Here is a 72,089-nt window from a genome sequence, read left to right as displayed (position 1 = left end):
TGCCCCAAACCAATAATGGTATCATATGCTATGGATGTGGCAAGGCCGGTTACTACAGAAGCAATTGTCCAGTATGTACAGCTTCGCGACCTAACGTAAACACCCAAGCTGTGAATTTTTACTCCTTCAATACACTACAAAGCTTAAGCACTCAAGTACCGACAATACCAATAACAGTACAAGGCATCCGAGGCATTGCGCATATAGACACTGCAGCCAGGACTAGCGTCGCTGGTAGATCTCTCTATGAGTGCTTGAAGAAGACACCATCTGTTATTTTCAAGAAATCGGAAGCTACGGTAACCCTAGCCGATGGTTCTAACCAAATGCAAGAGCTGCTTAGCACCACAGTTGAAATAGATATTGAAACCAGAACTTTTCAAATAAACTTTATAGTTCTACCGAACGCTTCAAATAATCGAACACTTCTGGGAATCGATTTTCTCGAGAAGGCGGCCATGACCCTACACATACCACAAAGGTGCTGGTCTTTTGCTGATAAACCAGACCAATTTTTTGAGTTTTTGGAAACGACGGATCATACTCCGAATGACAGACAACAAGCACCCTCAAAGAAAACTGTATATGCTACAGGGGTTAGGCAAGTAAGGTCACCGTTTCTCGACATTTTTACATCGCCATTACCGGAAGAGCAAAGTTATAATCTATGCGAGCTAGAACTACCAAATGTACCAACACAGATACCATTAAAAGAAGTATTTCAACACAATGACTTATATTCGCCAGATGCTATTGATGAAATATTCAAAGACTCGATACCTTCCCTATATAGTAGTCCACCTCGTGATCCTCGAAAAAGAAGAAGGTTCGAAATATTTGGCATAGACGTTGTATTGAATACGGAAGAAGCCTCCGGGCTGACCGAAGGACAAAGGGACATTTTCAATACCGCGCTGCTACGGTTCCAAGACATCTTCGCTGAAGAAGGTCCGCCAACGTGCTATGCTCAGCACCGGATCAACACAGCAGATCATGCTCCAATAGCCAGTGCCCCTTACAGGCTGAATTCATCCCGCCAAGCGATCCTTCGCGACAAATTTGATGACATGCTAGCAAAAGGCATTATTGAAGAGAGTGACACCCCTTGGGTATCTCCAGTGGTCTTGGTTCCCAAAAAGAACAACGATCTTAGAGTATGTGTAGACTACAGACGCCTGAACAGTATTACGATCCCGGATCACTACCCGTTACCTAGAGTCGACGATCTATTATACGCCGCAAAAGGTTGCCCATATATGTCAAGCCTTGATCTTCAGTCAGGATATTGGCAGATCGAGATCCACGAAGAAGATAGAAACAAAACAGGATTCATAACTCCATTTGGAGTCTACCGCTTTAACCGAAAGGCATTTGGTCTTTGCAATGTCCCTTCAACGTTCCAATGACTGATGGACCGTTTTACAGCCAGTCTGCACACAGTGTCACTACTAACATATTTAGACGATTTAATAATAAGATCTGTTAGCTTCGAGCAGCATATCTGCGACCTAGAATTGGTCTTTGAACGTCTTAGACAATATAGAGTTATGAGTAAACCGATTAAAATGCAACTTTAGTTGCGCTACTATCCCATACCTGGGACATATAATAACAAGAGATGGAATCAATATGGATCCAAGTAAAACGGAGGCGATCGTGTCGTTACCGGCACCAAAAACCGTTAAACAACTTCTTTCGTTTATACAAACATGCTCGTGGTATAGAAACTTCGCTCATATAGCCCGACCATTAACCAATCTCACCAAAAGGAAATCCATCTGGAAGTGGGGTGAGCAAGAAGGGAGAGCGTTCGATAATCTTAAGATGTGCCTGTCCACGTCACCTATTCTGAGACAAGCTGATGATGCTATCCCTTTTATAATTAAAACAGATGCTAGTGCCTACGCAATTGGAGCAGTTTTGGTCCAGGGGGAGAAGGAGGAAGAACATCCCATAGAATATGCAAGTCGCTTACTCACCAGTGCGGAAAGGAACTACTCGACGACGGAGCGAGAAGCCCTCGCTATCGTGTGGGCTGTAGCCAGGTTTAGGGGATATATAGAAGGCGCAGAAACCATTCTCATAACCGATCACCAGCCGCTTAGATGGTTAATGACACTAAAGACTCCCAGCGGTCGATTAGCAAGATGGAGCCTGCAGCTACAATCCTACAATCTAAAGATTCAGTACTCGCCTGGTAGAACTAATACTGTTGCCGACTTTCTATCTAGACCGCCATGTTCACAGCACACTGAAAACTGTAGCGTATGCAGCGTGCAGATCGACTTACCCGTACGAAGCGAAAAAGAGATCCGCGAGGAGCAATTGGCAGACGCCGAATTGAAAATCATAGTGAATGCATTAGAAAACATAGAGGATTTGGAGGCACACCAAAAATGGTTCAATCGAGGATACCTGTTGAATAGAGGCGTACTCTATCGATACAGTGAAGAACAGGAAGACGACGACGCCAGATTGGTAGTTCCCGAATCCCAATGGAATAATATTTTACAAGCATACCATGACGATCCGACAGCAGGACATTATGGTGTTGAGAAGACCTTCCATAGAATATCAAGACGATACTACTGGCCGAAAATGAGGCAGTGTATTACCAAACATGTTTCCCACTGCCTAGACTGTCAAAGATATAAATTAGCCAACAGGAAACCCCCTGGATTAATGCAAACATCCACAACTAACCAGAGATTTGAAGTACTAGCCATCGACTTATTCGGACCTCTGCCCACATCCAAAAGAGGCAAACGGTGGATTTTTATTGTAGAAGACACGGCAAGTCGCTGGGTGGAACTATTCTCGTTGACCGACGCAACCGCTGAAGCTTGTGCACAAGTCCTTTTGGAGGATATATTCCTGCGTTATGGTCTACCCCGCAGAATTTTAAGCGACAATGGGGTACAGTTCGTTTCGGCCGTAGTTCAGCAGCTTACATTTTGTTTGGGAATCAAACAGTCCTTTATTCCCATGTATCACGCCGAAGCTAATCCCGTTGAAAGAAAGAACCGAGACTTAAAGGTTCAACTTGGAATATTGGTTGGAAGAGAACACACAACATGGTGTGAACACATACCCGCCATACGTTTTGCCTTAAATACAGCAAACTGCCAGAGCACAGGCTATACTGCCGCCTACCTAACTTTCGGACGGGAGCTCCGAACTGTGCAAAAAGTAACTAATGATTTAAGTGTCATAGTACAAAACGAAAACTTCGTTGCAGAGATTACCCCCAGGTTGCAGCAATTAGCAACCTCACTTAAGCTTGCACATAGTATTACTGAAGAGCGTCAATATCGTAATCAAGCCTATGAAAATGCGAAACGACGGCCTGACCCAAAGTATAAACAAGGTGATAAGGTGTTACTACGCTGCCACTTCCTCAGCAATACGCAGCAGGGGTATTCTGCTAAACTTGCCCCTAGAAGGGACGGACCGTATGAAATCTTAAAGCAGCATGGGCCTACAAGTTATACAATCGTAGACCCCAGGGACAAGAGCACCCCACTAGGTGTATACCACTCTAGCGCCCTTACTCCATTTCAGGAGGGCGACACTATTACGGCTGAGCCCGTAAGGACACTACGTAAGCGAGGACGGCACAAGAAACAGGGACCAGCTACCCATACTCCTACAGAGTCTTCTCGAGCTACTCCAACTACTGGCGACTCGTCGAGACGCCTTCCTCGCCAGAGGGGGAGACTGTAGCAAACCGAGCCGGCCCTGTCTTTCCACACCACGGCATGATCGACTGGTGTCGATTGTACCCGACCCCACTACCACATGGACTCGAGGTGGTGGTAGGTACTCGGAGAGAGGCCAGGGCATTTTCAGTCATTCGACAATTCAACACTCGAATCCAAGACGTTGAAAACTGAAGACGTGTAATAAAGACTTTAACTCTCAGCGTTTCTTTAGATTTCGATAACTTAATGTTTTTTTGTATTAAGATTTTAGACTCAATAAAGTTTTAATCATAACATTTTAAAAAAGTTAATTAATTTACATTCATTGCAGGGGATGTTGTGGTTTTTCAAGTCTATAATGAACATGAAGAAATTAAAACCATACCATTAAAGACACTCCATAAAAATTTAAACATACCCCACGACGACGATCATCAGCTAGTATTAATTGGTGCTATCGGATACACTGGTGTAGGAGGAACCAGTTTGTCTGATTTTAATGAAAATCGAGGTGGTCACTACATAACCTATACCTATCGAAGAGGAAACACATCTTGGATGGGCTTCGATAATTTACTAGAAAAATAATTTTTCGTTAAAGAAACAAAAAAATAGCGCCCAGATTACTAATATACCTATGCTTAAATTCTTTAGCAGCTTATTATTAGCACGCATAAGTACAAAAATTATGGTCAACTCTCTTAGTAAATTCGTTTTTTAAGGACGTTGCATACTTACCCTCTATCTACTTTTGTTCCGGAAATCTGAATGTTGGCTATTCTAGTTTATTATTAAGCTGGAATAGCCACCTGTTTCTCTGAAGGGGTTGAAGCAATACATTTTTATTTTTCGTAATAAATTAGCAATTAATTAGCAACAAAAAAGGCCATCGGAAGCAACTCCCTATCTACTTTCGTTCCGGATATATGCATGTTGGCTATTCTAGCTTAATATTAAGCTGAAATAGTCACCTGTTTCTCTGAAGGGGTTGGAGCAATAAATTTTAATTTTGCATAATATAGCAATAAAATAGGCCGCCAGAAGCGACCAGCTATCTGCTTTCGCCCCTGAAATACTAGGGTTGAGTGTTGTAGCTTAAGTATACAACCGCAGTAGCCATTGTTGCCCTTCAGCGATGGCCTTCAGGGATGAAGCAAAAAAATTGATGAAGAAAAAAAAATTTTGGGGTAGACCTGCAGCAGTTACTTAAAAAAAATACCCACTTGGTCTTAGGTTTTTAACTGGTAATTTTCACTTTCTGTGAAATCCGCGGAATGATAACGGTTGGGGTTGGGGGGTGAGTTTGTCAATTGTTATATACAACAAATTTCAGCAATTAACTAGCAATAAAATATGCCGCTGGAAGCGACCCTCTATCTGCTTTCGTTTCTGAAATAGGAGTGTTGGGTATTGTAGCTTAAGTATTAAACCGCAGAAGCCATTGTTGCTCGTTAGGGGATGAAGCAAAAAATTTTCGTTTTTGGCGTAGACCTGCGTAGAAGTTAATTAATTAGAAAAAATACCCACTTGGTTTTAAGTCTTTAAACTGGTTATTTTCCCTCTTTGTGAAATCCGGGAAACGATGATAATGGTAGGGGTTGGAGGGGGTGAGTTTACAAATTCTGGTATACTCCTCCTTTCAGCAATTAATTAAAAATAAAATATGCCGCCAGAAGCGACCCTCTATCTGCTTTCTTTCCTGAAATAGGACTGTTGGGTATTGTAACCTCAAGTATTAAACCGTAGTAGCCATTGTGGCTCGTTAGGGGATGAAGAAAAACATTCATTTTTGGCTTAAAACTGTAGCAATTAATAAGCAAAAAATACCCGCTTCCCTCTATCTACTTTTGTTCCGGAAATGTGAATGTTGGCTATTCTAGCTTAATATTAAGCTGGAATAGCCACCTGTTTCTCTGAAGGGGTTGAAGCTATAAATTTGTAATTTGCGTAATAAATAAGCAATTAGTTAGCAATAAAATAGGCCGCCGGAAGCGACGCTCTATCTGCTTTCGTTACTGAAACAGGAGAATTGAGTGTTGTAGTTTAAGTATTCAACCGCAGTAGCCATTGTTGCTCGTTAGGGGATGAAGCAATTCAATCGTTTTTGGCGTAGACCTGCAGCAGTTGCTTAGGAAAAAAATACCCACTTGGTCATAGGTTTTTAAACTAGTAATTTTGACTTTCTGTGAAATCCGGGGAATGATGACAACGGTGGGGGTTGGAGGGGGTGAGTTTGCAAATTGTTGTATACCTTATCTTTCAGAAATTAATTAGCAATAAAATATGCCGCTGGAAACAACCCTCTATCTGCTTTCGTTCCTGAAATAGGAGTGTTGGGTATTGTAGCTTAAGAATTAAACCGCAGTAGCCATTGTTTCTCGTTAGGGGATAAAGCAAAAAATTAGTTTTTGGCGTAGACCTGCAGCCGTTAATTAGAAAAAAAATACCCACTTGGTTTTAAGTTTTTAAACTGATTATTTTCACGCTTTGTGAGATCCGTGGAACGATGATAACGGTAGGGGTTGGAGGGGGTGAGTTTGTAAATTTAGCAATTAATTAAAAATTAAATATTCCGCCAGAAGCGACCCTCTATCTGCTTTCTTTCCTGAAATAGGAGTGTTGAGTATTGCAGCCTTAAGTATTAAACCGCTGTAGCCATTGTGGCTCGTTAGGGGAGGAAGCCAAACATTCATTTTTGGCTTAGACATGTAGTAATTAATGAGCAAAAAATACGTACTTGGTTTTAGCTTTTTAAACTGGTTATTTTCACTTTTTGTGGAGTCCAGGGAATGATGATAACGGTAGGGGTTGAAGGGGGTGAGTTTGTAAATTTTTGTAAACTCAATCTTTCAGCAATTAATTAGCAATAAAATATGCCGCCGGAAGCTACCCTATATCTACTTTCGTTCCGAAAATATGAATGTTGGCTATTCTAGCTTAATATTAAGCTAAAATGGCCACCTGTTTCTCTGAAGGGGTTGAAACAATAAATTTTTGTTTTGCGTAATAAATTAGCAATTAATTAGCAATAAAATAGGCCGCCGGAAGCAACTCTCTATCTACTTTCGTTCCGGATATATGAATGTTGGCCTTTCTAGCTTAATATTAAGCTGGAATGGCCACCTGTTTCTCTGGAGGGAATGAAGCAATAAATTTTTGTTTTGCGTAATAAATTAGCAATTAATTAGCAATAAAATAGGCCACCGGAAGCAACTCTCTATCTACTTTCGTTCCGGATATATGAATGTTGGCCTTTCTAGCTTAATATTAAGCTGGAATGGCCACCTGTTTCTCTGAAGGGGATGAAGCAATAAATTTTTGTTTGCGTAATAAATTAGCAATTAATTAGCAATAAAATAGGCCGCCGGAAGCAACTCTCTATCTACTTTCGTTCCGGATATATGAATGTTGGCCTTTCTAGCTTAATATTAAGCTGGAATGGCCACCTGTTTCTCTGAAGGGGATGAAGCAATACATTTTTGTTTTGCGTAATAAATTAGCAATTAATTAGCAATAAAATAGGCCACCAGAAGCAACTCTCTATCTACTTTCGTTCCGGATATATGAATGTTGGCCTTTCTAGCTTAATATTAAGCTGGAATGGCCACCTGTTTCTCTGAAGGGGATGAAGCAATAAATTTTTGTTTGCGTAATAAATTAGCAATTAATTAGCAATAAAATAGGCCGCCGGAAGCAACTCTCTATCTACTTTCGTTCCGGATATATGAATGTTGGCCTTTCTAGCTTAATATTAAGCTGGAATGGCCACCTGTTTCTCTGAAGGGGATGAAGCAATACATTTTTGTTTTGCGTAATAAATTAGCAATTAATTAGCAATAAAATAGGCCACCAGAAGCAACTCTCTATCTACTTTCGTTCCGGATATATGAATGTTGGCCTTTCTAGCTTAATATTAAGCTGGAATGGCCACCTGTTTCTCTGAAGGGGATGAAGCAATAAATTTTTAATTTGCGTAATAAATTAGCAATAAAATAGCAAAAAAATATGGGGTGCGTCTTATGGCTCCCTTATGAAATGGTCTTTCTAGCTTAATAGACATCTAACATAGCTCCAACCTGCGTGTTGATTTTTCACAAATAATCTGAAGCAAAGACACAAGGCATAGACGATCACAAAGGGGTACAGACGCCATCAGAGACACGCTAACAGAAGGTACAGACGACCACAGAGGGGTACAGACGTCATCAGAGACACGCTAACAGAAGGCACAGACGATCACAGAGGAGTACAGACGTCATCAGAGACAAGCTAGCAGAAGGCAGAGACGACCACAGAGGGGTACAGACGTCATCAGAGACACGCTAACAGAAGGCACAGACGACCACAGAGGGGTACAGACGTCATCAGAGACACGCTAACAGAAGGCACAGACGATCACAGAGGGGTACAGACGTCATCAGAGACACGCTAACAGAAGGCACAGACGATCACAGAGGGGTACAGACGCCATCAGAGATACGCTAACAGAAGACACAGACGACCACAGAGGGGTACAGACGTCATCAGAGACACGCTACCAGAAGACACAGACGACCACAGAGGGATACAGACGTCATCAGAGACACGCTAACAGAAGGCACAGACGATCACAGAGGAGTACAGACGTCATCAGAGACACGCTAACAGAAGGCACAGACGACCACAGAGACGTACAGACGTCATCTTCTAAACCGCGTTTAATGTAACAGCAGAGGGTCACAGAGGGTACCAGAGACGTACAGACGTCATCAGAGACACGCTAACAGAAGGCACAGACGATCACAGAGCGGTATAAGGGGTCAGCAGAGTGGAGCAGAAGGTAATAGAGATTAGCAGACGGTAGCAGAGTGCAGCAGAGGATAGCAAGTCGAATGTCACGTCATTCACGTTCAAATGTCACGTTCTGCGTCGAATTTCACGTCATTCACGTCACATCATTCACGTCACGTCATTCACGTTCTGCGTCGAATTTCACGTCATTCACGTCCTACGTCGAATGTCACATATCTACATCACGTCCTACGTCGAATGTCACATATCTACGTCAAATGTCACGTTCTGCGTCGAATTTCACGTCATTCACGTCACGTCATTCACGTCCTACGTCAAATATCACGTCACGTCATTCACGTTCTGCGTCGAATTTCACGTCATTCACGTCACGCCAAATGTCACGTTATGCGTCGAATTTCACGTCATTCATGTCACGTCATTCACATCCTATTCATCTTGTCAATATACGTATTAATTTTTAACAAATAAAATATAGAATTTATTTAGCGTACCTTTTATTACCTACATACCCGTTCATCGGTTGCACACGTCACTACCTTGGTCTAAAAAGTAGCGATGACATCACCTATCCTATCTGGCTTTAACAGCCTAAACTATAAAAAAATATTAGAAGTCACAGGTATTCATAGAGTTTCTCGAGAATATTTGAGATATCAAGCATGAGCAACCACATCGTAGATGTCGCTTTGAAAATACCAAGAAAAATGAGAAAAAAACCGTCGTAATAGTGAACAATCTGACCTTCAATTATTTAAACAGCGTACAGACATAGAATATGACACACCTTCGTTTAACCGTTATTCCGTTAGATCTATGGGTGAAAATGGTAAAATAAATCGGCTAGTACGTCTAGTTTTTTAATTACTTACTTTTACAATGTACTGGTATGAAATAATTTAAATAAAATAATAAAGAAAAACGCATAGTATTATTTACTAACTTCATTATGCAACTCAATGCAGCAGTAAAAGCCGCGTCTCACTATCAAATAATTTGATCAAACAGTTTGAGCAAACTTCGGAAGTACGTCAAAGTGACGTCACAATTGCAGTTTTTTTGAAATTCTAAAAATCTGTGCTCTCACTATCAGTCTAGTTTGATCAAATTTTTTGTATTGAGTTGTCTAACTTGTTTGTACTTTATTTAAAATTAAAATTTTTCATTATTATCCACAATGAACACTCAGGATGTGACGTCACTAACTGTCACTTTCAGTTTGCTCAAACCAGTTTGATCAAATTATTTGATGGTGGGACGCGGCCTTAAGATTTTCAATATATTATTATAAAATAAAAATACGCTGGGACGTATATAAAATGCAACACGATTATAATCATACTATTAAAAAATATATCAGCTATGATTGGTAGTATCTTGCTAATCAGAAAAAGTACGGTAGAATGTGGCATAAAAAGCTATTATTTTTACATAAAACGTAAAATCAATCATCAATATGCCGACAGGTGCAACGCCCAATTTAGAAATAAACCGTAAAATCAAATGCTATTATCTTAATGCATGTTAAAAAGAAACGTTAAAAGAAATAAAATTATATTTGTCATTATTTACTAAAAGAAGAATTGCAGAAATAAAACCACTTACCTTATTTATGATGTGCACACACTACACTGATTACACTAGTTGCTTCGCTGGTGTACAATGTTATGTCATAATAATAAAATCGTACACTAAAAATATAATCGATGTTCTTTTGTTCGAATTTGCTGTTTTAATGAATCATTGACATATATAACACTCTTGCTAATTTTGCACTAACTCATTACTTAATACGTGAATATTATTTCTAGAATTTGCGGTTTTAATTTCCGTTATTTGCAAGGTGTTTCCGACGAAGTCATGATAATGAAATCGTATACTAAAAATATAATCGTTGCTTTTTTGCGGTCATTGCTTCCGCTGAAACATTCGTTTTGAGTAACTAATGAAATTGTATTTAATACATATTATAGGCTATTGATTACGTATTTTAAAAAGGAACTACAACGTTAAAAAGGGTTTTTTGTTTGATATAGTCAATGGACCTCTAGATATGAAAAAACCGCGGAGTGCTACCATTTAGTGGGGTGCGTTTTTGAGAAAGGGATGAATTAGTCCCTAGGCACAGGGCGAATTAGGGTGAGTTCTATGCACGTTTGGTACAAACACGTCTACAGGAGAAATTTTCCAGGTTAAATTTACTATCGAAATATCACATTTTAAAGTCAAAAATATTTTTTTTTACAAAAATATATTCAAAAGAAAAGCAAGAAAAAAACACCTAATGTAGCATTTTTGTTTCTTGCCCCATAACTTTTTTCCACGGCGATATAGGTATAGGCATTGCTTCACAGAAAAAAAACTTCCATCCTTCCTCTTTAAAATGACGTTAGCTGTAAGTCACTATGATTTATAGTTTTCAAAATATGACTTTTGAAATTTCGCCACTCACAGCGATTTTGGGCCATTTTCCTTGTTACTTCGCAAACATTGTTCTGCAACTATTTTTTACGCAGCTATAGGTATATGCAATGTTACATTTAGTAGGAAGAAAAGTCAATTACCTTTAAAATGGTCTATCGTAGAAGACTGTATGACTATTTTTAAGCAAGATATGGTTTTTCAAAATTTTATACTTTTAATGATTTTGGATATATTTTACGATTATTTCTCATTATAACTTTTTTTATTGTAATTTTAGGTATATACATTGTCCAATAAAAAAGAAAGCCTATTTTATTTACTTTAAAATGGTGTAATGTAAAAAATTCTAGGTCTATTTTTGAACAAGATATGCTTTTTCAAAGTTTGGCATATACACATGCAATAGGTCCCACTAAGTGGGAACCACATGGAAAACATTTTATTATTAACTTTATGAAAAAAATTATTATTTATAAAATGCTCTGCATAGTCTAAAACCTAAGATGTAATCATCAGATATAAAATTGTATCAATAGTGTACGAGGTTTGTTAAAAAATATGAATTTCGCTCAAGAGTAAAGTACCTTTATATTTCACAATATCGAAAAGTGTTATTAAGAAAAGTTATTTGGAATTAAAAATTATATTACAATATGCAATTATATTCTTCTAATTGAAAAAATAAGAATTTTTAAAATTTTTCTCAAATTACGGATACCTTTGGATATCCTACAGATATCTTGTTTAAAAATAGTTCTAGAGGTGTTTGCAATACACCATTTTAATGTAAAGAAAATAAACTGTTTTATTCCACAATGTTTATACCTAAATGTACAAGAAAAAAAAGTCATAATGAGAAATTTAAAAAATAATCATAAAAAATATCAAAAATCATTAAAATATAAAACCTTGAAAAAGCATAACTTGTTTAAAAATAGGCGTACAACTTTAAACAATAGACCATTTTAAAGGTAATTGACTTCTCTTTCTACTAAATGACCATTGCATATACCTAGAAATGAGTAGAAAAAAGTTACAGAACAATGTTTGCGAAATAATGGGGAAAATGGCTCAAAAATTCTGTGAGCGGCAAAATTTGAAAAATCCTATTTCGGAAACTATAAATCCTAGAGACTTCTTCCAAACGTCATTTTAAAGAGGAGGGATGGAAATTATTTTTTCTTAAGCAATACCTTACTTATATCGCTGTGAAAAAAAGTTATGGGACAAAAAACAAAATTGCTTTCTTTCGTGTTTTCTTCTTGCTATTCATTTGAATATATTTTTGTAACAAAAAATACTTTGGACTTTAAGTTATGATATTTCGATAGGAAATTTAACCAGGAACAATTTTCCTGTAGAAGTATTTGTACCAAAAGTGAATAGAACTCACCCTAATTCGCCCTGTGCTTAGGGACTAATTCAACCCTTTCTCAAAAACGCACCCATTTAAATGGTAGCACTCCGCGGTTTTTTAAACTTAGAGGCCCATTGACCATATGAGACAATAAAATCCCATTAACGTTGTAGTTCCTTTTAGCTCTCTTATTTTGAACATAATCAATAGCCTATTAGTATTAGATGTGAAATGTAGCTTTTTATGAATAATGAAATCGTATTTAATTTCTTCTTCTTCTTTTTGTCAAGCCATCTGTCAATTCTTCTTCTTTTTGGTCTGTCAATTCTTCTTCTTTTCGTCGAGCCATCTGTCAATTCTTCTTCTTTTTCTTTTCGGTTTGTCACTTCTTCATTATGTCTAGCAATCGTCAGTTCTTTTTCTTTTCGTTTGTCAATTCTTCTTCTTCTTTTCGTTTGTCTTGTTGCTGTCAATTCTTCTACTTCTTACCGATTTGTCAATTCTTCTTCATTGTGAGCCATTGTCGCTTCTTCTTCTTCTTTTTGGTCTCTCACTTCTTCTACTTCTTTACGTTTGTCTGTTGCTGTCAATTTTTCTTCTTCTTTTCAGTTTGTCAATTCTTCTTCATTGTGTCTAGCCATCGTCACTTTTTCTTCTTCTTTTCGTTTGACATGTTGCTGTCAATTCTTCTTCTTTTCGTTTGTCAAGGTCACTTCTTCTTTTCGGTTTGTCAATTCTTCTTCATTATGTCTAGCCATCGTCACTTCTTCTTTTCATTTGTCATGCTTCTGTCAAGTCTTCTTCTTCTTTTCGTTTGTCACGTCCACTTCTTCAAGGCCGTTATGACACTTTAGCATATATCTTTTGAACGGACAAGCGGAAACCGATGTATGACCCATCAAATTAAAGGATTACGATGGGTAGAGCACTTTCGAGAGTTACTGGAAGGGGAACCTACTAACAATATAGAGCTGGAATACCGAAATGAGGAACTCGTGGAACCCCCCTCGGTAGAAGAAGTGAAAATATCTATAGAAAAACTAAAGGCCGCGTCTCACCATCAAATAATTTGATCAAACAATTTGAGAAAACTCCGGAAGTACGTCAAAGTGACGTCACAATTGCAGTTTTTTTGAAATTATAAAAATCTGTGCTCTCACTATCAGTCTAGTTTGATCAAATTTTTTGTATTGAGTTGTCTAACTTGTTTGTACTTTATTTAAAATTAAAATTTTTCATTATTATCCACAATGAACACTCAGGATGTGACGTCACTAACTGTCACTTTCAGTTTGCTCAAACCAGTTTGATCAAATTATTTGATGGTGGGGCGCGGCCTTAAGAAACCACAAATCCCCAGGCAGCGATGGCATCCCAGCAGAGTTATTTAAGCACGGTGGAGAGCAGCTCACCAAGGTGATGCGAGAAATTGTTTGTAAAATTTGGTCTGAGGAGCAAATGCCTGAAGAATAGAGTTTAGGCTTAATATGCCCGTTACACAAAAAGGGAAACCAACTGGAATGCAATAATTACCGCGGAATAACTCTCCTAAATACAGCATACAAGATATTGTCAAACATTTTGCACGAGAGATTGAAGCCTTATACCGAAACGTTTCTAGGAGAATATCAGGCAGGATTCAGGCGTGGACGTTCAACCATTAACCAGATCTTTACACTACGACAGATCCTGGAAAAAGCGGAAGAGTTTAATATAGATATGTAGGTACCATATATTTTTGTTGATTTTAAAGCTGCTTATGACAGTGTATTAAGACCAAGTCTCTACAACGCTATGAATGAGTTAGGAATCCCAAAAAAACTCATGTATGATAAAAGTGACAATGGCGAATATGATATCAGCAGTAAAAATTCAAAACGATTCGTCAACCCCATTTGAAATACATAGGGGGTTAAGGCAGGGAGATGCGCTGGCGTGTCAACTTTTTAATGTATCATTAGAAAAGGTCGTACGAGACGCTAATATAGATAGCAGGGGAACAATATTCAATAGAACTGTCCAAATTCTAGCATATGCAGACGACGTGGACATTATAACAAGAACCAGAGCGAGAACTGCGGAAATCCTAATCGAGCTAGTAGCAGCAGCAGAACGAATGTGGTTACATATAAATCGAAATAAAACAAAATTCATGGCGACTAACACAAACACAAGAGCTGGAAATGTTGGCGCAGATCTAATCATCAATGACCAAAACTTTGAAGCCGTCAAAGAGTTCATATATCTAAGGACATCGGTTAACCCCAATAATAACACATCAGAGGAAATAAAAAGACGAATAATAATTGTAAACAGGTGTTATCATAAGTCTATCAAAGTACTTAGCTAACAAACGTCTGTCTCAAAAAACTCGTATAAGGCTGTATAGAACATTGATAGTCCCCGTTCTCACATATGGATCAGAGGCATGGACGCTAACTAAAACAGATGAATCCGCTCTGTCGATTTTTGAAAGAAAGGTGCTACGTAAGATATTCGGAGCGGTCTGTGAGAACGGAATATGGACGCGTAGATACAACTTTGAACTGCAGAATATCTACAAGCAGACGTTTGGTGGAAAAGGTATTATCACTATAATTAAGCGAAACCGCCTGCAGTGGGCAGGACATGTAGCCCGGGCTCCTGAATCGAACATGATAAAAAAGATTCTAACAGCGCAACCCGTGGGAATGAGAAGACGGGGTAGACCAAAGCTGAGGTGGATGGACGGGGTAACACAGGATGCCGAGAAGATCGGAGTCGGCAACTGGAAAATGCAAGCAAGGGACAGAACAGAATGGCGTAGAAAGCTTGAGAAGGTCGAGGCCCTCTAAGGGCTGTAGCACCAAGATGAATGTCTTTTTTTATATTTAAGTCTTTGTCGTACAAGTTCTACTCGGTTTCTGTCAAGAATTTTGGTTATTTTGTAGGGATCTAAGTATGGTTGATGTTTTTTGTTTCGTTTTTGGTATTTTTTTTTCTTTTTTGGCTTGGACTATGGTCATTCAGCCAGTCTCAATCAAAAGTAAATATATTAAAGATATTGCCAATTAGTGAAACTTGGTTATTATAATATTATTACAATTTTTTTACTTCTTATTTACATTACAGCTAATGTTCATACTATGTTAATAAATATAAATATATTATACTACTTAATGTTTATCAAGAACACATAGTGTACAGTATTTCTCATGATCATCTTTCAGTGCGTCACAGTTTTTCGATTTCTTTCTAACGCATTAAATTGTATGTGACAGAAAAAAAGGCACGTCGGTGATAACATTTCGTCGGTGACATTTTTATAACATTTCTTCTAGTTATTCTAGTTGTCGATAGATGGCGTCATAAGAAAAAAATATTTTTTTTTTAAATTAGATAATAATATTACAAATATAATCTGTATAATTTATAAGACTATACAAATCAAAGAAAATACCATTTTATAAATGCAAGAAACACATTTGATTTGTTTTTATTCCAAATTGAAAATAAAATGTGACAACTGTCAGATTTAACTAAAATGTCATGTTAGAATAAATGTCATAAATGTGTATTATCACGGACTTGCCCTTTTTCCTATCATTTGTTACGCACTGAAAAATGATCATGAAAAGGACAATATACATTTTACAAATAAAAATATTAATCTTAATATTAAAATAAATGCATTCTTTTTCGTATTTTATTTTAGTTTTTTTTTGTTTTGTTTTTTGTTTTGTTTTTTTTTGTCACTACGATAGCATGTCAACCCGGTTCAACCCCGCGGAGGTTTAAATCCTCTTAGTGATTTTTTTCTTTAATTTTTTTAATTTTTTTTTATTTTTGGTATTAACTTTATAAACTACTTGTAAAATTTTAAATTCTGAATTTGTTTCTCCTTGATCGTTTCTTTTATCAATTACTTTAGTTTTATTTTGTGTTAGATTTTCGTGTACATTTTGGTAAACGTGTTTTAATTTGTCTTTATGATTATTTATATATTCTCAATAGAAATTTTGAGAAAGAAATAGTTCGTTGGGGTTTCTAGAGTATGTATGTCCGAAAGTTAGAATAGAATTATTGAAAGCTATAAAAGCATAGTCCATTAAGTCATCTTCGTTAGGATATGTCTGTTTTAGAAGTCGTAAATTTTCTATTAGTGTAGTTTGGCCTCTTTTTGGACCAATTATACTATATTACCTCCGTAACTTTGGAACTGTTCATTTTAGAAGGATTATGCATAGGGCCTTTTTTATTTCAAATTTAATGTAGAACATTTTTGTATAGAAGGTTGTTCATGCTAAACCGCATAGTTATAGAAATGTTGAAGAAAAACGTAAAAAACTACGAATTTACCGATTTCTCCCCCACCCCCCCCAAACCCGACGCTCAAATTTTTGTGACTTTTTCCCGAACATTATATGGACCATATAGAACAATTTTGTGTTGGATAACTTTCACTTTGAATGTCTGGGTTATTCCATCTTTTGAATCAATTGTATCATACTAATATAATAGATAATAATTATTTGCTATTATTCGCAATACTTTTCTCATTAATTTCCAACCGAAGCTGCACTAGTAATCCGCTAGTTGGCGATACCAGCGAAGCTCACAGCGAATACGAAAAATATAACATCGTAGTAACCCGATTTTTATTGGTATTGATAAATTGTGGCATTTAAATAGCTTAGCCATTTTATGAAATGCAGAGTATTTCTTTATCCTTTCTTTATCCTACATTTTATTTCTAGGGAATTATCCCAATTTTCATTGACGTTCGTACCAAGGTAGAATTGGTAGGAGTATGTTTAATTCTTTCTATTTGTTGGCCGTTCACAAAGCCAACTCTTTGATTCATCCAAATTGATGTTTGTTCTTAGAGATCATTATACATTTTGTTTCGTAATTAACTGTTCTAATTTAATACTAACATACGAGGTTGAAATAAAAAGTAGTTTCGTTGTACCTACTTACAAAAAATAGACAAAATATTTAAACAATTTCTTCAATTATTTATTATTCAATTTATTACGACAAATAAATTCAAACTTTATTAAATATTAATGTCAAATGTAATCGGAATGAAACCGACATCCGTCTTCAAAAAACTCGGTTGGGCGCAGTCTCCTATGAACGTATTCACTTCGCATTGTACACTTTTCGAAGCATAGGGGAACCAGTGACCATCTTCAGCGCTTAAGTTGTAAATTTCAAATTCTGGAAGGCCATAAAAGTATTTTTAATGTATTCTCGCTGATACTCTAAATTGTTGTTGTACAAATCGTAAGATGCACAGAAGTTGGTAAAGGAAAGAGGTAAATACAAGTTGTACTTGCAGGGGATATCTTTTTGGCAAACGCAGGAATGCATCTATAAACGAAAGTTTCTTATTATTATAAATAACAACAATAATTATTATTCGGTAAATGAAATGAGTAGATTTTAAAGACACTGCTTAATATACAATTTTTTTTGTAGTCCCACAATATCAATATAAATTATAATTATAAATTATAATGTAACAAAATACCGATCGGATAACGTTAGGACTACGTGTAAGTATAATGAATGAATACGTTTGTATATTTACTTTAATAGATCATGAGAAACCGGAAAATATACAGAATAAAAGCTTTTGTTTGGTAAACCTATCAAGTAGGCGTCGCAATACTAGCGAGATTCCTTACTTTTTGTGCACAATGTATAACTAGAATACTGCTGTAATATATCATAATATAAAACGAGTAATAGAAGAACAATATAAACATATTAAAAAGGATTGTATATATTTGTAATCGAACTATACGAGGCAGAAAAAAAAGACAGGAAACTGTCTTGGAGGGATCAGGAAAGATATTTGAACTGCTCAACAGCAATCAGTACTTAGGGTTTTCGAAAAGGACACTCACTACTAGCTGCGATTAATCTTGTCGTTAACATAGCTAAGAAGGTGATCGGAGGTATCAGATGGAAGATGGGTACGAAGAACTACTGTCTGGTGGTCACAGTACTTGCACATTAAAATGCTTTTAACAAGAAAAAACGGAATTTTTTATAATTTCTTCAAAATTATTCAGTTCCTTTTCGTTTACCAATTTTAACAAGTTTTCACAATGTTAATTATGCATGTATTATATTAATTTGATTAAATTTTATATAAAAAACTGAAACTTCATTGACAAACTGCCCAAACAGCTATTAATATTTATAAACAATTGTTATAAGCCGAAAAATGGTAGGTATATAACTTTTATTCTTTATAAAATGATGTGTGTTCGTTGGAGAATTAATTAACGAAACTACTGAAGGAAATGCACAAGTTTATTGAGATGTTTAAGATGTTGACAGTTTAAGATACAAAACGATACTGAATTCTAAATTAATGAATACAAAATATTTCCTAAAATCTTTCACAGTCCTGGCACATATCATTGACACCTCGAAATTATCAGCTTGGGTGTTTCTCATCTCGATGTAGACTAGATATGGGAATAAATTGCACACAGTGGCGTGCTCGCCCTAACACCTCCCTTTTGAAGACCGAAGCTGGAGTGTCCAAGAAGGGCTTCTTTTGGAGCTTCGAAGTTTTGGGCTTGTAGTGTAGAGCCTCTCTGGATATGCTCCTAACAGGGCAGGTAGGGCCACATGAAACAAAGAAACCAACCGGCAATAAATCATTCTACTTTTGTTATTATGAGAAGGTCGTAGATGAAGTGTTACCACAAGGTAATCGAATTATATAGTGCAGTTATTGATTAAAATCCCTTTATAATATGGATAATGAAACCTCATATCTACTACTTGCCGTGTTACACTACAACTTCGTTTAGTTAATCGACTCATAAAATGGTTTTACATTATTTAAATGAAATTTTCGAATAAACCTCGTTATCTAACTTAATTTTTAGATTTTTATTGGTTTCATTGACTTCCAGAACAAATGGTCCTGTATTTAATACCGATTTTGGTGTATTTGGATTTCTTGGTCTTTTTAAGAGAATCTTATCTCCAACTTTATACTTTACTTCCAAGTTACTCGTTTTTAAGTTATCAAAGCGGTTCTTTTGCTTTTTCCTTAGATCGCATTGTTTTTCCCTTATATTTTCTAACTGATTATTATACGAAATTTCATCAAATTCCCTATCATTTTTATATGGAAATAATAAACTATAGGGCAGGGGTCACCAATTAGCCGGATTTAATGCTACCTGTGTCTGGTTGTTCTCATTCGGTTTCTTTGCGGATTCTTGTTAAAAAATATCCCTGTGGATCTTGATTAATAAATTCAAAATATCACCTTATTTGTCCCCCCAAAAAATGGTTTTAGCATTTTTGGGTCATCTTAAACAAAATAGATCTTCTGCCATTTTCTCAAAATTGATAGATTTCGAGTTTTAAGCTATTAGGTCTGGATCCCGCGTATGAAAAAAAAGTTGATTAATAGCAAGCTGAAAATTTGTTAATTGCTTAAGGGTGTCTAGTCGGATAAACTTTGATATATGGGAATGTTTTATAATAATTTATATTAGTTGTATATTTAAACAATAATTAGAGACACTTATTTTTATACTTTATTTCAGGACATCTTGACATTAACATTCGTGACACACTGACACATGACATGAGACAATGACAACTTAGACATAGACCATATTATAGTGACACATATAATTAAGATGTTGACAGTTTAAGATACAAAACGATACTGAATTCTAAATTAATGAATACAAAATATTTCCTAAAATCTTTCACAGTCCTGGCACATATCATTGACACCTCGAAATTATCAGGAGAGTTGATATATATTACACACCTTCCCCTTTAAGACGTATATCAAAGTGAGAGGGGGCTTTATTATGTGACCATAATGGGAGCGAATGTTACAGTCATTTCTGTTGGGCGAACTATTCTTATTATGCACATTCACTGCACTATGAGATTCACTGATAAGTTCTTCATGATTACTTAAATTAATTGCGGAGTTACTATAGTTATTACAATTGTTATGTTCAAGAGTAGCTATTGAATTAGATGATTTATTGGGGGAGTCGTGAGGAGAATTAAGTTTAGTATTTTTAATATTATTTTGATTAGAGAAATTAACATCAGGTAATAATTCTGGCTCACACAATTAATTTTGACAGTTTCATTTGAGATGTATTACGATGAACAATTTTATTATTACACTCTTTTCTCACCCAATAAGATCTCGGTTCCAAAGCTTTCTCAATTACAGTGGCTTTTATCCAAGTTCTATCATTTTTACATTTTATTACTATTCTGTCCCCTTTTATAAATTCTTGAGGGTTTCTACGGACTAACTTACCATAATTAGGTTTAACTATTTATTTTTGTTCTATAAGTTTATTGTCAATGTTTTTTTTGAATTTCTGGTTCTAAGGTATTCATAGTTACTGGTATTTGACTTCTTAAATTTCTACTTTGCAAAATTTGTGCAGGAGAAGCGTCAAGATTAATTATAGGAGAATTATTATATTCAAGTATACATTCCCTAAAATCTACTTTATCCTCTCTGCATTTTCTCAAAATTTGTTTGCTAATACTAACGGCCTTTTCTGCCATACCATTACTTTGATGCTAGTGAGGGGAACATGTTTTTATTGTAATTTCTTTTTCTTTATAGTATTTTACGCATTGGTTTGACACAAAAGGAAAATTATCTGCAATAATAACTTGTGGATAACCAAAACGAATAAAAATATCTTGACAGGCATTAACCACAGATTCAGATGTTTTATCTTTTAATAAAATTAATTCTAACCAGTGTGAAAAATAGTCTATGACAACTAAGTAACTATGATTACCAAATTCTAAAATGTCTGCACCAACTTTGTTATACCTAAGTTTTGGTGTAGAGTGGGGTAGCATTGGTTCTCTAAAATTTGCCGGCATGTACTTTTCGCAGACTCTACATTTTTTTAATAAAAGATGTCATATCGACAGATAAATTGGGCCAATAGAATAATTTACGAGCTTGATTTATTGTTTTATTAATTCCTATATGCCCTTTGTGGAGTAATTTAATCATTTCTAACCTAAGAGTCTGAGGAACAATTATTTTGTCTTGTATCATGATAATTCCTGCTTCAACATAGATTGATTCCTTTAATGGAAAATATGGTTTACAGTCTGGAGGTATTACGCTAGGTTTTGGCCAACCATTATAGTAATAGTCATATATTTTTGATAATGTTTGGTCTTTACCTGTTTCAAGTCTGAACTGATCTTTTTTATTCTCACTCATAGGTAAATGTTTAGTAACTGAATGTACCATTTCAAACATATCCGGATCTGGCTTGTTATTACCCTTTAAACTTGATCTTGAGAGCATGTCAGCAAATTGTACATTCTTACCTGGTACATAGTAAACGTTTATTGATTATTTAAGAAGTTTTAATCGTAATCTCTGTAATCTAACTAATCCCATGCTATGAATAGGTTTCTTCATAATCGAAACTATCAGCTTGTGATCAGATTGCACATCTACATTACATTTATAAATGAAATCATGATATTTCTGGCAACCAAAGTATATTGCTAGCATCTCTTTTTCTGTTTGACTATAATTCACCTCATAATCATTCATAGTACTTACGTGACGCGCAAGCAACTAGTTTGAGGACATTATTCTCGTACTGTTGGAACAAGCAGCATCCTAGAGCATTTTTGGATGCATCACACTGTAGTACTGTTTTTCTAATTTAGTTAAATGGTACTAATGCTGGAGATTGACCTATTATGACTTTTAGTTTTTCAAACACATCCTGATGCTTAGGTAACCAACAAAATTCTACATTAGACTTTAATAATTCGCATAGTGGATGCATAAGTTCAGACATGTTTTTGAAATACCGTCTTACATAATTGAAAGAACCTATAATTCTTTGGAGTTCATTTTTATTAGTAGGAGGAGATAATTTATTTAAAGACTCAACCCTGTCCTCATCTATCTGCATACCTGACTGGGAGAATATGTGTCCCATAAATTTTACTTTACTTTTACAAAACTGTAGTTTATCTTTGTTAAATTTTGCATTAAACTGTTTAGCACGTTTTATTACCTCATTTACTGCTATATCATGTTCTTCTTTATTCACACCTGAACATATCATATCATCATGGCAAATTAGCACATTTTTAATGCCAGAAAAATGTTTTTCAACCTCTCCCTGAAAAAGGTCTTGCGAGTTGGATATAACCCATATGGTAATACAATAAAGCGATAAATGCCAAATGGTGTGGCAAAACAGCATTTCCAAGAGGATTCCTCATTAAGTTCCAAATGATGGTAGCCCTCGGCTAAATCAAATACTGTAAAAACTTTTTTGCCTACTAAATTCGAACATATTTCGTCAATATTTAAACCTACTTTTGGTTTCCTAATAATTTGAGAATTCAAATCAGAAGGATCTAAACAGAGACGTATTTTGCCATTAGATTTTTCAACTAAAACAATTCTATTTACACTAGCCACAGAGGACATTTCACCTACTTTAACAATAGCTTTTCTTGTGACCAGTCTATCTAATTCTTTCTGAAGTTCACCACGAATGGCAATAGGTACTTTTGTAGGTGGTCTACTAACTGGTTCAAAATTTTCCTTTACAATAATATTATGTTTACCTGGAAACCTACCAAAACCGTTAAAAATTTCAATATTATCTTGTAAAATTTTTTCTTTCTCTACTAAATTATCTGTAATCTATAACATTTACATTTATGTTATTGATTCTTTTAATGAGATCTAAATTAATACATGCCTGACCACTTAAGAGAACCTGGCTTGCCTTATCTACTATTACAAAATCTTCATATATATTCTTATCTTTATATGTGCATTTTAAATTGCATACTCCTATAGTTTTGGCTTCTGATCCTTCAAACCCTTTTAACACATAATCAGTTGTACGAATTTTAAATTGTTTGTTTAATTTTTTAAAAACAGATAATGATATTACACTAACATCAGCACCTGTGTCGAGTCTAACTCTACACTTTTTGTTTTCAATGATTAGAATTTGTTCCCATGCATTTACGCTTACCTTGGGTTTTTTCGAACTTACATTACCAATAAACATATCATCTTCTCTGGAGTCGTTGGCCTCTTGATCTACGTTTCTGACGTTTTTAACTCTACATGCTACCGAAAAATGATTTTCTATACCACACTTGTTACATTTCTTCCCATAAGCAGGCCACTGTCTGGGGCCATGGGTCTTCTCGCGTCTCTTACACTTGAACATTTCTCTATTCTTCTCTGGTATATCATATTTCTGTACCGTTGAGGTAAACAGTCGTAACTCCAATTTTTGCCTAAATGGAGTTAATACCACGCTCTTGTGGTCAGATTTTCATAGCATTTGGTGGCAAAAAATCGTACATCTAGCATTATTAGTTGCCTAGATAAGACGTTTAGAAACAATAGCAAATCCATTAGTTAGTTGAGGTAAACAGTAGTATATACATAGCAACTCCATAGATACATGCGTACACGATAGTATGCTTTGGTATGCGGTAGTGGTAAACAATCGTAGCACCATTTTTGCATTAAAATAAAGGTATCACCTTTATTAAGATTAAGATATTTAGATTTTATATAGTTTTATTTCTTTTTTTTTAACGAGTTCTTCTTGGGTTCCAAACATTGTGATTTGGTTTTTGCATTTTTAGACACGGAATATAATATTTTGGTAGTCACTTAAGATTTTTATTTTGCATATTACCATTTTAAAGACGTAAAGGTAAAAAGTCGTAACTCCCAATAGCATAGAGCAGGTACCTAAATAATTTCGTAACAGTACTAATATCCAGTAATAGATTTCCATTCACGTAGTATAATATACCAATAATGTTGAATTCAACGCAATGGAAGTAAAAAAAAATTATAGTTTATTGACTAGTCTGTATGTTTGGCGCTTTATTGCAAATGTGTACATTATGGATATACGACTGTTTACCTCAACGGTACAGATTTGTTTCTTTTTTCATATTTATTTCTGTCAAACTTCTTATGTACAACGTTTACTTCGGTGTTATTTTCTTGAAAGAGAAGACTTTGTTGTTTACTCTGTTCACTTGTCCTACAGAAATGAATTGCTTTTTCTATTGAAATGTTGGCTATCCTGATCCCCAAAAACATGTAAATCAGGTTGGCAATATTGACAGTAGAAGTAGTCTAATAAAATGGTAGTCACGAAGTGTTGCATATGAATTATATCTCCCAGTAAATATACCTAATTAATAAGTACTCGGCAAGCTTCCTTCTCCAAAAGGTTATGGGCCCAGTTTTACATGCCAAGAGTACATTCAATAAGAAGTAAAGTTTTTTAGTGTTGCTGTTTATACCGACCGGCAGTGTTGTGAGTGACCGCAAAAAAATGGCAGTCCAAAGTTTAAATGGCGCGAATTCAACCGTGAGTTTGTATCCGCAATTAACATCTACGAACTTTTCGTCATGGAAATTTAGATTAGGCAATCTTCTAGATGCCAAAGGTGTTAAAGATTTTATTACCGCTGAAGTAAAGGCGGCTGCACAATTTCCCGGGAACGGGAACGAGAACGGAAACGGGAACGGGAAAAAAGTTAACCTCTATGTAAATTAATGTTGTAGATGCACAATAACCGAGAACGAGAAGCTGTCCGGGAACGGGAAAGTTGACCATGTTTTAACTTTCTCGTTCCCGTTGTATTCCCGGAACCAATCAGAAGGCAGTATTAAAAATACTGTCAAATGCCCAATAAAAATTTGTTATTAGAAGTGTGTGATCAAGTTTTAGTGACAATTTTTATACAATTTGCATTAAAATAAATGACGAACGATCGATTTCTTTATTGGAAAAATGTCCTCATTCGTATGATTGATGTAGATCATAGTACGTACTTATATGGTAATTAGATACAATAATAATATGTATAAATATTTGAATGATATGCTTTTTATCTTTATGCTGACAAACCTTTGCGATTGCACACATATTGTGTAAATTAGTTACAAGATTATAAAAAACGAAAATATTATAAAAACTCATTCAGTTTCCGTTCTCGTTCCCGTTTCCGTTCTCGTTCCCGTTCCCGGTCAATTGTGCAGCCGCCTTAACTGCAACGCAACTCACACAATTGTCAAGAGACGAGCAATCTCAACATAAAAAGCACGATGCAACAGCAAGGTCAATCATTGTCACATGCATTACAGATGAACATTTAGAATATATTCGTGACTGTGACTCAGCATTCGAAATGATAAAAAGTTTAGAAAAAGTGTTTGAAAGAAAAAGTATTCTTTCTCGTTTATATGTGCGGAAAAAGTTGTTAACGTTGAAATATAAACGAGGTATCGATTTACAAAAATTTTTCGTTGAATTCGATTTTTTAATCCGAGAGCTTGAATCGACTGGAACTACAACCGAAGAAGATGACAAGGTATGTCACCTTTTGTTGACAATGACAGATACGTTTGACACTGTTATTACTTTCTTGGAAACTTCAAATGATAAACTAACTGTTGATTTCGTTAAAGCAAAATTACTAGATGCAGAATTGAAGCTGAAAAATAATGTACAAGTAAGTGAAGAATCCTCTTTTTATACAAAGCAATACAATAAAAAACCCCGATGCTCATTTTGCTGACTTGAAGGCCATCTAGTGTCCAATTGTTTCAGAAAAACAATAATTATAGAGGTAACAATAATCGAGGGAGATTTTTTCGAGGAAATAACTATTCCTGTGGCAGAAGAGCCAATAATGATACACAACTTAGACAAGGAAAAAAGAGAGGACGGGTAACACTCATTTAACACACACGTTCCAAAAGTGAAGTCGGTTTTTGGTTTGTTTGTCACCAGAAACATGGCGGTCACGTCAAAAATAACAATGGGTTGCCAGTGGTGGGTGTTCGTTGAAGGTTAAAATTTCATAAAAAATAAAGTAAATCATCATCTAAAATTCGTAATAAAAACATATGTATGGATTGAAACATATGTACGTAATATGAGAAACTTAATAAAACATTTACCGTACACAAATTCTTCATTTTAAATACATTTCATGTTTTTATTTTAAATACTCAATGCATAACAATACCCCAAAGATACGTCGATGATCAAAATCTCTGGTGTCAGTTTGGCTTCACTTTTGGTCATAGGATTACTCGTCCTCTCTCTTTCCTTGTCTAAGATACACAAGGTAAACAGAATATACATGTAGCCGAAGACGAAGTAAGTTTTATAACAGCCCTACCAGCTGAAAATCTCAAGAATGATGACAGCCAAATTTCATTTATAATAGATTATGGAGCATCACAGAATATGTGCAGCAATAAATATGAACAATTTATAAGTAATATTATTGAAATTGAGCCTGTTGGCATTAAAATAGCAGATGAAAAAGTGATGACCGCTCGTACAAAAGGTAAATTAAAAGTTTATTACAATGAAGCTCCTATTCACATTGATGTTCTCATTTTAAATGAATTAGAATATAATTTATTATCAGTCAGTAAACTAAACAGTTTAGGTTTCACAGTAGTATTTAAAGAAAATAAGGCTGAAATAAGAAAAAAGAACTTTAAACTTATTTGCTATAAACATAAGAGTAACTTATTTGTTGCAAATTTTCAATTAAATAATTTTCAATCTAGTTTAGTAGAAAAGCATAGCGATAAAGACTTATGGCATTTACGTTTAGGACACGTAAATAGAAGGGGACTACAATTGTTGGGACTTCCCTATTCAAATAAACTATGTGACTCATGTCTACAAGGAAAAGCCACAAGGCAACCTGTTAAAGAAGTTATATACAAAAAATCCTCTAGAGTTGGGGAATTTTACATGTTGATACTTGGGGACCATTCAAAGATCCCACATTTTCTGGTGAAAAGTATTACTTATCAATTATTGATGATTTCTCACATTTTAGTGTTGTATATTTAATGACAAGAAAAAGCGAAAGCGAATCACATCTTATTAATCATATTGAAAAATTAGCTGCAGAAGGTAGGAGAGTATCTAGAATAAGAATGGATAAAGGTGGAGAGATGCCTTCTAAATATTTTAAAAACTATTGTATACAACATGGTATAGTACAAGAATTTACTGCAGGGTACACACCTCGGCAGAATAGTATAGCCGAACGAGTTAATCGTACTATTTAGACAAAGTAAGAGCAATGTTTGTAGAAACAAATCTTCCAAAGAGTTTGTGGGGAGAAGCAGTTAGAACAGCTGTTTATCAGCTCAATCGAACTCCATCACGAGCAATTGAATTACAAGTAGGTACCAGCAGAAATATACTTAGGCAGACTTGACTTGTCTAAACTCAGAGTTTTTGGTTCAAAAGTGTGGTACTACAACCTACCAAAGCAAAGTAAATTAGAACCAAAAGCAAGTAAAGGTGTAATGGTTGGATACAGTGGTGCTGGTTATAGAATTTGGAATCCACTGACCAAGCAAATCAAAATTTCAAGAGATGTTGTTTTTGATGAAACACAGTATAAATATTCTCCAGAAATACCATCGAATAATCAAAATATTGAGGAAATTTTACCAAACCAAAATGAATTGGAAACATTTGAAACAAATTATGAAGAAAGTACAGTCCAAACATTAAGAAACACTACTGAAATTAATTCACAAGATGAAGAACCAGTAAATTTACAAAATACCAAAATTACTTCCTCCAATAGAGAAATAAAACAACCTTCGAAGTTCAAAGACTATGAACTTTATTATGCATATTGCTTAGTTACATCACCACCAGTAACTTATGAAGAAGCAGTAGAGGAAGATGAATGGAAGCAGGCAATATAAACAGAACTAGAATGCCTTGAAAAAATGAACACGTGGAGTGAAGCCACAAAAATACCTCATGATCAACAAATAATAAATACAAAATGGGTACTTAAAACAAAAAGTGATGGCACGAAAAAAGCTCGCTTAGTCGCCAAGGGTTATGAAGAAGAAGTGTTTTTAGATATACATTCACCGGTAGCTAAGATGGCAAGTGTAAGAATTTTATTATCACTGGCTCTCAATAACGACTGGAAGGTATACCAATTAGACATTCCTTCAGCGTTCATCAACGGAGTGCTACAACATGATGTTTATATTAATTGTCCTAAGGGTTATAAACGACAAAGTAAAGTTCTCAAACTACAAAAGGCTTTATATGGATTGAAAGAATCACCCAAATGCTGGAACCAACGATTCAACAAATGGGCAATCAAAATTGGTTTTAAAAGTGCGGAAAGTGACTGTTGCGTTTATACAAAGAAAAATGTGTGTATGTGTATATGGGTCGATGATATCCTATTGTGCGGTGAAGATAGCGATTCGATTCCAAAAATTATTGAAAGTTTAAAAAGTGAGTTTAACGCAAAAAATCTCGGTTGTGTAAACAACTTTTTGGGTATTGATTTTGAATATTCTGTAAATAAAAATAATGTAAAAATGTATATTTCTCAAAAACCCTTAATCAATAAGATAATTGAGAAATTTAATATGACGAATTGCAATGTTAGCAAAACACCAATCGAAACAGGTTTTCAGGTTGACAAAACTAATACTAATATTCAAATCTCTATCAATGTGCCTTATAGGCAATTAATTGGAAGCTTAATGTATATTGCATTGGGTAGTCGCCATGACATAATGTTTTCAATCTCTTATTTAAGTCAATTTCTCGATTGTCCTGATGATATATTATGGAAAGCTGCTAAACGTATTATTAGATATTTAAAAAATACAATTAATTTCTGTCTTATATACAGTAACAATATAAAAAAAAACCTTTAATATTTGCATATTCAGATTCAGATTGGGCAGCAAATTTAATGTCAATGATAGAAAAAGCATGTCAGGAGGTATAGTATATTTTCTAGACAATCCAGTTTCATGGTATTCAAGGAAACAGAGCACTGTTTCATTGAGCAGTATTGAGGCCGAATATATTTCATCAATTGTTACATGTTGTGAGTTATTGTTCACAAAAAACTTAGCAGCAGAATTATTGAACGAGAAAATAACTGGTAGTATATTATATATAGATAACCAGGGAGCTATGTGTATTGCAACAAATTCATTTAAAGGTAAAAGGTCTAAGCATATAGACACAAAATATCATTTCATTCGAAATTTAATTGAAAACAATGTAATTACTTTACAGTACATAAATACAAAATCAAACTGTGCTGATATCTTCACTAAAGCTCCTTCAAATGAAATATTCTCACGTCTCAGAACTTTGATCAAAATTCAAGAATGTTAAAAGTTTTTATAGATTAGTACTTTTATACTTTAGGCACATACTCATGTGAATTATCTATTTGCTTTTTTACTTTTTATCATAGATATTCTCATGTTAACATTTTTTGAGTTAAATAAAGTTTTTTTTTGAATATTTTTCTATATAGGTATGAGTTGTACAGAGGCGGCTCTAGCCCATGTAGCGCCCATGTGCAGTCGATGCTCTGGTGCCCTTTGGTAGACGCGCAGTCAAAATGGAAAGTCGAATAGGTACCTACCAGCAGAAGGAATGAGGGGGTCCATTTGGCACGGCACGGTGAATGACCTGTTATTGCCACCAGAAAGGATAGGGGACCCAATCGGTACGAACGGTGAATGACCTGTCATTGCCATTAGTCAAGACCGAAAGCATATATGACGTCATATATGACGTTATGACGTCACCTTATACTTTTAATGTCAATCCTTTTTATTAACCGCGCAGTCTCGCAATTTTTTTAAATTAATTAAATTTTTAAAGTAAAAAACTGTCAATGAACTGTCATTGCCCTAGGAGCTAATATTGAATTTACAGAAAAAAATTCCAATCGAGAAAATTTTTGTTATACTCAGAGTTACTCCCTATATAGAACATTTTTGTTATAGTCAGAGTTACTCCCTGTATGTATAAAGGGAGCAAATGGCACGGCACGGTCAATAAACTGTCATTGCACTGTCTCAACAGCTAGGGACCCATTCGTCACGAACGGTCAAGGAACTGTCAGTGCCCTAAGAGCCAATTTACAGAAAAAAATTCCAATCGAGAAAATTTTTGTTATACTCAGAGTTACTCCCTATATAGAATATTTTTGTTATAGTCAGAGTTACTCCCTGTATGTATAAAGGGAGCAAATGGCACGGCACGGTCAATAAACTGTCATTGCACTGTCTCAACAGCTAGGGACACATTCGTCACGAACGGTCAAGGAACTGTCAGTGCCCTAAGAGCCAATTTACAGAAAAAAATTCCAATCGAGAAAATTTTTGTTATACTCAGAGTTACTCCCTATATAGAATATTTTTGTTATAGTCAGAGTTACTCCCTGTATGTATAAAGGGAGCAAATGGCACGGCACGGTCAATAAACTGTCATTGCACTGTCTCAACAGCTAGGGACCCATTCGTCACGAACGGTCAAGGAACTGTCAGTGCCCTAAGAGCCAATTTACAGAAAAAAATTCCAATCGAGAAAATTTTTGTTATAGTCAGAGCTACTCCCTATATAGAAAAGTTTTGTTATAGTCAGAGTTACTCCCTGTATGTAGAAAGGGAGCAAATGGCACGGCACGGTCAATAAACTGTCATTGCACTGTCTCAACAGCTAATATCGAGAGCACGAAAAAAACTTTGGTAGAAAACTTAATCACCCTGTATAAATAGTAAAAGAAAAAAATCAAAAACACACTTATAAAAAATATATCAAGCGGCTAATATCGAAATCACAGAACAAAGTGTGTATAAAGCTTTATAGCAACACCTCGTATAGTAAAAAATACACAAAGCAGATAATCTAGAAATTACGAAAAAAAGTCCATGTGGGCATAGTTATAAAAAATAGCTGAAATAATAATTGTACGTACTTAAAGTCACCCTAAATAAATAAATAGATCGAACAGAATATCACATAAAATTTTTTTAGAAAACTTTAGAGTTACCTCGTATAGTAAAACATTGACTCATAAAATATATACCAACCAGATAATAGGAAAATCTTATAAAAAATCATATACATAAAATCATAGAGCAATAGAAAATTAAACATGAAATTACCACTTACCATAGGTCTGTATAAAACATTTGTACTGATTTGTATCGTGATATTTTTAACTTCGCGATTGACTGGTGATGCATTATGCAAAATCGCCGGGTTTTTATATTTGTGCATTCCGCCAGGTCCAGACAATTTTATTACTTTGTTGTTGTTTTTAAAAAATTTGTTTTCAAAAAATTGTTTGTAAGATGCAATTTTTGGGAAGCCCGCAACATGCCTAAGGCGTTTTAATTTAATATAAAACTGGTCAAGATGGCGGGTACATTTATCAGTATCTCCTGTATCCAGCTGTATTCCATTAGTGACCAACAAAAAAAATGTCCAGCGAAATTATGTTTGATGACGATTTAGATGTTACAGTACGTACTTTTGTTTTTATTTTTATGCCTAATATGCTGAAATTGATGTTATTATGTACTCTGCTGTTTTTCATGCAGGCAAAACTTTTTCATAGATATACCTGGCGAATGCGCCAAATTTTTCATATAATTTTTTAAATAGGATTTACCTAGTAATTATCGATTAAATTTTCGAACAATGTATCCATTTTCGCAGATTTTTAGTCGCTAGTGTTTTCTTTTACCTGGTCCACGTTTAGTGCCTATTTTTCCCGTACTAATCAATTGCACTTAATTAATCTAGGCTGTGACTGTTAATTTTTTATTAGAGTGACTCTGTCAACATATTTTATACAAGTAGATCAATCATCACTCAGAAAATATGTGTCCACACTAAACGTAGCCCTCCCGTACCCCACAATTTCCTATCCTGAGCCGCTTGCATCCAATTTGGTGTATTCTTATTAGGCCAGGTGGTCGTCCTCTATTTCGAAATGCGTCTCCGTTCTCGCCCACTTCCATTTAAAGGTCGAGATTTTTTTGAGTGCGTCGGTTACTCCCTATTTATGGCTCAATTCTGTATTAGCTATTCGGCCTCTCAGGGGGGCAATATATTGTCTTAAATAGTAAAACCTTTCATTACTTTTTAGGTGAAATCAGTTAAAATCCTAATATCTTGATTTAGTCCCTTATATAAATTAATCACGACAATCGAGTTGGTAAAAAAGGGTTAACTGACTCGACTAACCGCCCACTATCCGTTATCAACACGCTCGTAACCAAAAATCTCATTAAAATGGAAATTTTGTTAAAAAGTGGATTTCTAGTATTAGGATATCAAAAATTAAAAGAGTTTTACGCTCCTTTGAACGTGGATAACTTTTGAACGGAGCGTCGTATCAAGATGAAAAAAGTACCGTTGGATAGGAAATTACAAGACTTTTCCATAGATACCCTACACCATATACCTACGAAGCCAGGGAAAAAAGTTAATTTTTTTGTGCGAAAAGTTAATTTTCTCATATCGGTTATATAGGCCAATCAAGTTAGGTTTTTTCTTGACATAACCGAAAAGACATGGTTTGACAGTTGAAATGTGTAGTATGAGATATTACAAAAAGAGTACCATCTTGGGATTCATCAATTTTTTAGTGGAACACTTTTTAAATAAACAATCAAAACGTCAAACTTAGTTTTTTGCTCATAACTTAAAAACTTGTTTATTTAGAGATTTGATGTCCACAGGTAACTTTTTCAGGAGAAAAAGATACATGAAATGAGATACGTTAAATCAAAATCGGTTAATAAACAAAAAAGTTATTGCAAAACGGACGACAAAATCGCTGTTTTCGAATATTGTTAATAACAATTTTACTGTTTCCTAAAATATGTTTAAATATACCAAAACTTGAGGGCCTTATAGTGTTTGATTGGTGCGCAAAAAATGGTCCAGATCTGTTAAACAGTTTTTGAAAAATTGAATTTGTTTATAAATTTTTTTGAAAAACGAACTAATTTCTAAGGCTTGTCCAGATAATTTGGCTGAATGTATCTCAATAGTCATGAGCATATTTTGTTCGTTAAGATGTATACTAATAACCTATGAAAAAAAAAGGTTAAAAAAATTGCACTTGTGTACACAAAATTATTTGTTAATAAATAGCACTTTTCTAGCTTATAAACAATTACAATAACTCCGTAGAAATTAGATCAAATTAAATGGCAATAAAAAATACGGAAAGCTGGTTAAAATACACAACTTCTAAAAAAAAACTTAAGGTCCTACGGCCCTTGGGGTCTGAGATAACCCCTTTTTTTAAAAAAATCACTGTTACATTAATTAACAACATTAAGAGCTGAAATTAACCAATCTTTTATAAGAAAAGTCAAAGTTTTTAACAAAGTTTTCAGCCAGAAAAAATATTAAAAATTGTTTAAACAGGAGTGTTATAAAGATAGAGTATTTTGCGTTCGGTCCGACTAAAGTAAAAATAGTGTGAGTAGCCGACTGAATCGTGGGCATGCGACCCATGCAGCGATTCAGACAATCGTCGGCATGCGGCCAGCCGCGCTCTCTAAAAAGTCAACTACACGGATTGAAAATAGAGCGCCGGAAAAAATGACATATGTATATCTGGTTCTACTGTACTAATTTTATTAATTTTTTTTTTAACTATGGCACCACGTTAAAATAATAACCTTTATTGTATTTTCATTGCAAAATTATCTAAAACAAAGCAGCTAATGGCATGTATAAACCTTTTTTGAAGTGGCCTTTTTATTGTTATTTTTTAAGTTTATTTATTTTTTAAAATATAATTCTACTAAATAAATGTTAGAAATAGATGAAAATTTCTAATAATAATGTTTATTAAAAATTTATAATTAATTTTAGATTATTACAAACATTGAAACTTTTTTAGTGGCTTTTTTATATACATAGGTACTTAATTTAGTTTTTTTTTTCTTTTTAACTTTTACTTACAATATTAATTTATACCTGAAGGCTTTTGAGTAAATGTGAACGAATTTGTGAGCATGGAAGATGGAGGACCCAGTGATGCTTCGCCTTTCAGGTTTATTTCATTGTTGTAATAAATCTTGTAGTCACAGTCGCTAGAATCTTCTGATTATTGGTTTATTCTGGTAGAGATGTTCAATCAGTTCATTGTTGTGGTTTCTAGTTTGACTTACATGGTTGGTTGCTGTCGCTGTGCTGACGGGGACGCGGACGTGTGTATTTTTAAGTGCGATTGAAGGACGTATTTAACGACGGGTGGTAAATGTTACTTGTACTGACTTATTTTATTGATTTTAATTCTCATTGATTGTAACATTCTACGAGTAAGTTTAGGTGGGTTTGGAGACGAGAAGAAGCTTCTACTGTTTCTCACTAGTTGATAATATGATAATACAGCTACTTCATCTGCAAAGGATGCAATTGTTGTACTGTGTGTTTCTGATAAATCCTCTGTGAAGATCAGGAAAAGTAGTTTTCGTCATAAGGTTTAGTTGCTGTATCTCGTTTTTAACTTCGTTCGGGGATAGTGCTTTTATTACAGGATACACTTGTTGGCAGGGTGAATCGATATTATCATTTATTATGTCCTCTGTAGTTCTAGGATCAGTTTTTAATACGTTAGCTAAGTGAACACCTAGAGCTGCAAGTGTTTCTTCATCAGATCGTGCCCATGCGTTGTTTGGTAGTTAGAGAGGATGGACAGGTATTTGGGGTCTCTTTAGCTTTTTTGTTGCTTTCCATAGTTTGTGGTCATTTGGATTTAAATTTTAAATGTATTGCTCGAACGTGCTGTTTTTGTGTCCCCTTCTTCTTCTCCTTCTTCTTAGAGTGCATGAATGTTGGCAATCATTCTGGCTATAATATCTTTGTTGGTTGCTATATGGAAAGTTGTGTTGATGTCTTTCTATACCATGCTCTCAAGTTAGCAAGCAAAGATATTTTTCTTCGTCCTGGGGCCCTTTTTCCTTCAATTTTACCTTGTAAAATGATATACATATATCTGTCTGACAGACAGATACACTGTCAATTTTAATGGATGTGTTTTAATCGCAATGCTCGTATCTTGGATTTTATCAGTTTGCTACTCTAGTAGTTCATGGTGAGGAATGTTGCTTCTATTTACTACTTTAAACTACTATTATTTTACTACCGTTAAATTAGTAAAATGAGTTTCGGATAGGAGTAAGATGTCGCTTTGATTTAGATTTAGGAATGTAATAATTTCTTGCTTGTGGTTAAGCAATCCGTTAGTATTCCAGGGTGCAATTCTGAGTATAGAAGACATTTAGCATTGCTTTGTATTCGTTTAAGAATATTGATAGTTCTCTCCCACGTTAAATTGTGTTTCTGTTGTGTGTTGAGTGTAGTTTGGGTTTACAGTTATTGCGTATTTTCATTATCCTGGTTGTGTGGAATAGTAATAGACTGATGGGAATTATTGGTATATAATTTGTTGGTTGTGGTTCGGTTCGGCCGTTCGGTCTTCTTTTCGTTTCGACTAGGTTTTTGTACACTAAGCATCTTTTGTAGTTTGCGGGGCGGTTAAAGGGCTCATTTCGCTAGAGTATTTGGCTGGAGTGTTGGATATATTTAATGTATGGTGAATTATGTTTTCATCTTTAAGATATCTTATGATTTTCCTATAGGTTTCTATTGTTGGTATGTACTCCATATTTACCGTATGGAGTAACTTAGACTGTGCCATTTATTTGAGTTTTGACGTTATAGGTTTCTTTTATTGTTACCAGGCTCAGGAAGTCTATTATGGCCTTGAATTTTATTACTCTTAAATGCAAATTGGAGCAGCTTTTGGTATTTTGTCTTGTGTATTATTTCTTTCGGTGTTGGTTTCGTCCGTGTTGCCTAGGGGAGTGAAGCGATTTTGAACGGTTACTTGGGCCGTACTATCTGTAGCGGCTTTTTGTGTTGATGTTCTCTTTTTCGTTTTTTGAAGACCTGCCAAGAATTTTTGTTGTCTCCTTCTTTGTGACCTGTTTCGCTGTCTACCTCCTCTATGTCTACTGTGCTATGCACATATTGGAAGGTTTGTACAATTTGTGCTGTATTACTTGAGGAAACGGCGTGTGAATTTATGTTTTGGTGGGTAATTTGTTGATTAGCCATGGACGTTTGTTGGGTAGGTAAATACATTGGTTGGTTAGTAATAACTATTTGACGATTAGGTAAAAGATTTTGATAAGTATGAAAGGGTATTTGTTGCATAATAAGCTGTATTTGTGATTGAACTAAATTGGGTTAGGAGTTGTTGCCATTGACTTAAATTTTGAAAATCGGGTATATATGCAGAAGATTGATCCTCTTGGTTAAATGAGAATATATTTCTTACTGCTATTAGTTGAGTTAAAGTTCTTTCTCTTCTTCTACTGTCAATTTCCATGATGGAATACCACTGGACTAAATTTCGTTTGGCTGCCGATTCGATTGGCGTTGACTGGTAATTACTAATTGGGAAACGAATTTTAATACTAAATAATGCAAAATATATAAATTTACAGAGCAAAATTTAACTTGCCTTGTTTTTTTTAAATTTCTTTCAATTTATAATTGAATTTAATGCAATTTTCTACGCTTAATTGTTATATCCTGATTGCCACTACTATATAAACTGTCGTTTGTACTTTCATCTTCAATTTCACTGGCAGTATTACTTTCGCAAATCACTTCTTCATCGTCGCTGTTTTTATCAAGCCCATTCAGACATATTTCATTTTCAGCGTCGTTGTTCTCATCTAATTCAGTTAAATAAATTTCATTAATGGTCTCTTGTTCATCTGTTGTATTGCTTTCTTCTTGAATAATAATTTCGTTTATATTGCTGCATTTAATTTCTACGCATGTACCACACATGTCTGTACATTTGAACCCGTTTTTGCGACAAGTGCATGCTTTAGTTTTGCATCCTTTTTTGCATTTGCATTTAATTAAATTAACTAATTCTTCAGGAACCATAGGATCAGAAGAATATATAGGTGCGAATCTCCCATTGATTATTTTCCATCCCCATTCTGTAGGGTCTTTCTTCACGCCCAACCATTCCTGTACTTGAAGGTAGACTCTATAACTATGCTGCTCTGCACTACCCTTTGTAGGCGGTAACTTTTCTAAGCTAACACTTGTATTAAAAGCAGCTTTCTTGAAGTAGTTAAAACGTATTTCACCTAAGTCATTTTTTTCTTTTGCGCCATACAAACATGCAATAATTTGCACTCCGCTCTGTCCAATTATTAATGCAGATGCATTTGGTTCATAAAACTCGGCGGCTAATAATTGCAGGTCTTTCCTATCAGTAAGTAACTTTAATAATTTGTTTTTTCCTTGTTGAAACAGGGCGGAAGTGGTATCACACCCAGTCATTGCATGAAGAAATCCAATGATGCCTTGCAATTCTTGTAATTTAAAACAACAAGAACTGTATATAACATCATCTTCATTCTCCCTACCAGGTTTCAATAAAAACAAATTTTTTAAGTTTCTTCCTTTTTCATGTATAATAACAAGTAAATCAATATCTTCGCCAACTATAAACGTATTTGATGTTAGATTTGAATTACTTGTCATTATACCAGTTTCAACAATCAAATAATCTGCATCATCTTGCGCGACTTTTGTCCTGTAATTATTTTTATTAAATTCTTTGCAAAGGAGCTCTATCAATTGTATTTTATTTTTGTCGATATTTAAAAATTTATCTTGAGCTTGATTAATTATTGTATTATAATTGAATCGTACCTCCATACCTAAATTTATATTTTGTCTGCGCAATCTTTCAGTTGACTTAGTGCATTTATTAGAATATCCATCAAACACAATCGTCCCATTAGTATAATTTTTTTTTACAAAGTTTATGTACGTGTTTAATATTTCATTTATTGATGATTGTATATTCCATCGTACTTTGTGTAATAAAAAACCACCATCGATGACAAAAGAATCATTTTGAGTTGCTTTAAAGTCTGTCATTTTATTAAAATTGGAATAAAATAAAGATTTTTGAGTTTTTCGAAAGCCTGCATCATCAAAGAGAGACATTGGGTATGTACTCAATTCAAATTTAAGAAATTTTTTCATATCATCTTTTGTCTCAACAGCTAAAGCAGCTCTTTGAAAAATAGCTGCAGGATCCACATTCGCAATTTTATCGCCAATTTGAACTACTGAATTAACTGCTAAAGAAAGTACTTTATGTTTTCTTGGGAAAACAACTTTGTCTAAAGATGTACCAATAATTTTTTGCATAGCAGCATATCCAATCTCTAATGCATTATGACAGTTGATCGTTTCATCCCCAACAATTCCAGTGCTTATAGATAAAATGGTTTCAGTCTTTGGAAATGGATTATGATTTTGAAAATAAATATTCAACTGTTCTAAATCAGTTTCATCTCTATTAATTCGAGCACTACTAGCATCTACATGTTGATTAGTAGTGGTATACTTGACATTACAAAATTCTTCCATTTTTTCAGTAACTGCAATTAACACGATGCTAGATAATGTCCATTTATATAAAACACTCTCAGTTTGGCCACGACCATGGGTTATCCCACCACTTACTTTTAGGGACCTCATCAGTACCTGCTCAATGATCATATCTGTCCATGTACCTGTGCGAAACTTATTTTTGCGTCTGATGGTGAAATAACCCTTTCGAGAAAATTGATCAAACTCAGAAGCGTCCATGTGCGTTTCAAGCTGCAGCATGTCCTGCACATATAAATGGGCACTTTTTGCATAGAGATTATGCCCACTAGCATGAAAATAGGGTAGCATTTCTTGGATGCAATTCAAATGTTTATTAAAATTACCAGTTCTTTCAGCCTGTATATACTCTTTAGCTAACTGAACCATATTAAAATACTGTACCCAAAGTTTGGCTGTGGGTCCATTTTTTTTCAAGGATTCCATTTGAAGGGAAAAAGATTTTGTTAAATTTTGTAGTTGAATATCATCCAATATATTTGAATCAGTTTGTTCGTTATCTTTTTCAAGTAAGCCACATAACACTTTTTTATCATTTTCTGATACATCAATAAATGAAAATATAACCTTTGCTAATGCAGCCTGAATTAAAAAATGTGCCCTAATTGCTCTTGCATAAGCATGGCCTGTTAAAGCTTTGATGGCTGAAGCTTCTGCAAGAAGCTCGCAGAAGAGCTCTTTTAACCCACTGCCGGACATTATATCCCCAATTGCTCCCAAATAGGATATGAGAAGGTGAAAACCTCCTAGACGTACAAAAACTTTATTTATTTTATCAAAATTAGGTGTCCCTTTACAACAATTCAAAATTTCAATAGCTTTTTGGTATAACGGTTGATCAAAAGTTACAGCTATGTTTGATTGTTTTTGTGCTACGCATCTTGAATTTGCCTCAACTAATACAGTAAAAATAGTACTATAATCACTTGGAACAGCGTTCACAAATGGAACAGGAATAATTTTAGAAATCTCAAAGTCTTCAATGGTCGTTAATTTTTCCATAAAACTATTCCATCCACCAATTTTTGCACTTCCAGTATATTTTCCCCAAAACCATAGACAATCAGATACAGGCACATGATAATTATATGAAATTTTATTCTCCTTATCTAAGTTTTTGAAAGTAACATTTTTCAGATCTAATTTTTTTGGCTTTTCAAAGTGTTTTAGTGGAATAAAACCAAATTTACCTATGGTTTCGGCTGAAGGTAATTTACGCAATCGAGGGATTGTTCGTTGGCATGAGATAATTGAACCTGGAGTTGCACATATTATACCTCCCATTGAATGAAATGTATTGCGTCCATCAATGGTTGCTGCATTGTGGTCAGCGTTATCGAAAATGCATTGTATGTAGGCATCACCGGTATTATAGTTTTGTGGTTCAGAAACAATAGAAGCTTCAAATAGTAATGTTTCTGAATATGATTTACAAATACCTATATGAGATAAAGAGTCAATTAAATTCTTAGATGCGTGTTTTTTATGTAACATCGCTGAAATGCCCAATAATATTGATGATAAGAAAGAACGAGGTCTTATTGCAAAAATTATAATATGGGCTATAGTCATTATACGTTTCGTCCATTTTTCTATCTCCAATTGAGTGGATGATTTTTTGTTGGTAAGTATAATTGTAGAAAGAAACGATAGTAATGATGCTGGAATATCTGATTTAGCATTTTCCAAGAAAAATTCGGGAGCAGGATAAGATGAAACATCATAATATTTTAATTTGATATCCTGACAAATAATTTCTGCAGCAGTTTTTACCACACGTTCACGTTTTTCAGTGTGATCTTTTTTTTTTTGATTGGTACCATTGATCTGTAAGAATTTTGTTGGTGGCATCTTGAAAAGAAACAATTATATCTTATTTTACTTTTATTACGTTGACTTCATTTCCAAAATATTTTTTTATACTTCTCTTTAGCGATTTCAAATTCTCAATGCTCTCGCCTTTATATTCCCTGAGAATTTCACATACAGAGAATTGACATTCTTCTTCGCTATGGGTACACAAATAATTAACTACATAATCAGCAGCACTCAACTGAGATGTTGGATGACCGTCACCTCCACTAGGTCTATAAACATAAAATTTTTGATAACATTTATCATGATAACGAGCATGCACATCATGTAATAATATGTTATCAATGCGTTGTTTCAATAAATTGTATTCTTTAGCAAGATCATCGGGACATCCAACACTCAATCGTTCAGCTATAAGTATGAGTATACTATTTTTCACTCTGCTATCTTTTTGAATAATATGAACTTGAGAATAGGAATTCGGATTTTTGCTGTGCATTAAAGAATATTTATCAGATGCATCACCTTCGCAAAAAAAGCAATATCTACTAAAATCGAAATTTATCTTCATTTTCATTTCATTGATCAATCCTGTTTCATTCTTCTTTTTATTTCTTGTAGTACATAATGCTGTATTTATTCGAGTTTGGTTAGTGTAATTCGCTTGACAAGAAATGTGTACTGTTACCACCTTACAATTTTGAAGATGTTTATAACGTCTATCTTTACGCTTTTTACTTGCTTTAATGAGATTTAAAATACCTTTTTCTTGTACAGTACGAAAGTTTGAAGTTACCTTTCTATCACACAAGCAACAAATAAGATTTTGATCCATTTTTGAATAAATCTTCCCTAAAAATGTAATACTATGTATTAATACACGCCAGATATTACCTCCGAATTCTATCCTACTGCATGAATTTTAATGAAATTTTGGGAATAGCCTCTACTTATCTTCTAAAGTCTGATCTCGGCTGACGTGCGCTTTTATTTTTGGGGGTGCTTCCTACCCTTTTTGGGGGTGGAAAATTTTTTGGTTTCTGGACGGTTTTCTTTGCGAATGATTTAAAAAATATACATCTAACGAAAATAACTATATATTTGTAGCTTATGAAAAATCAGAGAGAAAAAAAAAAGTTTTGGTGCATGCTTAAATCGGTCTGTTTAACTAAAAATATCAGAGAAATGGTCGATATTAAGGGTGTAATGTTACTAATATCATCTATTGTAGTGCTTGAAAAGACCTTTAAAACGAGCACTGTTAAATGTCGATTACATTCAAACTAAGCGAGATATAGTGCAAAAAATGTATGGCCAATTTATTATTTTAAGATAAAATGCGAGGTATATTTAACCCATCATTCTTCTCTTCTTCTTCTTAACGTGTCCTATGAAGTTCTCTTAACGTCAGCGGTTAACATGGCAAAACTGCCTCTGCCTAGAGCTATTCTATGTAGTTGCTCTGGTTTCTTTCTTCCTGTCCATTCTCTCATATTCTTCAACCAATAGGCCTGTTTTCTACCAATTCCTCTGCGTTGTTCGATTTTACCCATCATAATAAGTTGAAGAATATTATATCGCTCTCTCCTTACTACGTGTAAAATAGGCCATCTTTCTACATTTGATGTTATCAGGCAGCTCGCGAGCAACATTTGCTCTCTTAAGGACTGCTACATTTATAAGCATAGCCGTCCATGGTATTTTTAGTGTACGTCTCTGCAGCCACATTTTAAAAGCCTCTATCAAAGCCTATCAAAAGATAAAAACGTCATAAGATAAAGGGTAGACTTTGTTTCTTGAACTATTCCCTACTTAGAGTGAAACTGTTAAGTAAATTGATAAATTGACGCAGTAGGATGGAATTCCGAGCCAAATACCCTCAATTACTGCACAAATGAACTATTTCCTACATTAAAACGTATGGTTTAAAGTTTAAATTAAATACATCAATCATGTTTACAAAATTATTATCAGTAAGATTTTTTTTACTTGAAATAATAAGTGAGATATCAAGCTTATTTTAATATGGCTTTAATTTATAAAATTTCTAAGATTCTTATTTAATTTTATTTTCATTAAATTTAAAAGAAAATACGTTCAGTTTATCATACAACGGCCTCTTACTCACCAATGTCATAGGTTGTAGCGCTTATCCAATCCAACAAAGACAATAAATAATGTTTCTAATACTGCAATAATAAGAATGTATTAATTTTCGTATAAAACGTGAAATGCGACACTTATTTAATTCATTTTAATATGATATTAATTTGACTAGTTTTTATTTAAAGCGTAAATCTAAATATTATTTTGTTTAAATTTCATTACTTAACTGACAAAAATTATACAATAATTAATAATTATATTGTCTGCATATAGGTACTTATACCTACAATTAAAAGAACAATACTCATATTTATGGAATAAATGTTTAATATTTCATGTTTTAAAATAAAAATATAAATATTTAATGATTACTGATTACTTTACATGTTAATAATATCATACTTTCATTTTCACGTAAACTTTAAATATTCATTTACATACTACACTAATTTTATTATGGAAATAAATTTCAATTTTAATAATAGTATGTAATATAATATTAGTTGATTTCAAAATTAACGATATATTTACTTACCATTAATTATTTGTTTCAATTATTAAATAAGAAAAACACTTAAAGGTTTCAATACTATGCAACAAACTATTCATAAAATTCACCTTTCTACCAAAATATAAATAATATTATGCTTGAAATCACATATACTGTCAATGTCAAAAATGAGCTGCAACGGCCTAACGAATGGTAGCGCGCGAATTCATCTCATTCTGCTACGCCCACTAGTTTTTACTCTTTTAATGGGAACGCAAAATACTCATTGTTCATAGCACTCCTGTTTAAACAATTTTTAATATTTTTTCTTGCTTAACACTTTGTTAGAAACTTTGACTTTTCTTATAAAAGATTGGTTAATTTCAGCTCTTAATGTTGTTAATTAACTTAACAGTGATTTTTTTAAAAAAGGGGTTATCTCAGACCCCAAGGGCCGTAGAACCTTAATTTTTTTTTTAGAAGTTGTGTATTTTAACCAACTTTCCGTATTTTTTATTGCCATTTAATTTGATCTAATTTCTACGGAGTTATTGTAATTGTTTATAAGCCTAAAAAGTGCTATTTATTAACAAATAATTTTGTGTACATAAATGCAAAATTTTTAAACTTTTTTATTCATACATTATTAGTATACATCTTACCGAACAAAATATGCCCCTGATTATTGAGATACATTCAGCTAAATTAACTGGACCAGCCTTAGAAGTTACCTCGTTTTTCAAAAAAATTTAAAAACAAATTCAATTTCGTAAAAACTATTTAACAGATCTAAACCATTTTTTGTACACCAACCAAACACTATAATGCGCTTAAGTTTTGGTATATTTAAACATATTTTAATAGATAATAAAATTGTTATTAACAATATTCAATAACAGCGATTTTGTCGTCCGTTTTGCAATAACTTTTTTGTTTATTAACCGATTTTGATTTAACGTATCTCATTTGATGTATCTTTTTCTTTTGAAAAAGTTACCTGTGGACGTCAAATCTCTAAATAAACAAGTTTTTAAGTTATGAGCAAAAAACTAAGTTTGACGTTTTGATTGTTTATTTAAAAACTGTTCCACTAAAAAATTGATGAATCCCAAGATGGTAGTCTTTTTTATAATATCTCGTACTACACATTTCAACTGTCACAGCTCGTCTTTTCCGTTATGTCGAAAAATGGCTTATTTTTTACTAACTTGATTGGTCTAATATCCCGACGTTGTAGGAAGAAGATAAAAACTGTTGTCGACTCGACTGTAAAAACTCCATCGAAAGACACCCAACAACGCATACTTCCCTCCCACCAGAAAAAATTTACCTTTGTAAGATAAATATATTCTAGAGTTTTTTCCAGTTCGATGTGTAGAGAGGTTATAAAATGTGTGATCTCCGTTCTTCTAGTACTCTTTTTTGTTTTTTTTTGTGGGTTAGCCCCATTTGTTAATTTTCTTCTTTTTAATTCTTAGTGTGCCATCACTTTAGGTATTCAGGCTTATTATCGTCACTTATAAAAATAGAGATCTAAACTAGTCTGCACATATTTTTTTGGCAATGGTTTAGTTTTTATTAGTTCACCCATCTGTTTTTTATGTCATCTAAGCGAATCGGTCGTTTGAGAAACCCGATATGTTCAAAAATCAGTTTTTTGCTAACCTTAGACGTAGAGTCGTATATTTCAAAAGAAACCCGAACCTATGTAACATTCTAAACGAAGCTAGAGACTTGAGAAATTTGTATCAAGAGAACCCGGCTATTCCGAGATGTTTTTCACAACATGCTTACATGTGGGATTTTTCAAGAGACCGATTCAATTATTTTCCATACTTTCAGGTTCTATCCCTCAATGCGTATTTGTTATCATGAAAGTATTGAAATATTATCAGTAAAATATTGTGTGTTTAACTTTTAGATAACAACTTCAAAAGGAAACATTGTATTTTCCCACAAAGTTTGTGGGCCTGGAAATATAACGCTACAATTTTTAGCGAGCAGTTTAAGCGTTGGCATTGTCTCGCATCTCCCCCCTCCTCGTCGTCAGTGCCTCCCCCAATCGGTAGGCCTTCTGCCCCGCTCAGGTCAGATCCCCCAATTTGTAGGCCTGCTACCTCGTTCCCCCCACAGTGTACTGCGCCTGTTCCTGTCCCAATTTGTAGGCCTTCTGCCTCGTTCCCCACACAGTCTACTGCGCATTTTCCTGCACCAATCTCCACACCTGCTTCTTTATACGCTGAAGATGAACATTGGGATGATGAATGTCATCATCCCTCATATTTAGAACAGATAAAATACATCGCATTATCAAAGCCAATAATCAGGACGCCCCCTCCAAAATTATCTAAAACGGAGAAAAAAATATTTAGGCATGTGGAGAGAATTCGCCACCAACACATGCCAGAATTAAACAAGTTGCAGTAAGCAACTTGTTTAAGTTTAAGCACCTCTCCTCCTGCCTTTCATTATTCTCCCCCACTCTTCCAAAAATTATTTTTCATTGATATGTATTCTGTATATTTCTAGTATGTCTCTAGTATCTTTTATATACCAATTTCTCCCCACACTCTTCAAAAATTATCTGTCATTCACCCATATGTCCTGCATAACTTCATCGGTGTCGATCGGCTTGTTTTTTCTGATGTGGTGGCTTTTGCTTGTGCCCTGTAGAGTTTTATATCGAGGCCTTCAAACCCTAGAAGAGTCATCATCCATCATAGTTAGGACATATACAATACGTTGCATTATCAAAACCGATCATCAGGACACCCCCTCCAAAATTATCTAAAAACGGAGAAAAATTTTTTTAGGCAGGTGGAGAGAATTCGCCACCAACACGTGCCAGACTTAACAAGTTGTAGTAAGCAACTTGTTTAAGTTTAAGCACCTCTCCTCCTGCCTTTCATTATTCTTCTATGCCACTTCTCCCCCACTCTTCCAAAAAATTATTTTTCATCTATATGTGTTCTGTATGCCTTTAGTATCTTTTCTATGCCAATTTCTCCCCACACTCTTCAAAAATTATCTGTCATTCACCCATATGTCCTGCATAACTCCAGCGGTGGCTTTTGCTTTTGCCCTGTAGAGTTTTATATCGAGGTCCTGCAACCCTAGAAAATGTGGCGAAACTACGTATGCCTGCGAGAAAGAAAAAATAGAGTGAGTTCTCATTACTGATTCATAGCTGTTATTTTTTTTATACTAATTCATATTTGTCTTTACAGTTCTCCCAAGTAGAGTTCTCCCAAGTATTTGACGGCCTATTGGCGAAGAAAGGAGTTCCTCCAAAGAAAAATGATGAGGAGAATAGTCTAAGTAATCTATTAAATGAGAGCCAGCCTGCCAATCCACCACCTAGTGAAATTCAACTCTGGGCGTCATCGGAATCAACTGAGCCATCCACAAGCGGAAAGAATCCAAATAATGAAGTATCAATCGCAAACCAGTTTCAGCCCCAGCAGCCAACAAGACCGAAAAGCAGAGAACATCATCCTGGGAGTAATAAAAAACAGGACACCATTGCCAATTTGGTAGTAAAAATCAAAACAGACGAAGATCTAGATTTTGCCATTTCAAAAGCATTGGACAGAAGGAAGATTGCTCAACAAATTGTAGATGATTTAAGTAGTATAATAAAGGAATCGCAAACGTTGAACCAAAACTATAAGAAGAATCAACAGCAGACACTGGAAATCGATGCAGAGTTAAAAATTGCTGAGCAGAACGTGCAAGCTTTAAAAGCGCAGAGAAAAAAGTTGGTAAATGCCAAAGCAAGTATGCTTCCGAAAATTAAGCGAATGAGGAAATTACTGCTACAGGACACCCACCCCTATAACTGAAAAAGCTTATTTTTTATACCTTAATGTTTGAATAAATTAATTTGTGTATGAGTTGTTATCTTAAAGAAATGTAATTGTTATCTTAAATAAAAACCGAGTTGATGTTAAGAGGGGTGGAACATGTGCTGTAAAGAAGTAGATATAAAAGAATATAACTAATCCAAGTGTGTACAGTAAATGTAATAAAAAATGCATTGCGACCAATGCAGAAAAAATTTCTCTAGTCTAAACCGGCATAAGAGGAAAGTGTGTGGGAAACAAAATATGTGCTCAATTCCAGGTAAAAACGTAGAATAATAGCTTCTGAACCACTAAGTAGAAATGTGAGTAAAATACATCATGCATTTAAAAGCAGAATTGTATCTAATCACGAGGAAAAACTTGACTACAATACTTTTATGGAAAACGTGCAGCCAGCAAATATACAACTTATTGAGCAAGAGATTGAAAAACATGCAACTGTTAAAATAAATATGGAAGTGTTTGCTGTATATGTGATACCCGATAAAGACATAAGTGATATTAAATCAATGAACACTGAAAATAGAATAATAACAATCTCCTCCGATTTAAACAATATTTTTAAAGATTTTACTGATGAGATCTTTAGCAAGGCCAGCGAATTCCAGAAAAAAGAAAGCAATTGAGCTATACAAGAAATGTTATTTTTAGATATTAATATTAATCGATGTGCTCTAATTAGTGGCAAGAAGCACTTGAAATTACCACTTTCTATTATCAGGAAACATGCTGTTCTTAATATTCAGAATAATGACGATGCATGTTTTTTGTGGTGTATTATGGCGGCCCTTTTTCCTAGAGAAAGGAATCCTGTAACTCCAGACTCATACCCTGATTATAAAGAAAACTTAAATGTGGACAACATCGAGGTACTCATGAAGTTAAAAGACATTTCAAAATTTGAAGTGATGAACAATATATCGGTAAACGTGTTTGGACTTTATTTTTACTAGATCTTAGATATGATGCACAGATCTAATTAAAATTAGATAAATTCAGTGATTCAATAAAACAGATAAATTAATAATTTTTTAAAGTACCCTGTGACCAACTTTTAAGTAATCCACGAAATGTATTTATCCAAATTTAGTACACAAAACATTACACAAACGGGAGTATATCCTCGCAAAAGGATATAAACTTTTTTGACAAAAATATACACCTATAAACAAAAAACTTCTACATCACTGCAAAAAACCGACAGCCATTTTAAATCCATCATTTACAGATTCAACAAGTTCAATACTATTGACTGTCCATAGTATTTGGTTATACATACACTGCCAAAATTGTATGTGAATATTGTAATAGGCCAGTATTTTCGACAAAAGTTTTGAATGTGCCATAATTTTTTAAAAATATAAGATTTTCGATAAAAATTGACGACATATTGTTGTGGGTTTGTATAATGTTATTAAAACAGCCAAAGTCCAAAAAGTAATTTTTAAGTTGTTTTAACTTAAAAATCTTTAAATTCATGGATAATACAAGATCCAAAAAATGTGTAGATGTATAATATCAACTTCCTGGTAAAGGTGTACCAGAAAAACAAAGTTAAATTTTTTTTTAAATATTTATTTATGAAGAATAATAAAAACAAATTAGCAATTATATTTAAACATTATTTGCAGTACACAGAAGACAATGATTTATAAACACTACGGAATATAATTTCTTCTCGCATACTGCGCAATGATGTCCAGATATTTCATTATATGTCCCACTAAAATGGCGGCTAACATATGGAGATATTGGTATCCCTTATTTACTTTGGCATAAGGAGTCACCAAGCGAGCTCATTCAAGCAGATTTAGCTATAATGATTCGTTATGCCAAAGTAAATAAGGGGTACCACTATATTCTCGGTGTAATTCATGCTTTTAGTAAATTTGTGTGGACGGAAGCGGTTAAAAGGAAAAATGTACCTAGGTTTAGTAATACCCTGTCTACAGTTTGTGTGACTGTGACGATTATCAATGATACCGTAATCTCTGAGAACTTATGTTAATATTTGGTGGGTGCAGCATTTCGATAGAAGAAAGTATATAACATTTGTAATGCCATTTGTGCAGTAAGGCAATGATAGAAGGCGAAGAAGAAATACTGCAACTATCTTAAATAACTCATATTGTCAATTGAAATTGTCAAATTGATATATACTTCATACCTTCCGTCATTAAAGAAGAAAAATTATATATTGCTCCACGATATTGATATGATATTCAAGTATTATATAAAGGTAAATTTAATTAAGTGTATTTTGCTTGCAGTACTGCATTTTAATAAATAATTTTATTTACTACATACAATTGTTTACGTTTTAATAACATAACCTGAATCTTATGTTTTCTTCTTATTAATTTTTTGAACTATGGCCTTGACAATTATCCAGCACCCAGGACCATATTTTTGACCACGATAATTAAAAGTGCGAATAAAGTTGCAGAGCGTAGAAACCAGGTGTCGCTTTTCCGAACTTGCGCGGTCCCAATATTCCCATCACCAATATGCTATTATATACGTGCTATTTAATATTTTAAAAGTATTCTTCATCAAGATGTTGAATGGGGTAGATGTATTAGTTTTTTTCCTAAGTCTCACATATGTGCTTTGCGCAGATTTCTCTGAAAAAGATGCTATTGTTTATCTAAATAGATATGAACATAATATCGATAATAAAACAGATCTCTCAACTTTTTTGATTAACTTCCAAGAAAGGTATAATTTACCGGTGGATGGATTGCTTAATAATGAAACTATCAAATTTATGCGTCGCCCACGTTGCCAACACAGTGATAACGATTTTATAGCACGTACACCATGGAAGAAACATCACCTGCAATGGTATTTTCCTCAAAGAACGGTTGATGCTCAGAAAGATGCGGAAATGGCTTTTCAGATGTGGCAAAATGTTTCAAACTTAACATTTACAATGGTTACAATTCCAGGTGTGGATCCTCCTGATATTACCATAACTATGGTTAGTAAAACTCATTATTTTAGAAGAAATTGTATGGGTGGTGATGAATGCCCAAAAACAGTAGGTGGAGGTGTTTTAGGGCATTCTTACTTTCCTACTTCCGGCGAAACATGTGTAGAAATCCATTTAGATATAGATCAGTCCTGGCATTTTGGATTCTGTACCCGAAGGACGTACTAGTTTCCTTATGGTATTAGTTCATGAAATCGGACATGCCCTCGGGATAGCTCATAGTGCTACTCCAAATGCTATCATGTATAGTGTCTATGCAGATAAAATTCGTGTTTTACATGATGATGATATAAATGCTGTGCAATATTTATATGGGGGTAATAGTAAATACGCTCCAATCCCACAGTTCACAACCATGCAAATACCAATAAATATCTCAACAACCACAAGACTAGCACCTTCTAGGCAGTCAATCCACCCACACCATACAACGCTTTCTACAACTACAACAACAAGACTAGCACCTTCTAGGCAGTCAATCCACCCACACTATACACCAATAACTACAACGAATGCAACACCGACAAGACATACAACTCGTAAGCAGCTGATCCTCAAAAATTTGTGTGATATTATTCCAGATTTTATGTTTCTAGCCACTGCTCCAGAGTTCTCAAATTATCGATTATATATTGCTCATGACAAATTTATATGGAAACTAGACTTGAATGACATGATTATTCCATCTCAACCAGAACTCCTTATCGATTATATACCTACACAATTACGTCAGTACACTTTACAACACATTTTTCAAACAACAAGCGGTGATTTGGTTACAATTGTGTCTCCAAACAAATATTTCTCAGCATCATTCCCTAGTATTCAATTTATTGATAAGTTTTCACTTAATATACCCAATAAAGCACACATCAATGCTATTTTTCAATCAAATGCTGGGCGATCCTATACTTTTTATAATAATATGTCATATATAGAATTTTCTAATGATTTTCTGAATGAGAGTGGTAGAGGAAAAATAAAAGACCTCTTTCCTGGTATACCTGAAGATATTTCTCTCGCATTCCGATGGACTGATGGTCATATTTACTTTTTCCGTCAAAGTAATTACTATAAATTTAATGAATTTACACGAAAAGTGGTCGCGGGTGGACAATTTAGTTGGAATCTATTTGGAGTGCCTTGTCCAAACGAAAATATCTTATATCAATTAAAGACGCTGCTATCTAAACTTACATCCATATATAGTTAATTGTAAGAAATATGTTCAGTTTATAGATATACCCACATCCTTACAACGATCAAGTTTTATGTATTCTTATGAATTTCCGATTAAAATTAGAAAATGTCGTAAAAATAGCCGAACTTTGCAACTTTTGGGGGTGAAACTAGCATAGTTCACTATTATCTACCTTAGTCTTATGCCCTATATAACTCTACCATATCGAGCCCTAACTACTCTACACGTCATACATGCTCTGTGGGAACAAAAAAATTGTTGTTGAACCACTTGTTTTTTTATCTTCCGCGGCTCCCTACTCAATTTGTAAAAAGGGAACCCAAATGTCCTAACCATTTAAATAATAATAGTGTATGTGCGTTATCTAACGTATTTTATTTGTATGATACTTTTATGATACAATAAAGAATTTTTTGACATTTTGTTTTATTAATAAAAAATAGTACTTTAGTTAACCGCTATAATTGTTATATAAATTTTCCAGTGCAAATCTACATAAACAGCAACTGGATTGAGCAGGAGCTAATCCTTCTTCCTCTGTTCTCCATTCTGGACGATTGAAATGAACAAAACACGGAAGTCGTGTTCGAATTTCAAAATCTTGCACAAATTTCTGGGGTATGAGATGCCAAGACTGAAGTAGATCATATGGATCCACAGATTTTCTGATGTATGATATGGTAAAGTTTTGTAGTTCTGCTTCTGTGAACAGGTACCCTGGTTACCCAGGTTACCCAGGTTACCCTGTGTAACAGGTTTGTGTGGGTGTTGATATTAGTATTGAAGGTATCAGTGATATAATGATAGATACCTATAAACAGTGGATGGTTTACACATAGCGAAAGAACTGTGCGTGTGTTCCAAGTTGACTGATATTTTGCACCTAGGGGGATAATGTATTGAGAGTTGTATGCTAAAACGAGATGATTGCTGGTGTGGACATAATGTATAATTGTATAATAGTTTATGAAAGATTTTAATGTTTATGTTGAGTATTGAATGTGTCAGTGTATTTTATTTTTTAAATCCTATCAGTATGTCGCAATTTAACCAATCAGTAAAATATGTTTTGATTTTTCTATGTCATTTTATTCTATTTACCAAGCACGTGATATATTGCTCCTCTTGTACTTTATCCCGTTTAGGTCTTATAAGCTTAAAGTCTTTATGACATTCAACCATACAATTATCATATTCTACATAGGAGAAAATATAGCAGATAATTCACAAGAACTCGTTATTCTTTAATAATATTAAAGTATACATTCGACCTGTGTATAGTAGACGTAATATGGAGACCTCTGCCTAGTGGTGGTCATCATAAGCTTTATGCTAAATGCCCCATAAAAATATATTCTACACTAGACAAAATATAAGACGTAACTCACAAGAACTCATTATTGTTTAATAATATGGAAGTATACGTTCGATCTGTGTATATAGCGACTTAGCATGGTTAACTAAACTAATTAATATTCACCCTAAATGGGTCCTAGACTAATTATGTCCAGCTTATTGGCCTCTTTTCATTTTGTTGAGATTTAGAGAATAAAATTTCAGACACTTTTCCTGTAACAAAAGGCTTAAGGATGTTCTTTGTCCCCAAATCTATATTCAGGAAGCATTAAGGAGGAGAAAATTCACAGGAATGGAAATAGAACTTGGAATTGGCTGCAATGGAGGAGTCACGAGATAGCCTTTTGATAATTTGTAGATGATTTAAAGATGTAAAAGTTGTGTTAAGTAGTGGATATATCGAAACCGTGTCCCTTTGAAGCCTTTGTGTGTTAGTGATTCGCTTAAATGAAATGAGTATTTTGAATGGGTACAGTTATATTCAAAAAAAAAGGGTACAATTATTAGAAAGGGAAGTTAACGTCATCCTATTTGTGTACAACCGGCTGGGATTTTTGGAGGTTATCAAATGTCATAAGTGATCAAAAATGCAACTCATAGACATCAAAGACGTTTAATTTGATAGAAGGTTTAACGTTACGTACAATAAAAAGTTAATATGCCTCGTCATTTAAGTGAAATTGAAAAGGCTCAAATAATTACGAAAATGGAAGAAGGATGGTCAATTCGTGCGCTAGCAAATTTCTATAATAGAAATTTGAAAACAATCTTCAGAATTAAGCAACGATGGGTCCAACAACAATCATTAAAAAGAAAAGTTGGTTCAGGGCGTTCCAAAGTATCCACTCCTCAACAAGATGCTGTTTTAGTTAAATTCTTAATCCATTTGCGACGTCGAAGGATTCAAGGATTCATACGGGATTTCCTGGTGCCCAACCTACTGTAAGCAGAAGGATCAATGAATCTGAATTAAAAAACCGACCAGCTGCTAAAAAACCATTAGTAACTGTTGAACATCGGCAAGCAAGAGTAATATTTGCACTAAACTATATTTACCGCAACCCACAATTTTGGAACAACGTCATTTTTACTGATGAAAAGACTTTTCAGTCGACCTATAACGGTCAAATCCGTGTTTATCGTCCAGCCAATACTAGGTTTGAAGAACGATATATTCACTCTCATAATAAATCTGGACGTTTTTCTGTAAATGTATGGGGTTGGATTAGTATACATGGACCTGGTGTTTGTTGGCGATTAGAGGGAAGATTTACTGCCGACAATTACATTAACGTTTTGGAACACGTAATGCTCCCTTCTATTGAGCAATTGTATCCTAATAATACTTTTATATATCAACAAGATAATTGTTCAGTCCACACTGCCCATGCCGTAAGGAATTGATTTCAAACGCAAAACCTGGAAGTATTGCCATGGCCTGCGCACAGTCCAGATATAAATCCAATTGAAAACATTTGGGGCATAATTGTTAAAAAAATATATAAAAGAAATTTTATGCCACAAAATTCAGATCAATTGTGGGATACAATCTTAGAGTGCTGGGAAGATCTTGATCCAAATATGATATCTAATACAATTCAAAGTATGAAAAATAGACTAAATAAAGTTATAGAAGCAGACGGTTCTATCACCAAATACTAAATTCTATTTGTAACAGTCATTAAAATTATTCTTTATATAATTGTTGAATAAATGGTTTCGTCTAATTAATGCTCAACGCCAATGATTTATATTTTTAATAACCTGTGACATTTGATAACCTCCAAAAATCCCAGCCGGTTTTACACAAATAGGATGACGTTAACTTCTCTTTCTAATACTTGTACCCTTTTTTTTTTAATATAACTGTACATACTGAACATTGTATATTGTATGCTTTCGAGTTTTCTATGGATAGATTTTTATGCTCCCTACACACTCCCCGTATTAAGAGTCCTTATAGTTAAAGCTGTCGATATGTACAGATTCGATGCTGATTATTTAGTAATAATAAACCTAGGTACATTTTTCCTTTTAACCGCTTCCGTCCACACAAATTTACTAAAAGCATGAATTACACCGAGAATATAGTGGTACCCCTTATTTACTTTGGCATAACGAATCATTATAGCTAAATCTGCTTGAATGAGCTCGCTTGATGACTCCTTATGCCAAAGTAAATAAGGGATACCAATATCTGCATATGTTAGCCGCCATTTTAGTGGGACATATAATGAAATATCTGGACATCATTGCGCAGTATGCGAGAAGAAATTATATTCCGTAGTGTTTATAAATCATTGTCTTCTGTGTACTGCAAATAATGTTTAAATATAATTGCTAATTTGTTTTTATTATTCTTCATAAATAAATATTTAAAAAAAAATTTAACTTTGTTTTTTTGGTACACCTTTACCAGGAAGTTGATATTATACATCTACACATTTTTTGGATCTTGTATTATCCATGAATTTAAAGATTTTTAAGTTAAAACAACTTAAAAATTACTTTTTGGACTTTGGCTGTTTTAATAACATTATACAAACCCACAACAATATGTCGTCAATTTTTATCGAAAATCTTATATTTTAAAAAAATTATGGCACATTCAAAACTTTTGTCGAAAATACTGGCCTATTACAATATTCACATACAATTTTGGCAGTGTATGTATAACCAAATACTATGGACAGTCAATAGTATTGAACTTGTTGAATCTGTAAATGATGGATTTAAAATGGCTGTCGGTTTTTTGCAGTGATGTAAAAGTTTTTTGTTTATAGGTGTATATTTTTGTCAAAAAAGTTTATATCCTTTTGAGAGGATATACTCGCGTTTGTGTAATGTTTTGTGTACTAAATTTGGATAAATACATTTCGTGGATTACTTAAAAGTTGGTCACAAGGTACTTTAAAAAATTATTAATTTATCTGTTTTATTGAATCACTGAATTTATCTAATTTTAATTAGATCTGTGCATCATATCTAAGACCTAGTAAAAATAAAGTCCAAACACGTTTACCGATATATTGTTCATCACTTCAAATTTTGAAATGTCTTTTAACGTCATGAGTACCTCGATGTTGTCCACATTTAAGTTTTCTTTATAATCAGGGTATGAGTCTGGAGTTACAGGATTCCCTTCGCTAGGAAAAAGGGCCGCCATAATACACCACAAAAAACATGCATCGTCATTATTCTGAATATTAAGAACAGCATGTTTCCTGATAATAGAAAGTGGTAATTTCAAGTGCTTCTTGCCACTAATTAGAGCACATCGATTAATATTAATATCTAAAAATAACATTTCTTGTATAGCTCAATTGCTTTCTTTTTTCTGGAATTCGCTGGCCTTGCTAAAGATCTCATCAGTAAAATCTTTAAAAATATTGTTTAAATCGGAGGAGATTGTTATTATTCTATTTTCAGTGTTCATTGATTTAATATCACTTATGTCTTTATCGGGTATCACATATACAGCAAACACTTCCATATTTATTTTAACAGTTGCATGTTTTTCAATCTCTTGCTCAATAAGTTGTATATTTGCTGGCTGCACGTTTTCCATAAAAGTATTGTAGTCAAGTTTTTCCTCGTGATAAGATACAATTCTGCTTTTAAATGCATGATGTATTTTACTCACATTTCTACTTAGTGGTTCAGAAGCTATTATTCTACGTTTTTACCTGGAATTGAGCACATATTTTGTTTCCCACACACTTTCCTCTTAGGCCGGTTTAGACTAGAGAAATTTTTTCTGCACTGGTCGCAATGCATTTTTTATTACATTTACTGTACACACTTGGATTAGTTGTATTCTTTTATATCTACTTCTTTACAGCACATGCTCCACCCCTCTTAACATCAACTCGGTTTTTATTTAAGATAACAATTACATTTCTTTAAGATAACAACTCATACACAAATTAATTTATTCAAACATTAAGGTATAAAAAATAAGCTTTTTCAGTTATAGGGGTGGGTGTCCTGTAGCAGTAATTTCCTCATTCGCTTAATTTTCGGAAGCATACTTGCTTTGGCATTTACCAACTTTTTTCTCTGCGCTTTTAAAGCTTGCACGTTCTGCTCAGCAATTTTTAACTCTGCATCGATTTCCAGTGTCTGCTGTTGATTCTTCTTATAGTTTTGGTTCAACGTTTGCGATTCCTTTATTGTACTACTTAAATCATCTACAATTTGTTGAGCAATCTTCCTTCTGTCCAATGCTTTTGAAATGGCAAAATCTAGATCTTCGTCTGTTTTGATTTTTACTACCAAATTGGCAATGGTGTCCTGTTTTTTATTACTCCCAGGATGATGTTCTCTGCTTTTCGGTCTTGTTGGCTGCTGGGGCTGAAACTGGTTTGCGATTGATACTTCATTATTTGGATTCTTTCCGCTTGTGGATGGCTCAGTTGATTCCGATGACGCCCAGAGTTGAATTTCACTATGTGGTGGATTGGAGGCTGGCTCTCATTTAATAGATTACTTAGACTATTCTCCTCATCATTTTTCTTTGGAGGAACTCCTTTCTTCGCCAATAGGCCGTCAAATACTTGGGAGAACTCTACTTGGGAGAACTGTAAAGACAAATATGAATTAGTATAAAAAAAATAACAGCTATGAATCAGTAATGAGAACTCACTCTATTTTTTCTTTCTCGCAGGCATACGTGGTTTCGCCACATCTTCTAGGGTTGCAGGACCTCGATATAAAACTCTACAGGGCAAAAGCAAAAGCCACCGCTGGAGTTATGCAGGACATATGGGTGAATGACAGATAATTTTTGAAGAGTGTGGGGAGAAATTGGCATAGAAAAGATACTAGAGGCATACAGAACACATATAGATGAAAAATAATTTTTTGGAAGAGTGGGGGAGAATTGGCATAGAAGAATAATGAAAGGCAGGAGGAGAGGTGCTTAAACTTAAACAAGTTGCTTACTACAACTTGTTAAGTCTGGCACGTGTTGGTGGCAAATTCTCTCCACCTGCCTAAAAAATTTTTTCTCCGTTTTTAGATAATTTTGGAGGGGGTGTCCTGATGATCGGTTTTGATAATGCAACGTATTGTATATGTCCTAACTATGATGGATGATGACTCTTCTAGGGTTTGAAGGCCTCGATATAAAACTCTACAGGGCACAAGCAAAAGCCACCACATCAGAGAAAACAAGCCGATCGACACCGATGAAGTTATGCAGGACATATGGGTGAATGACAGATAATTTTTGAAGAGTGTGGGGAGAAATTGGTATATAAAAGATACTAGAGACATACTAGAAATATACAGAATACATATCAATGAAAAATAATTTTTGGAAGAGTGGGGGAGAATAATGAAAGACAGGAGGAGAGGTGCTTAAACTTAAACAAGTTGCTTACTGCAACTTGTTTAATTCTGGCATGTGTTGGTGGCGAATTCTCTCCACATGCCTAAATATTTTTTTCTCCGTTTTAGATAATTTTGGAGGGGGCGTCCTGATTATTGGCTTTGATAATGCGATGTATTTTATCTGTTCTAAATATGAGGGATGATGACATTCATCATCCCAATGTTCATCTTCAGCGTATAAAGAAGCAGGTGTGGAGATTGGTGCAGGAAAATGCGCAGTAGACTGTGTGGGGAACGAGGCAGAAGGCCTACAAATTGGGACAGGAACAGGCGCAGTACACTGTGGGGGGAACGAGGTAGCAGGCCTACAAATTGGGGGATCTGACCTGAGCGGGGCAGAAGGCCTACCGATTGGGGGAGGCACTGACGACGAGGAGTGGGGGGAGATGCGAGACAATGCCAACGCTTAAACTGCTCGCTAAAAATTGTAGCGTTATATTTCCAGGCCCACAAAATTTGTGGGAAAATACAATGTTTCCTTTTGAAGTTGTTATCTAAAAGTTAAACACACAATATTTTACTGATAATATTTCAATACTTTCATGATAACAAATACGCATTGAGGGATAGAACCTGAAAGTATGGAAAATAATTGAATCGGTCTCTTGAAAAATCCCACATGTAAGCATGTTGTGAAAAACATCTCGGAATAGCCGGGTTCTCTTGATACAAATTTCTCAAGTCTCTAGCTTCGTTTAGAATGTTACATAGGTTCGGGTTTCTTTTGAAATATACGACTCTACGTCTAAGGTTAGCAAAAAACTGATTTTTGAACATATCGGGTTTCTCAAACGACCGATTCGCTTAGATGACATAAAAAACAGATGGGTGAACTAATAAAAACTAAACCATTGCCAAAAAAATATGTGCAGACTAGTTTAGATCTCTATTTTTATAAGTGACGATAATAAGCCTGAATACCTAAAGTGATGGCACACTAAGAATTAAAAAGAAGAAAATTAACAAATGGGGCTAACCCACAAAAAAAAAACAAAAAAGAGTACTAGAAGAACGGAGATCACACATTTTATAACCTCTCTACACATCGAACTGGAAAAAACTCTAGAATATATTTATCTTACAAAGGTAAATTTTTTCTGGTGGGAGGGAAGTATGCGTTGTTGGGTGTCTTTCGATGGAGTTTTTACAGTCGAGTCGACAACAGTTTTTATCTTCTTCCTACAACGTCGGGATATAACCGATATGAGAAAATTAACTTTTCGCACAAAAAAATTAACTTTTTTCCCTGGCTTCGTAGGTATATGGTGTAGGGTATCTATGGAAAAGTCTTGTAATTTCCTATCCAACGGTACTTTTTTCATCTTGATACGACGCTCCGTTCAAAAGTTATCCACGTTCAAAGGAGCGTAAAACTCTTTTAATTTTTGATATCCTAATACTAGAAATCCACTTTTTAACAAAATTTCTATTTTAATGAGATTTTTGGTTACGAGCGTGTTGATAACGGATAGTGGGCGGTTAGTCGAGTCAGTTAACCCTTTTTTACCAACTCGATTGTCGTGATTAATTTATATAAGGGACTAAATCAAGATATTAGGATTTTAACTGATTTCACCTAAAAAGTAATGAAAGGTTTTACTATTTAAGACAATATATTGCCCCCCTGAGAGGCCGAATAGCTAATACAGAATTGAGCCATAAATAGGGAGTAACCGACGCACTCAAAAAAATCTCGACCTTTAAATGGAAGTGGGCGAGAACGGAGACGCATTTCGAAATAGAGGACGACCACCTGGCCTAATAAGAATACACCAAATTGGATGCAAGCGGCTCAGGATAGGAAATTGTGGGGTACGGGAGGGCTACGTTTAGTGTGGACACATATTTTCTCAGTGATGATTGATCTACTTGTATAAAATATGTTGACAGAGTCACTCTAATAAAAAATTAACAGTCACAGCCTAGATTAATTAAGTGCAATTGATTAGTACGGGAAAAATAGGCACTAAACGTGGACCAGGTAAAAGAAAACACTAGCGACTAAAAATCTGCGAAAATGGTTACATTGTTCGAAAAATTAATCGATAATTACTAGGTAAACCCTATTTAACAAATTATATGAAAAATTTGGCGCATTCGCCAGGTATATCTATGAAAAGTTTTGCCTACATGAAAAACAGCAGAGTATGGTCGGCGTTTAATTCCGTTGGAAAATTTACGCTAAGAAGAGCAGATAAGATACTAAGAAATTGGCAACACTGTTAAAATGACCATGATAATATTCTACTGAACAGTAGCGTAGATATCTAATTTTAAATTACATAAAAGTTATTATTTTGCAAACATTTGATTTTAGGACAAGTGTAAATGGGATCGTCGCATGTCCCCAAATTATGTGGGCATATTATTATTATGTGGGTATATTATTATTATGTGGGTAATATTTTACAAAATAGTTTATAAAAATATAGTTTAAATAAAAAATATCGGCGTTATTAACTTCTGTGATATTTCTCGAAAGTGATAACACTAATCGACTCGACTGAACAGAACTTATTGTAAAATAATAATATCTACATATATAAAAACTTGTCAATAATAGTATATTATTCAACGAGCATGTAATGGTGTCTATTACTCACGATGATGAAGTTTCCCCAGAGGGGAAGTCGTAATTCCCCAGAGTGAGTAATAGCCATTACATGCGGTAGAATACTATACTTTTTCTACGACCTTTTTTATTTTAATTATAAAAAAATATAATTATCAACTACTCGAGATTAAAATTATAATTTACAAATATACATTTTGTTTACCAGTACTCGGCTGAATAATTGGTTGCTTATTATTACCAATGCTGTCTAAGTTATGTATTGGTTATAATTGGTTGTTTATTATTACCAATGCTGTCTAAATTATGTATTGTAAAAAACACAACAACAAATAGTAAATTCATGTTATATTCATTTCCGAAAAATTATAAGTAAAGTACCAACTACTGTCATTGTATTAAATAGAAAATGGCTATTATCGGTGAACGTATTATAAAAAGTTTTTTCTACAAACGTGTTAAAAATGCAATTTTTTTAAAAGGTTTTTTAAAATTTAATTTAAACTGTATTATTGCATTTTTAACACGTTTGTAGAAAAAAAAACAAGTTTATGTAACGGAATAATATTTTCGCCAAGAATTTTTAGACATTCCCCTCGAGTGTAGACAACCAGTTTTACCTTTTACGCGTCACAGGTTTCACGGTTTCAGCAATTAACAAAAATATTGTATTTTATACATTTATAACGTTTGTAGAAAAAATATTGTATGATATACGTGTTAAAAAGTACATTTTTAAGGCACTCATGTCAACTTTCACATGCATGCCTTAAAAATTTTACTTTTAACACTTATATCATAAATAACTATTAATGTACATATTTACATTAAACTATACAGTGATGAGCTCGCTAATAACCGGCAGAATAACGCAAAAGATGGAAAATACATTAAGTTGTGAAATAAAAAGGAATGAAACTAGTGGAGGTGGGAGATAAAAACTTTGTACCTTTTTGTCCTATCAAGAACTGTGTTTATACCCTGTTTTCAAAGATATATAAGCAAAACGAGAATACCTCCAATTACAAGAGAAATAAAGGTTTCAACTAACACCTAATTCAAATGAAGTACTTACCAAAGAATATAGACGTGAGTAGAAGGGTACGGCCCTGAAACCTTTTAGCATAGAATTTTGCGTTCCAACTGAGTAGGTGCTATGGAGGTGCATATATTTGGTGGTGCGGGCTATATGGAGGTGCACCGCCCGCACTGCGGCCGCAACATCCCTCGTCAACAAGCCTGCTTATAAACGTGACCATCTGTTTCATATAAAAGCTTCTTCTAGGGGCTATAATATTCTTTGTACTTAGTATCTACTCAGAGTCACTGTTATCACTTGTATCACTCGTATCATCTAAATTTATAGTTATTTTTTTGATTAATGTTGGTAAATATTTAAGATAGTCATTTTCCACTCCGATCACATGTTTGATTACATTTTTCCAGTTGGTTTCTGTGATTTTTGTGACTTCTCTTCTAATTAACTGGAGAACAGTAGAAGAAAATTTAGGAGCCACGTTTCTTCTCCTTATGTTTCCTTTAAGTTGAGCCCATATTAACTCTATTGGGTTCAATGTACAATAATAAGGAGGAAGTCTAAGCACAGTATGCCCATTACTACGAGCACAGTTGTCTACAACATATTCCTTTTCGTACTGTCTGCTATGAACAACCTCCAACAATTGCTGTTTGGTATATGATGCCTCAAAATACAAATTTTCCGTAAATAAAAATTCCTGAATTTGTAATTTATTCCAACTATTATTTGGAATTCTTTTCATTAACCTTGAATGATATGATGCGTTATCCATGACAATCACACTATGTGGGGGTAATTTCGGAAGAAGAGATCTTTCAAACCATGATTCAAAAATTGAACTTTCCATATCGTCATGATAATCTAGAGACGCGTCTTTAATTTGTTTTGCAGATAATAATAATGCATCGTCGATCCATCCATTTTCCTCACCGCAGTGTAAAATTATAATCCTCTTTCCTTTATTGGGTGGTACTGAGTTGAAACACTTTTTGTTATTATTTGTCCAACTTTTTTTCACTGTGTCATGAGTATCGTACCAGGTCTCATCTAAATAAACAATATTTCTTTTCATTTTTCGATATTCAGTTATCTGTCTTATATAACTATTTCTTAAAGAAATTATTCTAGTACTTTCCATTAGCGTCTGGCGCTTGTCTATTGTTTTGTACTTAAAATTATTCGCTTAAAGAAATAATCGAAGTGTTGTTGCTGAACATGAGAGAATGCCCTTTCGAACTAATTCACTTCGAAGGCTTTCAATAGTTGGAAAAATGTTAGCCGCATACATTTGGTATATTGTTCTGGTTATAGGTTCAATTAAGTGCGGTTCTATTTTTCTGAATTTGCCACAATCCTTTCTCTTCTGTCTAGAAGAAGATGTTTCTCCTATAATCTTGTAGCAGGTTGCTTTGGGCACTTTGGTTAAAAAACATGTTTCTGCAATTGCCTCTGATTTAGACAATTCAGTACAAAGTCCTTCATAAACATTTTTCAGCAGACGTTTGGCATCATCAGAAAGGTATTGAAAATGTCGCTTACGTTTTACTACACACCTTTGTAAATCCTCCAATTGATTAGAGGGTTCCATTGTCTCTTCAGCTGTAGAACTATTTTCGCACCACGAACGCAACATTTTAAAAGTATCAAACGTATAAAAACGTAAAAAATATCACGTAAAAACAAAAAAAGTATAAAATGTAAAATTTTAAAATGCTTTCCGTAGAAAAAACACTGATAAAGTCACGACCAAACTTACTTGCAGTTCACTATTTGAAATTTTAATTTAACTGAACGCTGTAGCAGTTCTGGTTTGACTAAAAATATTCTTGTTTCCCAAAAATTTGTTGGTCATATCCGCAATTTAAAAATAAAATATTATACAAATTTGCCTACCTTGTCCCGTGCCTTCGGCACTGGACGGTCGAAAATCTGATACCCTAGTTTATGACTCCGCAAGCCAGTCAAATACTGTTATAATCTTACCCCACGCACCCTAAGTATGAATAAGTCTGCCGACAAAAGATAACGCATTATGATTTGTCATAACAACGATATCCGATGTTTTCATTGGCCGTTGGTCCACATGGACTGGCCAACAGTTCGATGAAAACTTCATCTGGTTGACTGCCCATATTTTAAAACATTATACCAGGCACGTCTGAATGTAAATATCGAGTGGAATCTTAAAATTTTGTACTGTTATAGGTCGAGTCATTGATAATTTTACAGACCCCTGGTAGAGTACTTTTTTATTGCCTGATTTTATTACAGATACATATATTTTTACACAGTCTCACGGAAATACGAGGCTACCATACATAATAACATCAATTTCAGCATATTAGGCATAAAAATAAAAACAAAAGTACGTACTGTAACATCTAAATCGTCATCAAACATAATTTCGCTGGACATTTTTTTTTGTTGGTCACTAATGGAATACAGCTGGATACAGGAGATACTGATAAATGTACCCGCCATCTTGACCAGTTTTATATTAAATTAAAACGCTTTAGGCATGTTGCCGGCTTCCCAAAAATTGCATCTTACAAACAATTTTTTGAAAACAAATTTTTTAAAAACAACAACAAAGTAATAAAATTGTCTGGACCTGGCGGAATGCACAAATATAAAAACCCGGCGATTTTGCATAATGCATCACCAGTCAATCGCGAAGTTAAAAATATCACGATACAAATCAGTACAAATGTTTTATACAGACCTATGGTAAGTGGTAATTTCATGTTTAATTTTCTATTTCTCTATGATTTTATGTATATGATTATTTATAAGATTTTCCTATTATCTGGTTGGTATATATTTTATGAGTCAATGTTTTACTATACGAGGTAACTCTAAAGTTTTCTAAAAAAATTTTATGTGATATTCTGTTCGATCTATTTATTTATTTAGGGTGACTTTAAGTACGTACAATTATTATTTCAGCTATTTTTTATAACTATGCCCACATGGACTTTTTTTCGTAATTTCTAGATTATCTGCTTTGTGTATTTTTTACTATACGAGGTTGCTATAAAGCTTTATACACACTTTGTTCTGTGATTTCGATATTAGCCGCTTGATACATTTTTTATAAGTGTGTTTTTGATTTTTTTCTTTTACTATTTATACAGGGTGATTTTTACTATGACTACAAGTTTTCTACCAAAGTTTTTTTCGTGCTCTCGATATTAGCTGTTGAGACAGTGCAATGACAGTTTATTGACCGTGCCGTGCCATTTGCTCCCTTTCTACATACAGGGAGTAACTCTGACTATAACAAAACTTTTCTATATAGGGAGTAGCTCTGACTATAACAAAAATTTTCTCGATTGGAATTTTTTTCTGTAAATTGGCTCTTAGGGCACTGACAGTTCCTTGACCGTTCGTGACGAATGGGTCCCTAGCTGTTGAGACAGTGCAATGACAGTTTATTGACCGTGCCGTGCCATTTGCTCCCTTTATACATACAGGGAGTAACTCTGACTATAACAAAAATATTCTATATAGGGAGTAACTCTGAGTATAACAAAAATTTTCTCGATTGGAATTTTTTTCTGTAAATTGGCTCTTAGGGCACTGACAGTTCCTTGACCGTTCGTGACGAATGGGTCCCTAGCTGTTGAGACAGTGCAATGACAGTTTATTGACCGTACCGTGCCATTTGCTCCCTTTATACATACAGGGAGTAACTCTGACTATAACAAAAATGTTCTATATAGGGAGTAACTCTGAGTATAACAAAAATTTTCTCGATTGGAATTTTTTTCTGTAAATTCAATATTAGCTCCTAGGGCAATGACAGTTCATTGACAGTTTTTTACTTTAAAAATTTAATTAATTTAAAAAAATTGCGAGACTGCGCGGTTAATAAAAAGGATTGACATTAAAAGTATAAGGTGACGTCATAACGTCATATATGACGTCATATATGCTTTCGGTCTTGACTAATGGCAATGACAGGTCATTCACCGTTCGTGCCGATTGGGTCCCCTATCCTTTCTGGTGGCAATAACAGGTCATTCACCGTGCCGTGCCAAATGGACCCCCTCATTCCTTCTGCTCCTACCTATTCCTAGTACTAGTACATAGGGTATTAGGTACACGTATATTGTAAACAAAAATCCAGATGTAAATAGTCCAATATTAAATGATGTAGGGAGCCAATATGTATTCACGGCGTCAGAACAACCTACCCAAAAGAGCCCCCGCCCTAACAACACAAAACATTCCAAGAATGTACTACCAAAGTTCTATCAATATTTGAATGTCCTGGACATTTAGGGAACATTCGGTGAACATCTGTTTAAATTATTCCTGGAATGTTACCATAAGACATTCTGTGAACATACTACCAATGTTCCTATATTTTAAGTTGCCAAATAATACATACGTGTAACAGATACAACATTACTTATAACATACCAGACAAACTAAGTGACATTTTAGGCCTACAGTGCAATAATATGTCAAATTTAAAGAGTTTCCCAAGTTCAATTAACATTTTATACAATATTATAAACATACAAATGTAATAAAAATTATTTTGAAGTTATTTTTTTATTATTATTATTGTTTCCCATTAAATAGTTAAAAAAAATAAAAATTATTGTTCGCTAATATCCAATTTGGGATGCGATTTTGTTAATAAAAAAATACTTATAACTTGTGCAAAACCGAAGAGAGGCATTTATAAAATATATTTATTTCTTTTGCGTTCATTTTCAAATTCGCCGTGCATATATTTTTGTGCATGGCGCTTGAGAGGGCATCACGTGACTAAAAACGACCAACCAACGACCTCGCTTAGGCCATCTTGGCCACCTTGACCTTGCCCGGCCTTGCCAAGGATCGTTGTTTATGTTATTTGTGCTTTTTAAGAATATTTTTTTAATTCGGATACTTTTATAATAGCTTTAATAGTATTATTAACATAGTGCATAAAATTGTGTCCTGTTTTTAACGCAGTTGGAGTAGCAGAAACAAATGTAGATAAAAAAATCTGCAGGAATAACAAAGGTTAGTATGCAAATATATGAACAAAGGCATGCCCTGTATTTCAGAAAATAAATTAATACTATTAATACCCTAATAATACTATTCATAAAAAATCTTTTAAGTAACGTAGATATAACAAAGTGAATAAAAGGCATAAATCAGAAGAATTATTTTATTTTATAAGTTAATAATTGGTCATATCCATTTATTATTTTAATAATAATTGTGAATAAGCTCAAACTACAAACTTCGCTTATTCCTAACTAAAATAGTAAATAGAGATAATAAAAGGATTTGTAAAACTAAAATAATTCTTTTTGCGTTTTTGCCAATGTATGCCTTTATAAACAGGATGGTAGACCACACACTATAATATGTAGTACCAACTAATGAATACACAGCATATTATAGTCGATTTGCTAAACTCAGTCTCAGTACTACTGAGTCTCGGACACAACTGGCTAGTGATTTTAGTAAATAATTTTGCCAATTTGGTAAAATTGGCAAAAAAATAATAACTAAATAGTTAATAATTACTAAATAGTTAGTAATTTTGGCAAAATTGACCAAAAACAAAAAAATTACCTACTAAAATCACTAGCCAGTTGTGTCTGAGTTTGGGGAACCGACGATACTAATAAACAATTTCTAAGCTGTTTTATAATATTTTGTGAGTTCATGAATCATATTTTTTATTTAAAACTAAAATTTGTTAATAATGCTTAGTAATGCATATATTTTGTATTCTTAGCTTTCCAGAAGATCCTGCGAAGAAGGCATGAAGTATAGATCAGATTTGTTAATAGAGGAGTACAGTGCGACAAGCGAGTGGTGGCGGCTGACCTTCTCGTATTCTGCATTTGTCGCTGTGTATTTTCGCTCAAGGTCACGTGCCAGCACTGGTTTGTCGGCTTGTATGTTAAAAACACTTTTTAGAAAAGATATTGACAGAACTTCACTTTCATCTGTTCGTTTGAGAGACTGTGCTGTTCCAATAGCTTATGTCACACAGGTAATATGCATAACCTAATTAATAATACAGTCCGTACAATATAGATACTGTTGTAATTCATTATCTACATCTGAGATCTAAGTTGACATTGTTGCCCAATTACAAAAAAATTTTGAATTCATTTTAAGTCAAATATATCACATAATTATTGCGAAGTAGATTATACAACAAAACAGATTAATATTCAATGTAAATAAATAAAAACATCAGAAATAGAAAACAAGAATTAAGGTATAATCTTATGTTATAGTTATTAAGGTACCTAGGGTATTATAAGGATAATAACGCTTGAGGTCAACGATGTTTTTAACAAGGGCCTTCGGCCTGAGGGATATACGTAGACCGAAAGCTTTATTATAATACCCGTGGTGCCTTCAACATTTAATGTCCGACTAAATTATTCTTTATATGCGAAAAATTTGAATGAATTTTGAATTAATTAGTTTTTAAATAAGTACATTTATAGGTCTGGATCCCGCGTATGAAAAAAAAGTTGATTAATAGCAAGCTGAAAATTTGTTAATAGTTTAAGGGTGTCTAGTCGGATAAACTTTGATATATGGGAACACTGTAACAGGGGCATTTTTAATTGTGGAACAGGTTAAAAATTTGGAACGGTCAGACCACGAAAACGGCACATTTATTTTGTCCGACAGAACAGACTTAAACTCTCCGAACAGAGATTAAACTCTCATGCAAAAATCAGACTGCTATTTATCACCTGTCATAATTCCTGTCATTTGACATATTCTACATGTTCCACTCATTAAAACGCCCATTTGGTGATAAATAGCGGTTTGATTTTTGCATGAGAGTTTAATCTCTGTTCGGAGAGTTTAAGTCTGCTCTGTCGGACAAAATATATGTGCCGTTTTCGTGGTCTGACCGTTCCAAATTTTTAACCTGTTCCACAATTAAAACTTCCCCTGTTCCAGTGTTCCCATATATCAAAGTTTGTCGGACTAGACACCCTTAAGCTATTAACAAATTTTCAGCTTGCTATTAATCAATTTTTTTTTCATACGCGGGATCCAGACCTATTACCAGTAACAGTAGTAACGTAATTGTGGTAACCATAGTTTTACTTAGGTTAATATTTGTCAACTTGACAGTATCTAAGTCGTTATTTAAATTTAATGCCCAAGGGCGTTATATCGTACTTAACAGACTTCGAAATGTCATTATTTGTCAAATAATATACCAGTCGGACATTAAAGTAAATAATAAAAACAATAAATATAATGAATACTAAATACTTATTTGTTTGTGAAAAAGCTATTTCTTTGTGGCTTTTTTGTAATTAACTATTCTTCTTCTTCTTCAGGTGCCATCTCCGCTACGGAGGTTGGCAATCATCATAGCTATTTTAATTTTTGAGGCAGTAGCTCTAAATAGTTGTTTTGAGCTGCATCCAAACCATTCTCTCAGGTTCTTCAGCCATGAAATTCGTCTTCTGCCGATGCTTCTTCTGCCATCTATCTTTCCCTGCATTATGAGTCGCAGGATGCCATACTTCTCGCCCCGCATCACATGTCCGAGGTACTGTAGTTTTCTTTCTTTAATTGTCAGTTCAACTTCCTTCTCTTTACCTATTCTTCTCAGTACTTCATTGTTCGTAACTCTATCTACCCAGGAAACCCTCATAATTCTTCTATACGTCCACATTTCAAAGGCGTTAAGTCGTCTCATTGTCTCTACATTTAACGTCCATGATTCCAGTCCATAGTATAGTACACTATATACGTAGCATTTTGTTAGGCGTACTTTAAGAGCTAATGTTAAATCTTTACTATACTACATTCGCTCTCGCGAGATTTTTTTTGACACTGACGTTAGTAATTCCTTTTTTGAAAAATTCAGTTGTCAGAAGTGACTGGAAATTACTACAAAACCAACGCACCTACTCATATCCAATATTATTAATAGTAAACAGACATAAAAATAACATAAACCTTACGCCAATCAATATTTATTTATTTAAACCATTATAATGTATTGATAGCAAATGAGAAAATTATTTATTGTACAAAATAAAAATATTTTGTAGAAATAAACTTCACAAAATTTTATGAGATTAGTAGACACTCCCACTATTTCTAATAATTCTTCTTTTTTTAATGAAAGATTAAGTTGATTTGAGTTGATTTTAGCAGTTAATAGTGTGAGGTAGGAATTTTTGTGTTGTACGTTTCCTATTCCGAATGTCTCAAAAAAAATCTCGCGAGAGCGAATGTAGTATACATAGGACCTTTTTCATTTTCATAAAATTAGAACGTGCTTTCTCGATTCTGACTTTGATTTCTGCAGTGTAGTCATTATTTTCGGTTATAAGTGTCCCTAGGTAAGTGTACTTTTTTACTCTTTCGATCTGCTGGCCCTCTACTATCAAGATTTCGTTAGTATTATGGTTGTTTTTACTAATTTTCATAAACTTTGTCTTTTTGATATTGAGAGAGAGTCCGTACTCCCTACTACACCTTACCATTTTACTCATGAGTATTTGCAGGTCTTGTAAATTATCGGCTATTATTACTGTATCATCTGCATATCTGATGTTGTTAACTAAGACTCCATTTACTCTTATGCCGACTGTTTCATCTTCCAGAGTTTCTCGCATTACCTCTTCAGAATAAGCGTTAAATAATAGAGGTGATAGTATGCAGCCTTGCCTGATTAACTATTCTAATGGGGAAATAAGCCACAATTTACTTGAAACAATAATTTTATTAAGGTTTCTACTTCCACATCGGATGTCGTTGTCAAAATACAAAATGTTCATTATTATTATTTTATTTATTAAATATTATTTATTATTTATTTAAATATTATTTAATATTTATTTTTTTATTATTATTTATGCGTATTATTACCTGTAAATAATATTTCTTCTGATTGTTAATTGTAAAGGATAGAAAAATTACCTTTTATTTTATTTTATTTTAGAATCAGCTGAGAGAAGTGGTCTACAAAAAACCAGGAAGGAAATGGAATATGTGGCTACGAAAAGCAAAAGAAAGGTTTACAAAGCAAATGTGACACATTTTTTTATAATATTTAGGAATGTCAGTAAATTACATTAAAAAATGTATGTAAAGATTTTTTGCAATAAAAATGTTTATATTTATCAAGGATGTATTATTTGGTATGGCCACATATCGTCAGTGATGTGACAATACCTCGTATCTGTTTTTCAAGAGATTTGTAAGATAGACTAAAAACTTGTTTGGGACACCTCCTGTTTTCATATATTTTTTGACTTGTTTTGCAGTAAATTCAACTATCTATTTACTACAAAAAAAGTCAGAATACGTACGAAAACAGAAAGTGACCTTAAAAAATGTTTTTCGTCTCCTGCAAACCTCATGAAAAAACATATAGGAGGTATTGTCACATCACTGACGTTATATTACAGTGAATGTCTAAAAAATATACTGTGAATGTTCAAAGAACGTTCGTAGACATTCATGGATGGAATGTTCGAACAAGACATTCAGTCTAAAAATATACTGTGAATGTCCAAAGAACATTCATGGAATGTTCCAACAAGACATTCAGTCTAAAAAATATACTGTGAATGTCCAAAGAACATTCGTAGACATTCATGGAATGTTCCAACAGAACATTCTAAGAATATTTAAAATGCTGACACAGCACTTTCCTGGAACTTTCCAGGGACATTCGTGTGCATTTGGGGACATTCCAGGAATGTTTTCAATGTCCTGTGTGTACCTTCTAGGAACATTCCTGGAATGTTTTGTGTTATTAGGGCGCAGACTGCAGACTTTTTATCGGCAGATACTTTGCCTTTAAACTAATTTGTCGGCCAAATATCGGCCGACAGTTTAATGAGTGTGAGCTAACTAGGATTTGAGCACACACGACGATTGTTTATCGGTCGATAGTTCAATTCTCTCCTAGATTTGGTATCCAATACTTGTGCCGTGCGAATATTTTTTAACGTTTTTCGAGAAAATGGCATCGTCTAATTCACAATCGTTAATTGTAGAAACCTGCATGGCCCAATTAGCATGACTAGTTCATTGAAGGTGACTAAGATCATCCGATAAAAGGCGAAAAACTTTTTTGGGTATTCAAGTAATTTAGAATACATTGTGTAGAATGTTCCACTAAATAATCTGTCACTGAGAATTCATCATCAACAGCTATTCCATCCATTGCCAGAAGAAAGCCTTCCTTAGGTGTATCCATTCATTTTAGTTTGTTGTTTTTTGCATCCATTCGTGACCAGCCATTCACTTTTGATGTCATCAGTCCATTTTGTCTGAGTTCTGCCTCTACTTCTTTTGCTAGTCGTTGGTCGCCATTTAAGAATTTGCTTAGTCCAACGGTTGTTTTCCATTCTTCCTATGTGCCCTGCCAGTTCTATTTTAACATGACAATCTTTTAGATCACGTCTGTTACTTTTAACCGTCGCGTCGTCATATTTCTCTCACTGTAAATTGGATGCACCCAATACTCTCGGAATCTCTTCTTGGATTTCCTGCTTCGTTATATGAGAGCGATAATAACATTTCTGGATAATTTTTTCATTGTGCGACTACTAACT

General features: G+C 34.1%; 3 protein-coding genes across 3 annotated transcripts; 2 read left to right on the top strand and 1 right to left on the bottom strand.

Moving 5' to 3' along the window:
* The first annotated feature begins 50,125 nt into the window (after positions 1-50,125).
* On the top strand, positions 50,126-51,163 carry LOC126883679 (hatching enzyme-like). Its single transcript, XM_050649339.1, has one exon. It carries the CDS (start codon positions 50,126-50,128, stop codon positions 51,161-51,163), a length of 1,038 nt encoding a protein of 345 aa, XP_050505296.1.
* A 10,623-nt stretch (positions 51,164-61,786) lies between these two features.
* On the bottom strand, positions 61,787-62,584 carry LOC126883678 (uncharacterized). The gene has a single exon (XM_050649337.1). The coding sequence runs from the start codon at positions 62,582-62,584 to the stop codon at positions 61,787-61,789; it is 798 nt and encodes a 265-aa protein (XP_050505294.1).
* A 4,231-nt stretch (positions 62,585-66,815) lies between these two features.
* On the top strand, positions 66,816-70,650 carry LOC126883183 (uncharacterized). The gene is made up of 2 exons (XM_050648425.1): positions 66,816-67,522; positions 70,466-70,650. Exons 1-2 carry the CDS (start codon positions 67,289-67,291, stop codon positions 70,556-70,558), a joined length of 327 nt encoding a protein of 108 aa, XP_050504382.1. The 5' UTR covers positions 66,816-67,288; the 3' UTR covers positions 70,559-70,650.
* Positions 70,651-72,089: the final 1,439 nt, after the last annotated feature.

The sequence above is a fragment of the Diabrotica virgifera genome, chromosome 4 (assembly GCF_917563875.1).
Source record: "Diabrotica virgifera virgifera chromosome 4, PGI_DIABVI_V3a".
Lineage (NCBI taxonomy): Eukaryota > Metazoa > Arthropoda > Insecta > Coleoptera > Chrysomelidae > Diabrotica > Diabrotica virgifera.
Note: the sequence above shows the minus strand (reverse complement) of the source record. Positions and strands in the feature narration are given on the sequence as shown.

Bases quoted from the DNA above. Each gene is read 5' to 3' on its own strand.
- LOC126883679 (XM_050649339.1), top strand. From the start codon at position 50,126: ATGGTATTAGTTCATGAAATCGGACATGCCCTCGGGATAGCTCATAGT.
- LOC126883678 (XM_050649337.1), bottom strand. From the start codon at position 62,584: ATGAAAAGAAATATTGTTTATTTAGATGAGACCTGGTACGATACTCAT.
- LOC126883183 (XM_050648425.1), top strand. From the start codon at position 67,289: ATGAAGTATAGATCAGATTTGTTAATAGAGGAGTACAGTGCGACAAGC. The intron at 67,523-70,465 runs GTAATATGCATA...ATTTTATTTTAG, and splicing joins CAATAGCTTATGTCACACAG to AATCAGCTGAGAGAAGTGGT.